This window comes from Arachis hypogaea, chromosome 6, assembly GCF_003086295.3.
Source record: "Arachis hypogaea cultivar Tifrunner chromosome 6, arahy.Tifrunner.gnm2.J5K5, whole genome shotgun sequence".
Taxonomy (NCBI): domain Eukaryota; kingdom Viridiplantae; phylum Streptophyta; class Magnoliopsida; order Fabales; family Fabaceae; genus Arachis; species Arachis hypogaea.
This window is the reverse complement of record NC_092041.1, coordinates 94,136,477-94,197,424: the sequence shown is the minus strand read 5'-3', so window position 1 is coordinate 94,197,424 and position 60,948 is coordinate 94,136,477. Positions and strand designations below refer to the sequence as shown.

The 60,948-nt window shown below is 31.8% G+C and overlaps 3 protein-coding genes and 2 long non-coding RNA genes across 9 annotated transcripts; 3 read left to right on the top strand and 2 right to left on the bottom strand.

Moving 5' to 3' along the window:
- Positions 1-500: 500 nt before the first annotated feature.
- On the bottom strand, positions 501-3,384 carry LOC140173487 (uncharacterized). Its single transcript, XR_011862505.1, has 4 exons — positions 2,644-3,384; positions 2,499-2,560; positions 2,243-2,364; positions 501-751 (listed from the first exon to the last, which is right to left on the bottom strand). It is a non-coding gene; the product is annotated as an uncharacterized lncRNA (long non-coding RNA).
- Positions 3,385-7,168: 3,784 nt separating this feature from the next.
- Positions 7,169-10,052, bottom strand: LOC140173486 (uncharacterized). The gene is made up of 4 exons (XR_011862504.1): positions 9,312-10,052; positions 9,167-9,228; positions 8,911-9,032; positions 7,169-7,419 (listed from the first exon to the last, which is right to left on the bottom strand). It is a non-coding gene; the product is annotated as an uncharacterized lncRNA (long non-coding RNA).
- A 3,471-nt stretch (positions 10,053-13,523) lies between these two features.
- On the top strand, positions 13,524-18,088 carry LOC112696994 (adenylyl-sulfate kinase 3). Of its 3 annotated transcripts, none has more exons than XM_072197325.1 (7): positions 13,524-13,741; positions 14,493-14,642; positions 15,394-15,543; positions 16,741-16,857; positions 16,933-17,016; positions 17,619-17,665; positions 17,775-18,088. In XM_072197325.1, exons 2-7 carry the CDS (start codon positions 14,519-14,521, stop codon positions 17,871-17,873), a joined length of 621 nt encoding a protein of 206 aa, XP_072053426.1. In that variant the 5' UTR covers positions 13,524-13,741; positions 14,493-14,518; the 3' UTR covers positions 17,874-18,088. The 3 variants fall into 3 exon arrangements, with proteins under 3 accessions (XP_072053426.1, XP_072053427.1, XP_072053425.1); XM_072197326.1 differs by having other exon boundaries at positions 13,530-13,741; positions 16,738-16,857; positions 17,779-18,088; XM_072197324.1 differs by having other exon boundaries at positions 13,535-13,741; positions 16,738-16,857.
- A 5,055-nt stretch (positions 18,089-23,143) lies between these two features.
- On the top strand, positions 23,144-26,278 carry LOC112805753 (uncharacterized). Its single transcript, XM_072198250.1, has 4 exons — positions 23,144-23,180; positions 23,269-23,295; positions 25,143-25,862; positions 25,941-26,278. Exons 1-4 carry the CDS (start codon positions 23,144-23,146, stop codon positions 26,276-26,278), a joined length of 1,122 nt encoding a protein of 373 aa, XP_072054351.1.
- A 7,052-nt stretch (positions 26,279-33,330) lies between these two features.
- LOC112696993 (glutamyl-tRNA reductase-binding protein, chloroplastic) lies at positions 33,331-39,247 on the top strand. Of its 3 annotated transcripts, XM_025749958.3 has the most exons (13): positions 33,331-33,671; positions 34,014-34,079; positions 34,232-34,318; positions 35,183-35,281; positions 35,566-35,661; positions 35,791-35,856; positions 35,951-36,041; positions 36,716-36,783; positions 36,867-36,932; positions 37,264-37,314; positions 37,526-37,590; positions 38,255-38,344; positions 38,913-39,247. In XM_025749958.3, the coding sequence occupies exons 1-12, from the start codon at positions 33,468-33,470 to the stop codon at positions 38,310-38,312; spliced, it is 1,017 nt and encodes a 338-aa protein (XP_025605743.1). In that variant the 5' UTR covers positions 33,331-33,467; the 3' UTR covers positions 38,313-38,344; positions 38,913-39,247. The 3 variants fall into 3 exon arrangements, 1 of the variants encoding a protein (XP_025605743.1); XR_011862502.1 differs by lacking the exon at positions 37,264-37,314 and having other exon boundaries at positions 33,368-33,671; positions 36,867-36,956; positions 37,500-37,590; XR_011862503.1 differs by lacking the exon at positions 37,264-37,314 and having other exon boundaries at positions 33,368-33,671; positions 36,867-36,963; positions 37,500-37,590.
- Positions 39,248-60,948: the final 21,701 nt, after the last annotated feature.

Here is a 60,948-nt window from a genome sequence, read left to right as displayed (position 1 = left end):
ATAATTTATATCAATCAAATAATTGTAATTTATTATATCAATTATTTTAATTCATTAATTTATAAGGTACATAATAACATAGATGATTTATTACTTATAATGATTAAATACAATAAATACATATTAATTTAGTTAAAAAAATCATTGTCTCCTATATTTTCCTATTTATTTTTTCTAATTCATTAAATCCAATCAATTATAATAAATTAATTATATCAACTAATTAATTCAATCAATTATTTTTTAATTTATTTTTTGAATTCAATAAATCAAATAAAATTAATTATACTAACTATTTGTATTGACTAATTAATTTGATTAATTCTTACAAATATTTTTGTTTAACTTATTTTATTTATTTAAATATAACTAATTTTGTAACACCCTCACTATCAGAAGTCACGCTTCCGGCTGCGCTACTCTGATAGCAAGGAGTATTACGACTACTTTACATACTAAATACTAAAATAGGAGCCTGTGACTCGACTCTGTATCGCTGATTTCCTTGAAAACGGGAAATAAACACTTTATCTTAATAAAAATACAAACAGGCATAGATTCATATACAAGACTCCTTACATAATAACTCATAATATAATATACATATAAAACATACAATTCCTATCCCTCTTACAAATTTGTAATAACAAAGACGAGGGAATAAAATAATCTAATTAATACAACAACATATCAACCAAACGCAGTATAACTCTTCTTAACGCTTCTTCATCCGGTTCCTGAAAAGGTAAAGCTGTAGGGGGATGAGAACCTAACCACACGGTCTCACCACGGAGTTTCAAAGTTGTCATAAGAGGATATTCAATCAGAAAACTGTTTTCAGATTCTGTGATTATCATTGTCTTATAAATACTTCTAAAATTCAATAGCTGTTTAAAACCTTTTCAAAGAGGCAGTGTTCAGCATTTTCAGAAATTCAAAGTCTTTCCTTTCTCATAAGCAAATCTCAATCAGAAACCAACCACACAATCAAACAACATAGTCATTAATTCAGCACCAAGGTTCATTCTCAAATGTAGCACACCAGGACAAACACAGGCAAGACAAACAAGGAAAGCACAAGTAGGTAGCAGTTACAGCAAATAGTTCAAGTAGCAGTTAAGAACAGTTTAGCAATTAGGCAAACCAAAACAAGTTCAAACCCAAGCAAAGCATACAAATGCATATGATGCATGCCTGTCCTATGGCTGATGAGGCTCATCTGTCGGTTATCCAGCCAACCCGACAAGTCTGAATTGTACTTAGACTGTCCCCCGACGTGCATCCCCAAGAGTCTATGCATAGCTTTTTCTCAAATAATCAATATTACTCAATGGGGGTAACATTCCCGGGAATTTATATAGTGCCCGGTCACACACTTACATCGTAGGGTCAACAGAGTATCGAGTTTTCAACCTGGTACACGTGGTGTCAAGCCACGGCACTTAATCCAGGGAACCTCGTATCTCAGATATTTCAAATTCATAAGCCATATAAATAATTCATTCATCATTCATCAATATCTAAACCATTCTCAATATCATCATCATTCGTCAATCCACACCCATTTCCAAATTCATTCAAAAATCATATTTCAAATCAATCCTCGTCATTCTTCTTTCTGTTTCGTTCATTAACAATTCTCAATCCAAAACATAACTTTTTCTTTGATAAATGAAGTATTCTTAAATCATATAATGCTTAAAACTAAACCTTTTAAAATAACTACTTCAAATGAAACTTCTAATTTTATAAAATTTCGGCAGCATCTCCTCTAAAACTCGGATTCTGCCACCCTTTTCGGGTCCCATCCAAACATTTCTCAAACCTTTTCAAAACCTCGATCATTTTCCCAGATTCGGCTAGTTCCAATATCAAATAATTTTCAAAGTGAATCAGTGCCCGTAATAAATCTCTTTTTAAAATCAAACCAGCTCAAATACTAAATCATTTATAAAGTCACTAACTCAAAATTAAACCATTTCCAAAGTCAATTCCTTTACATCATCAAAAATAACTTCAAAACCAAGAAAAGCCATTTCTCATAATAATCAACTAAATAACCTCTCAAACTAATTTCTTTTCAGCAATCACAAACTACTCAAGCAGTCAAGCAATCAGTCATTCAGTCCAGCAAACAACCACATTTAGAAGGCAATTTTAATCACAGGCATATGTTCTCTCACATTAATATCTATTTATCACAACTCTGTAATATAAATTAGATTTTAAGAAAAACCCCTACCTCAATGTCTCAATCACAGAATTTAACTCAATAACCCCTTTTATCCCCAGTTCATGGCAGTAGCAGCAATCTTAGCAGCTCCATTATCAATTATGACTTTGCAATAGATAAATCGACAGTGGCTAAAATGGAAACATATTTCTATAATTAGAGTAAGGGTGGCACAAGGAAACCAAATAGCAGTAGGATAAAGGCAGAAACATTATAAATTTCAGAATTAAAGGAGTTAAAATTAAAATGGGAAGAATAGTGCTACCGGAGACAACATTCTGTTGTTCCAAACAAGGGCGGCAGCACCGAGATATGACAATGGTGACTCTGGTAAATTAAACGGATCAGAACTAGCTGCGTAAATAAAATGGCACAAAGAATAACCAAAGCGATCTTACCCATGAACTTACCAAGATAAAAAGTAATGGCTACAACGTCTCTCACTACAATCAATCAGCAGCAAGGACACAGCTAGGTTCATCACCCAAAAATGGCAGTAACTACAAGCTCCAGAACACCGATAGTAACAACAGCAGCAGTGGAGGTATCCATCGCCACCTTCTTCCTTTTCTTGCTCGGACTCCTCCCAACAGATATTGGCTTGAAAGGCGATTTCTGACGCCAGCAGCAGCGACGAGGAGCTTCGGCAACGCAGCAGCCACGCGAGCAGAACAACGGCGAGCCCATCAACACGGCGGCGACGGTAGCTCTGCGACGGTTTCCTTCGCGCGCGTTCCCCTGTTCGCGACTCAAACGGCGGCGGATCTGAAGATAATAACACGCGGTGGTTGCAGTGGTGTTCAGGCTCCAGCGACGGCGTGGATGGACCCTCGACGGCGACGAGCACAAACGACGGCGTGGCGGTGGTGCAACGTCAACAACAGAACACAGCTCCTCTCCCTTCTCGCGTTCTGTTCGACGGCGCTCTCTCTCCCTCTTCCCTTCGGCGGCGACGATGAGAAGCACGGCAACTGGGCGAGGCAGCGGCGGCGCCAGTCACGGTCTCCCTCTCCCCTCAGATCTCTCTCTCTTCCCCGTTCCTCTTCCTCTGTGGATCTGTTTCCCTCTTCCCTTTCTTTTCTTTATTTCTTTCTTTGATTTTCCTGAAGCTGCTAAGTAGTGGGTTTTGGGGAAGGAAGGTTACTGGCGGCGGGTAGTATTAGGAAAGTTAGGGTTTTGTTTTTAATTTAATCAAATTAGGATATAGAATATTAATTTGAAATCTAATTTGATCTTTAAAATTATTCTAAAAATATTATTTGAAAATACTAATTGATTTTCAATAAATTACCCTAATTAAAAATTCATGGTAATATAATTAATTTTGTTCTTTATCTTTAACTTAAAGTATTACATGATGTAAATTAAATTATCTAAAATCAAATCATATAAAATTCTTATTATTTCATAACCACCAATTTTATAATTTAAATATAGAAAATAATTCATAATTATAAAATCAGACAAAAATTCTAATTTAAATTACCAAACCTCATTATTTTCGAATTTCCAGAACTTTAAATCATAAATAGGAAAATAATTCATAGATATAGAGTTTGGATAAAAACCTTAATTTATTTCAAATCCAATTAATTACCTTTAATTATTTTTAATAAAAATATTTTCCGAAATTAAAACCATAAATAAATATATAATTTGAGATCGACTCAAAATAAGCCTTTTCAAAAGTCTTGGGTCTTACATCCTACCACACTTATAAAAATTTTCGTCCTCGAAAATTAACTTAGTACACAAACTACTAAAATAGTTTTGAATATTTTACTTTTGTATACTTTAGAAAAGTAGAAGTCTTGCCACATATATAAATATAATTTTCCAAATATTGGATGACTCGTAAAACTTAGATGTAAAGGAAAAGCATGGTCTAAAGCAAAAGTCAAGAGATGGTCCAAAACAAAAATGTTAGGGGGTTATTATTTTACTAAAACTTGGAGCACAAGAAGGTGTAAGTGTTCAAGTTAGGTGTTTGAAAAAAACAAAGGGGGTAACTAGGTGGCAAAAGTTTGAAAACAGGTTGACGTGAACAAACCAGATAATGTCTGCACATAGATTTTGTATCAACTTCAAAATTTCAACTTCCCAATTCCGTCAGTCACTTCACAACCTCTTAACCACCACAGGCATAATCATCCGCAAACTTTTATGAGGAACAAAACTACCACACTCCTCATAACGTTGCATACTTACTGCTTTCCCTTTTCCCGTTTACGAACTGCATTCTAAAGAGACTAACGCTTTGCTTATTACGCCTAAAGGTCATACGTGACTCTAAAGTTATCCCTGAGTTTATTTGAAGGATATAACACGTTGGAAAAAAACAAGCGACAAGGACAAAATCTGCAAGAGCTTGAAAGAATTGTTGAGATCACAAATAAGCAGGTATGTACAAGGAATGAAGAGTGCCAGAAAGAAGATTAGTTCGGCAATCTCAAGAATGACTCTCGAATTAATGAAATGTGATACGAATAATAAAAAGAAAAGTAGTGCAGTAGTTTGAGATAAAATCAAGTCGAGTCACGGAATATGAGATTTACAGAAGAAAAGGAAAAAAAATGCCTAAAACCAAAGATAAAGCTCACAAGACTCAATAGTAGGATTAAAAATACTTTTTGAATACGTTGTTTATGAAGAATGAAGAACTTTTTATGTTGCATACAATAAAACTTGGAAGAGAATTAAGTTGCATTACTTCAAAACAATTTTCCAAGTTATAGATAGAATATGTGAAGTTCGAAAGTGAATTTCAATAAGGCTAAGGGCCAAAGGCAATTTTCTCAAAAATTTTAAAAATTATTTTGGTCCTCATTTAAGCCAAACGGGTATATAGGTTACAACGAAGATAGAAGAAAATTTAAACTCTATTTAGAAAAGAAAATTCGAGATAAAAATTTCTGTAAACACATTTCTGGTGAAAGCAAGGTTCCGCGTATGCACGATAAGGTTTTTAGACTTTTACGTAAAAAAGTGTACGCTAAGTCAAATCAACTTTATCAAGATTTAATAAATGGTTTTCAGTTACAATCAAGCAAGAAAAATTTAGTTTGAAACTTCTTCAAAAAGAATTCAAAACTTCTTCAAAATAGTTCAAAACAAGACTCCAAAAGTATACTTGAAATTACCATTTTCACAAGAATATCCAAGAGATTAAGGTGCACTTAAAAAAAAAATTTAGCCCATATGAGAAAGGATCTTTAAATCAAGGGAATTTAAACAAAATTCACTAGGCTTGGAATATCAAACAAGTTTTCAATTGATCCAAAGGAATACAAAACGTGCAAGGAAAGACGATTCAATCAATAGAAAATTTTCAAGAAAGAACTTTTGACTAAAGAAAGACAATTAAGAGGGTAAACGGTGCATTAGATAGAAACAAATTCAAGCTAACTCGGATGAATGTGAAATTCGTAAGAGAAGAAAAATTAAGACTAATGGTGACGTTCACAAAAGTAAGAGAGTAATTAAATACATAATCAAATATGACATCCATAAAAGTGAAAGGCTCAAAAAGGAATTGGTCCATTCTTGAAAGGGAAGATATGAACCCAACATTTTCAAAAGAGCAAAAAAATGCTTAATGAACGTGTTATGCTAAACCAAATTCAAATTAAAAATAGATCAGGTGAAGTTTATTAAACGAAAATCAACTAGAAAGAGACAAAAATCTTCCTTTGAAGAGTATCTAAATACATAATCAAGCAAAAATATTCATAAAAATTGTAATATATATGTTAGAAAATCAAGTTGCATACATATATTTTAAAATAAGTATATTTTCATAAACCAGTAAAAGAACTGGCGAGATATTAGGAGTAATTAGTTTTTAAACAATTTTCAAAATTTCATATAGAGAAAGTTATATTGAAACAAAAACGATTTGATAAGAGTTTCAAGAATAATGGTTGCAAATTTAGTCAAGTAAGAGAAAGATTAGCTTTTGAAATTTCTTTTAAAAGAATCCAAAACTTCTGTTCAAAAGGTTTAAATTAAAAATTCCGTATGTAATCTTAAAATTGTACCCTAATAAGGATATTCAAAATGCACTAGAAAGGAAGGTCCACTTGCTTGCAAGAAAGGAACTCAATTCAAAGAAAATCAAGCAGGATTCATAAAATTGGAAATAACGAACAAATTTTTAAGTGATTCAATGAATTATAGAATTTACAAAGAGGTACAACTCAATCGATAATGATTTTCTTAAAGATTTTCAAAGTGCTTTTTGATGTATCAAACAATTCAAAAATACATCAAGGAACACAAGAGTCAAGATAAAGGATTTTGAACAAATGAGGCAATTATTTCAAGGAATTTCAAACAGACATATACAGTTAAGATAAAAAAAAAGAATGTATACGAACAAGAGGACAATATTGGAAGGTAATCCGATTACTTTCCAAGAAAAGAATCGCAAACAAGAACCCCAAGGCATAACAAGAAGGAACAAGTCACATGACATCCACAGAGTTCGGCACCTAACCAAGTAACTTCGAGAAATAGTTTCTAACGTTTCCAAAAACCCGCGACTCGCGTTATCTATGACTCGCATATCGTCTATGATAACCCATTAGTGCTTTCATATACATAATTCTCTAGTGTTAAGCCGGCCAAACTTAATACCAGGAGTTCTGCAATGCAAGACTAATGACGTTAATCAATAGACCGTCATGTGCATAAAGTTCTAATTCTCGTTATCTGAACGAGACCTACTACATGACAGACTCTCAGAGTATGCAATTGAAGCATAATCAATTCATTCCCAAGGCTCTACAGGAAAGACAGCTCTGATACCATAATGTAACACCCTCACTATCAGAAGTCACGCTTCCGGCTGCGCTACTCTGATAGCAAGGAGTATTACGACTACTTTACATACTAAATACTAAAATAGGAGCCTGTGACTCGACTCTGTATCGCTGATTTCCTTGAAAACGGGAAATAAACACTTTATCTTAATAAAAATACAAACAGGCATAGATTCATATACAAGACTCCTTACATAATAACTCATAATATAATATACATATAAAACATACAATTCCTATCCCTCTTACAAATTTGTAATAACAAAGACGAGGGAATAAAATAATCTAATTAATACAACAACATATCAACCAAACGCAGTATAACTCTTCTTAACGCTTCTTCATCCGGTTCCTGAAAAGGTAAAGCTGTAGGGGGATGAGAACCTAACCACACGGTCTCACCACGGAGTTTCAAAGTTGTCATAAGAGGATATTCAATCAGAAAACTGTTTTCAGATTCTGTGATTATCATTGTCTTATAAATACTTCTAAAATTCAATAGCTGTTTAAAACCTTTTCAAAGAGGCAGTGTTCAGCATTTTCAGAAATTCAAAGTCTTTCCTTTCTCATAAGCAAATCTCAATCAGAAACCAACCACACAATCAAACAACATAGTCATTAATTCAGCACCAAGGTTCATTCTCAAATGTAGCACACCAGGACAAACACAGGCAAGACAAACAAGGAAAGCACAAGTAGGTAGCAGTTACAGCAAATAGTTCAAGTAGCAGTTAAGAACAGTTTAGCAATTAGGCAAACCAAAACAAGTTCAAACCCAAGCAAAGCATACAAATGCATATGATGCATGCCTGTCCTATGGCTGATGAGGCTCATCTGTCGGTTATCCAGCCAACCCGACAAGTCTGAATTGTACTTAGACTGTCCCCCGACGTGCATCCCCAAGAGTCTATGCATAGCTTTTTCTCAAATAATCAATATTACTCAATGGGGGTAACATTCCCGGGAATTTATATAGTGCCCGGTCACACACTTACATCGTAGGGTCAACAGAGTATCGAGTTTTCAACCTGGTACACGTGGTGTCAAGCCACGGCACTTAATCCAGGGAACCTCGTATCTCAGATATTTCAAATTCATAAGCCATATAAATAATTCATTCATCATTCATCAATATCTAAACCATTCTCAATATCATCATCATTCGTCAATCCACACCCATTTCCAAATTCATTCAAAAATCATATTTCAAATCAATCCTCGTCATTCTTCTTTCTGTTTCGTTCATTAACAATTCTCAATCCAAAACATAACTTTTTCTTTGATAAATGAAGTATTCTTAAATCATATAATGCTTAAAACTAAACCTTTTAAAATAACTACTTCAAATGAAACTTCTAATTTTATAAAATTTCGGCAGCATCTCCTCTAAAACTCGGATTCTGCCACCCTTTTCGGGTCCCATCCAAACATTTCTCAAACCTTTTCAAAACCTCGATCATTTTCCCAGATTCGGCTAGTTCCAATATCAAATAATTTTCAAAGTGAATCAGTGCCCGTAATAAATCTCTTTTTAAAATCAAACCAGCTCAAATACTAAATCATTTATAAAGTCACTAACTCAAAATTAAACCATTTCCAAAGTCAATTCCTTTACATCATCAAAAATAACTTCAAAACCAAGAAAAGCCATTTCTCATAATAATCAACTAAATAACCTCTCAAACTAATTTCTTTTCAGCAATCACAAACTACTCAAGCAGTCAAGCAATCAGTCATTCAGTCCAGCAAACAACCACATTTAGAAGGCAATTTTAATCACAGGCATATGTTCTCTCACATTAATATCTATTTATCACAACTCTGTAATATAAATTAGATTTCAAGAAAAACCCCTACCTCAATGTCTCAATCACAGAATTTAACTCAATAACCCCTTTTATCCCCAGTTCATGGCAGTAGCAGCAATCTTAGCAGCTCCATTATCAATTATGACTTTGCAATAGATAAATCGACAGTGGCTAAAATGGAAACATATTTCTATAATTAGAGTAAGGGTGGCACAAGGAAACCAAATAGCAGTAGGATAAAGGCAGAAACATTATAAATTTCAGAATTAAAGGAGTTAAAATTAAAATGGGAAGAATAGTGCTACCGGAGACAACATTCTGTTGTTCCAAACAAGGGCGGCAGCACCGAGATATGACAATGGTGACTCTGGTAAATTAAACGGATCAGAACTAGCTGCGTAAATAAAATGGCACAAAGAATAACCAAAGCGATCTTACCCATGAACTTACCAAGATAAAAAGTAATGGCTACAACGTCTCTCACTACAATCAATCAGCAGCAAGGACACAGCTAGGTTCATCACCCAAAAATGGCAGTAACTACAAGCTCCAGAACACCGATAGTAACAACAGCAGCAGTGGAGGTATCCATCGCCACCTTCTTCCTTTTCTTGCTCGGACTCCTCCCAACAGATATTGGCTTGAAAGGCGATTTCTGACGCCAGCAGCAGCGACGAGGAGCTTCGGCAACGCAGCAGCCACGCGAGCAGAACAACGGCGAGCCCATCAACACGGCGGCGACGGTAGCTCTGCGACGGTTTCCTTCGCGCGCGTTCCCCTGTTCGCGACTCAAACGGCGGCGGATCTGAAGATAATAACACGCGGTGGTTGCAGTGGTGTTCAGGCTCCAGCGACGGCGTGGATGGACCCTCGACGGCGACGAGCACAAACGACGGCGTGGCGGTGGTGCAACGTCAACAACAGAACACAGCTCCTCTCCCTTCTCGCGTTCTGTTCGACGGCGCTCTCTCTCCCTCTTCCCTTCGGCGGCGACGATGAGAAGCACGGCAACTGGGCGAGGCAGCGGCGGCGCCAGTCACGGTCTCCCTCTCCCCTCAGATCTCTCTCTCTTCCCCGTTCCTCTTCCTCTGTGGATCTGTTTCCCTCTTCCCTTTCTTTTCTTTATTTCTTTCTTTGATTTTCCTGAAGCTGCTAAGTAGTGGGTTTTGGGGAAGGAAGGTTACTGGCGGCGGGTAGTATTAGGAAAGTTAGGGTTTTGTTTTTAATTTAATCAAATTAGGATATAGAATATTAATTTGAAATCTAATTTGATCTTTAAAATTATTCTAAAAATATTATTTGAAAATACTAATTGATTTTCAATAAATTACCCTAATTAAAAATTCATGGTAATATAATTAATTTTGTTCTTTATCTTTAACTTAAAGTATTACATGATGTAAATTAAATTATCTAAAATCAAATCATATAAAATTCTTATTATTTCATAACCACCAATTTTATAATTTAAATATAGAAAATAATTCATAATTATAAAATCAGACAAAAATTCTAATTTAAATTACCAAACCTCATTATTTTCGAATTTCCAGAACTTTAAATCATAAATAGGAAAATAATTCATAGATATAGAGTTTGGATAAAAACCTTAATTTATTTCAAATCCAATTAATTACCTTTAATTATTTTTAATAAAAATATTTTCCGAAATTAAAACCATAAATAAATATATAATTTGAGATCGACTCAAAATAAGCCTTTTCAAAAGTCTTGGGTCTTACAAATTTGTTATTTAATTTTATTAGGATAAATATCAAATTCTATTTTTAATATAAAAATACAAAATTTCATTCATTTCATTTTTATTTTACCACTATAAAAAATCATATATGTTAGAAGAAAACATCATTCATTTACCAATTATTCTTTTATTGGGTAGCTTTTACAACAATTCTTTTTCTTCCTATGAGACGTCATCACAAGAAGGTAACTATCATGGATACAAATCAGCACACACTCTTCAACTCCCGTGCTCATCATTTAGAGCAATATATGATATGTTATCCATTAAGCATTTATAGACCATGGTGTTATCATGTTTGCATAAATAAATAAAAAATTCGTAATTAAGTTTAAGTCATTTACCTATTTGTGTGGTATATTGTAGTGTGAAATTACTTTTAATTTGTGTTGTACAATGATATTATGGTTTAATTTAAGTTTTTATTTTAGAATTGTGTTATGATTTTATCTCATCATTTTTCTTAGATATTAAGTTAATGTATTTTTATTTATTATTATTGAAGCAGATGTAATATAAAATTTGTAAAAAAAAAATTTCATTCAATTTATTTTATTATAGTCTTCTATTCTTCTATTTCTTTTTATTTTTTATTCATTTTATTTTCTTTTTAAATATCATATAATTTATACCAATTAATTAATTATAATTTATTATATCAGTTAGTTTAATTTATTAATTTATAATATTCATGATAAAATAGATCATTTGTTACTTATACGTTTGTTTTTTTAAACATAATCTAAATCTGAATAATTATATTTTAATTTTTTGTTATGAACAAAATATTATTAATAATGAATAATAATTAACCACTCATACTTTTCAAAGTGTTTGGATGATTTTTATATTTATTAATATTAATTATTGATTATTTTTTCATAAATAAATTATATTATAATTTGATGTTATTTCATAATTTATTAATGTTCATGAAACTATGTTACTCTAAATTTTATATTTTATAAATATTTTATTTAAATATAATTTTTTACCATAAAAATGTATTATTTTTAATAATATCATAATTTTATTTTTTTAATTATTCTAATTGAATATTTTATCAAATACTAATTAAAGTCATTCTTCCATTAATACTGAAATAAAGTTACAAAAGGGTCCATAGGGTAGAATAAGTAAAATAATGTGATACCCACATTGCAATATCCAAATGAAACAACTTAGGATTTAAAATTTTTATCTTTCTCTTTCTCGCCGATTATTATATTATCTATTCTATCTATTCTATTATATAAAAATCGAATTTTTACCTTTAATGATAGAATCAACGTAGCATGCTTCTGCTTTATTTTGTTTAACTCATTAAAGTCAATTCATTATGATGAATTAATTATATCAACTAATTGATTTGAATAAATATTTAAGTATCACACAATTTAAAATTATGTATTTTAATTATTTGATTTAATTTTTATTATATATAAATTTAAGGAATAAATTAAAATAAGATAATTTATTACTTATTTAAATTGAATACAACAAATAAAAATTAATTTAGTTAAAAATTTAATATTTTCTAATCTTCTATGCATAAAAATGACAAAACAAAATTATAAAAATAATCTTTTTATCACTTTTGCTATTTTAATTTTATTTTCTTTGCTTTTTTTATGTATAATTTTATTTTATATTAACTTTGTTTATTTAATAATAAAATATACTCATATTAATTCTATCATATAATAGAAGTTTAACCCAAGTTCAAAATACTAAAACAAAAAAAGAAAACAGTGGATATATGATTAGAGAAAAATGTATAATAATGACAAAATATACTAAAACTTGGATTTTTTCTCCAACTAATAAAAGTGAGGTGTTAATTCCTCATGAATTTATTTTTTCTCTAAAATAAAATCACTATTTTCTTTTCTAAATTTATTTTAGAAAAATATATTTATTATAATTATATTACAATTAACATTTAACGAATAATGCATGATTATACTAATTTAGAGAAATATTTTTATTATAATTATATAAAATCAATATTTGATACATTATCAACTAATAAAAGTAAAGTGTCAATTCCTCATGAATTTATTTTTCCTCCAAAATGAAAGTACTATTCTTTCTTCTAAATTTATTTTAGAAAAATATATTTATTATAATTATATTACAATATTACAATTAGCATTTAATGAATAATGCATAATTATAATAATTTAGAAAAGTAAAATAAAGTCCAGTAATTTATCTTTCGACTGCACACGTGTATAGAATAACTTTTAAGAATGAGTCATGTATAGTAAATACGGTCGATAATTGTAAAATTGTATACTAACATTGATATAATATTATTTCACGTATATGTTTTGCAGGCATCAAAGAAAAGTGTTGAGTTGTTTTTTAGTAGATTTAGATTATTTATTGTTTATTAGAGAATTTTATGCATTAGAATTCTCTAATAATTTCTTATTTATTTTGAAATAATTTTGATATGTTCTTACTTGACAGTAAAACAACATATAAAACTTTGTTGGTGGGTCTAAATATTATTAAGTTATTTATGGTCACATTGAATATATATGTTTGATTTATTGAAAAAAAGTAGATTACTAAAACTAATTAATAACTATTTTAAAATTAATATATCTAACTAACTTAAGAAAAAACAAATAATACATAACATGTTATATTTTTATTAATCAAATTATTATAATTTAAATTAATTTTAACAAAATAATTTAAAATTATAATTTCAATCTTATCACGTGCATGGCACGAGTGATTAAACTTGTTAATTATAAATTTGACAATCAAAATTTATAACATAATATTTTTTAATTATAATTATAATTAAATTAAAACACTAATTAATGATTAATTTCATGGGTACCAAGTACCAACAAACCGACACGCATAGAAACTTACACAGCACAAATCACAAAGTTCTAATAAAGGAAAGAATTGTATTAAGCAATAATCACCAACCACCATCATAATTCATAATCAATGGCCCTATGTCTTCGCCTTCACACACTCCCATACTTCTTTTCTTCCTCTCTCTCTCCCCCCTCACAAACTCATGAAGGATCCCTAATATATCATATGCAGAACACACAAAACACATAGCAGAACATCTCATTTTCTTTTACAGGTACTCAATCTTCCCTCATTCTCTTCCCTCCTCTTAAAGTTGCTCTCTCTGTGTTTTTTTCTTAATTTGCTCTGCGAATGACCTCATTTAAATGACATGCATCAACACGTCTTCAATAAATTGTAACTAATTGAATTGGGAATCTGTTAAAGGTTGGATTGAACTTAGTTGATGTGTAGCGTGCAAGTTTCTTCTAATAATGCAGTTCATGTGTTTGTGATAATGACAATAATGAATGATTGGCCATACACCCATACCTACAATACTTCTTTATAGAAAGTATAACCTACATGGGAATAATGGCTGTTGGGTGTTACACACAGATCATAACTCATTTCATCATTTTGTTAGTTGCTTGCTTGGGGAGGTGGCATGAATAAATATATAATTTTATTTTATTATATATGGTAAAGTAAAGGGCCTTTTGAGACTTGAGTGTGGATTTATTTTTTCCTTCTCTGTATTCCGAGTCCACTACGTGTTTTTTTTTCCAAGTACAATGTATGTAGACGTGTTTTTAGATCATAGTGCATATTTCTTTATTGACTCCCAACAAAGTGGGTGTGAATGTGATGAGATCATAAGTCCACATTCCAGAATTGGTGTACTTAGTCATATCTAAATACGAAAAATTTCCCACTACCTAAATGCTTGCCTTAATGATGCATTTTCTAAGACCCTTTCTTCTTCTTTTGTTGTGGTTCTGCAATGGTCCATGAAATGCAATTATTAACTTAAAGTTTATCCGTAGGTAAAGGCTAAGGGGAATTGTTTGCAATGTCAACTATTACCAATTCAACAAATATATTTTGGCAAGAATGTCAAATAGGCAAGCCTGACAGACAGAAGCTACTTAACCAAAAGGGATGTGTTGTGTGGATTACAGGACTCAGTGGATCAGGTTCTTTATTATTTGTCATCGCTTATGTCTTAATTTTTTGTAAAGCATCATGTTGTGGCTGCTTGTAATGCTTATGTACTTGTGATTGCTCCTTGAATTTAAGAATCCCCTTTAGATTGAATTGGTCAACAAGTAAAGTGCACTTAAACTATGTTCTTATTTTCTTTATTTGTTCCATTATAAACAGACTATACTAGTTTTCATATCTTTTTCTAAATAAAAATACTTTGCCACTTTTCGAAGCTTAAGCCACTTGTTTATTAAGCACTCGGGCTGGTTCAATGATCCGATCTTAGTATTTATGTCAGCAATGGACTATTAAAGGTATACACTCATGGGAGGAAGCCATTTATCCCTGTCATAAAGGGGATATTGAAGTTATACGTTATTTGACTATTTTCAACAGCACTAGGATATAGAGGTAAATTGGATTAACTAGGTTTTCAAATTTCAATGCGTGTGCTAGTGTTTTTCTAAAAATTTCTTGTAGGGATATTGGGAACTTACTCAAATGCAGGAATTCACAGAAAAACTAGAATATTTAAGGAAACTTACTCCATTAACATCACAGTTAAGGCATGCTATATTATGTGTGTTTCTTTTTGTGAGTTGTTGATGAACTATAAATTATAGGAACGCTAGATACCAGTATATGGTTGTAGTCTTTGAATAGATGAAAATGCTCTAGTATGTTTATATATGTAAAGTGCTTTTGGCAGGTTATATTGATTGTTTTCATGAAACCCTTCAGGAAAAAGCACATTGGCATGTTCACTAGGAAGAGAACTGCACACAAGGGGGAAGTTATCATATGTCCTTGATGGAGATAACCTTCGACATGGACTAAACAAGGACCTTGGTTTTAAACCTGAAGACCGCACTGAAAATATTCGCAGAACTGGTGAGCTTGTTAATAAAATTTTTTAAGAAACCTGATACTCTGTTTTATCATGTTGGTTATATCATATGCCACATATAAGAGTGAATTTAGTGATCAATTTAATTGCTATCCATGTATTTTCGATTAAAACTGTTAAGCTGAATAAGAGGTCTATCTTATTTTATTGTGGCCTTCTTGGTGCACTGTTTCTGAAGTTGAAATATAGCAAGATAATAGGATTTAAATTACTTTGATGGCTTTTTTTTTAAATCTAGAGGGTGGTTGCAAAAGAATGCAGAGATAATTGTTCTTATAAAACTAGGAGCATTTTATCAAGTTTACTAGTCCAAAACCGATATTTGTGTTAAAAGTATGATGCTTACCTGCAAACCTAACCTACATTACAATAATAATAACAACAAAGCCTTGTCCCACTAGGTGGGGGTCGGCTACGTGGATCAAACGATGTCATTGAGTTCTATTATGTCTACAAAGAGACCGTTTACATGTAGATCTCATTTGACCACTTCATGGATAGTCTTTCTAGGTTTTTCTCTGCCTTTCATCCCTTGTCCATCTTCTATCTCATCCACCCTCTTGACTGGGTGCTCTATCGGTCTTCTTCTCACATGTCCAAACCACCTGAGATGTGATTCTACTATCTTTTTCACAATATGTGCTACTCCAACTCTCTCTCTTATATCTTCGTTCCTTATTCTATCCAATCGCGTATAACCGCTTATCTATCTCAACATCTTCATCTCTGCTACACTTAACTTATGTTTGTACTCTCTTTTGGCCGCCCAACATTCTGTACCATAAAGCATAGCCAGTCTGATAGCAGTGCAATAGAATTTACCTCTAAGTTTTAAAGGCACTATTATGTCACATATAAAACCAGTCGCACTCCACCATTTTGACCAACCTCCTTGGATCCTATATTTACATCCTGTTCAATCTCTCCATCATCCTGTATGATGCACCTAAGATACTTAAAACTTTTAACTTTTCGTAGGATGTTTTCAACAATCTTCACCTCTCTTTTAGTGTTTTCCCTTTGGCGGCCGAAAAAGATATGTATTTGCTTGCCAGGTCAATAACACATTTTTTTCTCAATTCTCTCTTTTCCAGTTCTAGTTCTAAAAGTATTCAAATTCCAATGCATTATGTGTTTTTCCAGCATGGTTTCACTGACAGGAAAATCATTTAATCCAGGAGAAGTGGCAAAGCTCTTTGCTGATGCTGGTCTAATATGTGTTGCCAGTTTGATATCTCCTTATAGAAGAGACCGGGATGCTTGCCGTGCCATGTTGCCCGATGCCAACTTTATTGAGGAAAGGCTCCATTTGGCATTTTTTTAGTTAGTTAAGTTTCTCAGATGATGTTTGATAGTTGAATTATAATTACAGGTTTTCATGAACATGCCTTTACAGTTGTGTGAGGCACGAGACCCAAAAGGCCTCTATAAGCTTGCTCGTTCAGGAAAGATCAAAGGTGTGCTTTTATATTACTTGCAATTGCTAACTCCCACCTCTTTGTAACAGAGAAAGAAATTAAAGGAAACCCAAATATGTTCTGCATTCTCTAGAGCTGAAAACTTGAATTCAAATATGCAATATCCAATATAATGCATTTAAGCGTGTGATTGGTCTTGTACATGGCTAAACCCGGATGCCATTGATCATGACATAGAGTTTATCCCCTAGTTAGAGTGCTTTCATCTGAACATGGAAAATTTTCATATTATGATTTGCCCGTTTCCGGAATAGTGATAATATTAATGATATGGCCAAGAGCTGGCTTTCATAAACCATTCAATGGAACTTGGCTTCAGTTTAAATTGACCAACATCAGTCAGATGAGTTTTGCAATAATGCATAGTTATTTTACTTTGCTGATGTGATTAAAAATTTGAAGTCCTAGTCCTACTAAATATTTATTGTTCAATGTTCATAGTTCAGGAATTGCAATACACTATATAACTATTTTAAGTTAGTCTTAGCTTGAATAGCTTTGTTGCATTTTGCAAAAACATTGCGTAGAAGGACTTATTTAATTCTACCATGTAGCCTAGAATTAATTATGGAATTGTGCAGGTTTTACCGGCATCGATGATCCTTATGAACCGCCCCTAAATTGTGAGGTACTTGATCGTGAAGTTGCTAACATGTTTCTGTACATACCTTTTTCAGTGTCTAATGTGCTGCCTACATGTTATGTATTCATTATCATGATTTGTGGTTTTCATCCAGATAGAAATTAAGCAGGAAAATGGAGTTTGTCCAACGCCCACTGCAATGGCTGGACAAGTAGTTTCTTACTTGGAGAACAAAGGATTTCTAAGAAGTTAGGGATATAAGCAACACAGTTATGTCTATTTGTTGATCAAATCTGTAATATGAATTTTGCTTAATTAGATTGTATCTACTTTTAATTCTAACTTAAGTTAAAATACTAGAAGGTAGGGGTTGGGAATTGGGGACATTGACAAGAGGATCAGTGATGATGTAAATTTCATCAACTATATGTAATTTTTTTATTGGATAAAAGATAAATTTGTGATTCACGTAGGAATGATATGATTATATTTATCTCCCCAAGCATTCAGCATGTTGTCTAATCATCAGAATTTGATTATCAGTACAAAATAAATATACTTTACTTCAATGGAACTCTAAATAAGTAATACTTTCAAAACATTTATATGATTTTTGTACTTTTACCACGAAATGAAAAAAATACTTTTATAAAATTTTTCAGAGTTCTTAAGAAAAGCATCGGAAAACAAATATATTCCGTCTACGAAATATGGAAATAAAAGGGAATGTTAGTGTGGAGGGCCAGGCAACAAAGCAATAGTGATACAATTAATGTATTCCCTTTTATTAATTCAAACAATTAATTAAAAAAATTATTTTTAATAAAGTAATAAATAATTGAATATCCGAATAAAAAATTGTCCCAAATTAGTTCTTAATAATTTTTAAAAAGAATGTAATAAATCTTTAAGAATTACATTGTTTGAACATGTGAGAAATTCTTTAAGAATGTAATGACCTTTTAGATATATACTAAAATTATTAGCAAATGAGCTATAACTCAAATGACATAGTTTCTCCATACGTCGTGAATTTGAGTCTCTTTATCACCGGTAAAAAAGAAAAATACTAAAATTACTAATTAAGATAAAATACACATTAAAATACAAAATACATATTAAAAAGAGTTAAGCTGTACATATATTTTTATATAAATAGTATTTAAAAATTTTTTTATACAACTATAGAAAATATATACTAAAACAACTACTAATATAAAATACATATCAGAAATATAAAATACATAATAAAAATAAGTTAAATAATATATATATTTATACATAAATACATATAGTAGTTGATTTTTACGACTGATTTTAGTGTACAAATATTTTCTTTTTGGGAAAGTATAGGGAGCCAATGGTCTAAGTGTACAATGTGTACAATGGAGGTTTAATGGAGGTTTAGGAAGTATTAGAGATATGACAATTAGTGTTACATTGTCCTGTCAAGTTACACTTTTGGGATGAGTGGGTTCATGACATGGAATTAGAGTTCTAGATCCCTGGTATCCGGATAGATATTCTGAATAGTATGAGTGATGTTCATTTTATTCATGGACAAAAGATTTAACCCATTGTACACATTGTATGCTTAGACCATTAGCTCCTTAGCACTACCTTTTTTTTATATTTCCTTTCAGTCTCAAATAGAACAGAGATTAAGAAGTAAATGATTGCCTAATTAAAGAGAGTATAGGTAACTGGATGTGTTTGATATTGATCTGACGGCGTCCAATTCATAAAGCTGAGTCCAAGACCAAAACCAAAAGCAACCAAAATGTGGGCCGTTTTCCCACAAAGCCTCACCCAATGAATCCTCTGAAAATAGTGCGTGTGTTATTGACTTTTGTTAATGTTGGGTAGCTTCTTTCTCTAATTAGATTAGAAACACCGAATTTCGTTATTCTTTTTCACTATTGTGTGTTACGAAAGAACCAGAAGAAGTCAAGAAACACACATCATTGAGATTTAAGTACAAGGGGAAGCAGTAAAGGCGGAAAACGACGACGTATTTAAAGAAAGAAGATCAGATTGGAAGGGAAAGGAAAGGAAGGGAAGGATGGTGTTGAACAGCGGGGTGGTGATGAGCGTGGCACACGTGTCAGCGAATATTTGCCAGTACATAGCGTGCAACCCTGAGAGGCTCACAAGCGACGTCGTTTTGGACCTTCTCTTCTGCCTCCCTCTCCAACCCTTTCGCCGTTTGGCTCTTTCCCTCTCCACCTACCTTGGCTACCATACTCCGCACTCCGATTGATATACCCTACATCCGTACCGTATCTGTATCCGTATGTATCTATGTACTGTACGCTTGGATTTATGGAATAATTGAATTGAATGATGGTTCTTGTACATGATGTATATTATTATTATTGTTGCTGTTATTACTCAAAACTCATTACTGTTATTATGTTTTTCTGGGTTTCGTGTGCCTTTTCGTTTAACTACGCCCTTAATTTGATGGTATTTTTTATGGTGCTTAAATTTCAAAATTCAAAAGTAAAAATGTAGATTCTATCTTGTTTTTTTTTTAATCAAATTAGATACAGTTTTTATATATTCCAAAGAATTTTGCTAATTTGATAATGATGATGATGATGGGTTAGTTGGTAACAAATTTGGAACTGAAAAGTCTTTTTAAAATGGGTTAATTTGGTAAGAAAAAATATAGGATACTAATTTATTATTTGTTAATTTATTGTTAATAATAATTAATTATTATATTTTAAACACATATATAAAAAGATATATTTAAAAATATATTTATAAAAATATTTTTATTAAATATAATTATAAAAAAATATTTTTATTAGACACATTTATAATATAATCACAAAAATATTTTTATTAAACACATTTATAAATAAGAGTTAATAGATATTGGCAGAAATATTATTGATAAGATAGTAGAATTGATTTGGTAAATAGTTCACGGAAATTCATTTCCCCAGAATTCTCTTGAATCAATAAATCTCCACCTTTTCCGTGGCGGTCAACATGTTTTTATTATTATTTTATCATTTTACATATAATTTAATGGCCAAATTAAATTCAACAAAATATATTTTGAATTTGGATTGGATTATGCATATTTTAATTTAATATGTATTTTATATTAAAATATTATATATATATATTAAAATATTATATATATATTAAAAATTATTTATAGAATATAAATGTAAAAAAAATTATATTTTATTAAATAATTAAAAGAATTTATTTTTTTATATATTTATGTATAAATATATATAATATTTAATTTATTTTTAATATATATTTTATAATTAATTAATTTAATAATTAATTTTTTTATGTATAATTAGTATGATTGATTTTATATAAATGACTAGTTGGGCCGCGCATCTCCACCTAATCAGTGGAAGTCAAAATTCAAAAATCTTAATTAAGGGTTAATACTTAAATTAATATTTAAAAATATATTTTTAAATTTATTTTAAATTTTTTTTTAATCAAATCGATTTTTTAAAGATTATGAATTAATCATATTTGTTCTGGAGTCACTCTATTAATAATTTTTTTAAAGATTAATATTGTAAAATGTTAATTGATAACATATATAATACTGATATGTCTAATTGAATATTGATTAAATCTATTTATGAAAATTTATGAATTTAGTCATTTTTTCTAATTACAAAAATCATATTTTCAATATGACGTAGTAACTAAATCAATAGGTTTTCGTAAACATATTTAATTAACTTCCAATTAAATATGTTATATGTCGTGTATGTTATGAATTAATATTTCACATCATCAATCGTTGACGAAAATTGTAACTAGAGTAATTAAAGAACAAATATGGTTAATTCGTAATTCTTAAAAAAAAAAGTAATTTTGAAAAAATCTTTTAGAAACAAATTTAAAAAAATTTTATTTTTTAGAGACTAATTTGACTATTAATTATTTTGACTAAATAAGGAAGTCCTTACAACATGATACCAGGCACAATAATTTTGTTTAATATCACACATGAATTTTGTTTAGGTAGAAATTTTAGTGAAATTAATAGCTGAAAGTTTATTGTATATGAAATTTACAGCACACCCTTTACTTAACTTATTGCAACCATAATTGGCCTCTAACTAACGGATAGATTATAGGAATAATTGGTAGAAAAAAGCTTACTCGCAGGGATGATGAAGAGTTATTGAAATCTACAATTAGTGAAAGAGAAGATGAGCTAGTGAAAGTGATTATGAAAAAAGGATCTACTAAGATACAACCAAATTGATAAATAGAAAAGGTAGAACTTGTATAGATTATTCACATAATGATGAATTGTCAAGTACCTGAATTTATAAGATGGAAATTTGCGGTTGAATTTTTTTTTAAAATAGAAATGATGATGGTGTAATGCAATAAAATAGACCTATATCAAGTATTTGCACTACTATGGGTGTAAGCCAAAACATAGGCTACGTTTTATCTTTATCATATTTTTTTTGTGCAACCAAAATGCAGGCTACATTTATGAAGTTTCAGCTTTTTTAATTTTTTGTTTTTGTTTTTAACCCAAAACGCAGGTTGCGTTTGGAAATAATGATGTTTATATATATATATATATATATATATATATATATATATATATATATATATATATATATATATTTGGAAAACTAAAATGCAAGTTGCATTTAGAAATGGTCTTTTTTTTTTTGGAAACTCCAAAATACTGGTTGTGTTTTAAGTGGGTCAGAAAAGTTTTTCGGAAGCTGCAAAATATAGCCTGCATTTTGTATAAAAAATCATATTTTAATCGAGAACCTTGCCTATAAATACGAAACTCAATTCAACCCAAGTTGTACCTCACTTCCATTCTATTCCCATTTTTTTTTCTTTCATATATCTCATACTTGTGAGTTTTCTTTGGCAATTAGTAGTGTCAAAAAAGTCGGGTTAGGTGAGGTTGAGGTTATGGAAGGTGTTGCAAATATGCGAATGTATTATAACGGTGAGATTATACCAAACACACACGAAAGAGTGACTTTTGTTTGTGAATGTCCGTTTTCATTTGCTATTCTATATACCATGAGTTTTGTAGAGTTGCAAAATGGTCTTTGTGAGAACATACAAAGTCACATTTCAAAAAAGGTGAGCAACATTTTGTACAGAAATTATGTACAAGTATTTGGTGGGTTGATACAGTTTCAACTAATGTCCATCACTGACAACGCATGCATGCAGCGGAAGTTCTATATTTATCAACAAACCCGATTTCACGTGCCAATGATAGAGTTGTACGTTGAGTTTGAACAGCATACGAGGATGGATACGGTTGGCGACTATGTCAACGTTGATGAACTTGGGAATATAGATTGGGAAGAAGATAACAATGACAGTGAAGAGGAGTTTGAAGCCAACTATGAAGTCGATGACGAAAACGATGACGGGGACTTGGTAAGCAATCCGACGGTACAAAATGAGGCACATGCGTTTGTAAGTCAGCACCCATTTGGAGTTCTGTCTTTTATGCGGACTCTGGATCTCAAAGCCATGCATGCCTCGGAATTTCCTGAGTATGCGAATATCGGTATGTTATCTTATGGTTATTAATTAAAGTTACCACTACCATTAATTTTATTTGCCTTGTCCGACTGACGATGGTTCGCATGTCGTAGGTGAAGGCAACGTTGCGGTGGAAGATGGTGAGTTTAGTGTCAGAATAGAATTTAGTTCTAAAGAGTCGGTGATATTGATGAGCGGATAATTTATACGCTTTTTGGTATTATTTTTAGGTAGTTTTTAGTAGGATCTAGCTACTTTTTGGGATGTTTTTATTAGTTTTTATGCTAAATTCACATTTCTGGACTTTACTATGAGTTTGTGAATTTTTCTGTGATTTCAGGTATTTTCTAGCTGAAATTGAGGGACCTGAGCAAAAATCTGATTCAGGCTGACAAAGGACTGCTGATGCTGTTGGATTCTGACATCCCTGCACTCGAAATGGATTTTCTGGAGCTACAAAACTCCAAATGGTGCGCTCTCAATGGCGTTGGAAAGTAGACATCCAAGACTTTCCAGTAATATATAATAGTCCATACTTTATTCGAGTTTAGACAACGCAAACTAGCGTTCAACGCCAGTTCCATGCTGCATTCTGGAGTAAAACGCCAAAAACACGTCACAAACCAGAGTTAAACGCCAAACAGACGTTACAACTTGGCGTTTAACTCTAAGAGAAGCCTTTGCACGTGTAAAGCTCAAGCTCAACCCAAGCACACACCAAAGTGGGCCCCATAAGTGGATTTCTGCACTTAGACTTATTTCTGTAAACCCTAGTAGCTAGTTTAGTATAAATAGAACTTTTTACTATTGTACTATATGTCTTTTGACCACATATCTGGTCCTTTTGTGGAGGCTGGCCATTCGGCCATGCCTGGACCTTGATCACTTATGTATTTTCAACGGTGGAATTTCTACACACCATAGATTAAGGTGTGGAGCTCTGCTGTACCTCGAGAATTAATGCAACTACTATTATTCTTCTATTCAAGTTAAGCTTATTCTTGTTCTAAGATATTATTCGTACTTCAACCTTATGGATGTGATGATCTGTGACACTCATCATCATCTGTCCTTATGAACGTGTGTCTGACAACCACCTCCGTTCTACCTAAGATTGAATGAATATCTCTTGGATTCCTTAATTAGAATCTTCGTTGTATAAGCTAGAATTATTGGCGGCCATTCTTGAGAATCCAGAAAGTCTAAACCTTGTCTGTGGTATTCCGAGTAGGATTCAGGGATTGAATGACTGTGACGAGCTTCAAACTCGCGATTGTTGGGCGTGGTGACAGACGCAAAAGAATCAATGGATTCTATTCCGACATGATCGAGAACCGACATATGATTAGCCGTGCTGTGACAGAGCATTTGGACCATTTTCACTGAGAGGATAGGATGTAGCTATTGACAACGGTGATGCCCTACATACAGCTTGCCATGGAAAGGAGTATGAAGGATTGAAGGAAGGTAGTAGGAAAGCAGAGATTCAACAGGAATAAAGCATCTCCATACACTTATCTGAAATTCTCACCAATGATTTACATAAGTATCTCTATCTTTATTTTATGCTTTATTTATTATTATTTTCAAAAACCATTATAAACCATTTAAATCCGCCTAACTGAGATTTACAAGATGACCATAGCTTGCTTCATACCAACAATCTCCGTGGGATCGACCCTTACTCGCGTAAGGTTTATTACTTGGATGACCCAGTGTACTTGCTGGTTTGTTGTGCGAAATTGTGACAAAGTGTGATTCATGTTTGAGAGTGCACCAGATATCTGCAATCAAAAGCTACACTATCTCTAGAGGAGTTGATTACACTGTTTATGAGACTAAGCTGCAGACATTTTATGCAAAATGCAAGGTTATGGTGCAGGGTACGATTGGCTTATCTGAGCTAGTTTGATTCGAAAGAAGGGGTGTTGGGAGATCAGGAGATACAATGGCAAACACATGTATACCATGGGCACGATTTCATAAGATCATGCCAAGTTGGACTCAGACACAATTGCAGATGCCATTAGGCTGTTGGTTGAAGCAGACCCGTCGATAAAGGTGAAGTCTATTATTGCAGAAGTTCAGTCTAGGTTCAACTACACTGTAAGTTACCGCAAGGCTTGGTTGGCAAAGCAGAAATCTGTCGCAAAATTTTTCAGTGATTGGGAAGTTTCTTACCAGACTCTGCCAGTATGGTTGAAAGTAATGACTGCGAAGATGCCAAAGTCTCGTGTCCAAATAAAAATGCTCTCCGTTTACCGTGAGAGTGAGGAAGTTCAAGGTGTAAGAGTTCTCTACCGTGTTTTTTGGAACTCCTATCCGTGTACTGTAGCATTCAGGCATTGCAAGCCGCTGGAACAGGTTGATGGCATACACCTGTACGGAAAATATAAAGGTGCACTTCTGGTTACGGTTTCACAAGATGGGAACCAGAACATTGTGCCTATTGCATTTGCGATAGTCGAGGGTGAAACGACAGACGCGTGGGAGTTTTTCTTAACCAATTTGCAGAGATATGTTGTTACCACTGATGGTGTGGAAATTATTTCTGACCGCTATAACTCCATCAACGCAGCAATAGCTCGTAGTAATGGTGCATGGTCACCACTAAGAGCGTGGCACATGTTCTGCATCAGGCACATCGGGTCCAACTTCTTAAGGAGGTTCAAGGCTCCGTATTTGCATAAACTCATGATTAACACAGGTATTTGATTTCACTGTTATGGTCCTATATATAGTAATTTTGTGGCATCTACTTATGATTAAATGATTTGTTCAACAGGCTATTCTAAAATGGAACATGAGTACAACAAAAACTACCAAAGGTTTAAAGAGCGGGGTGAGCCATATACTCAATGGTGCAATGAGATCGGTGTTCAGAGATGGGTGTTTGCATTCGACAAGGATCATCGTTGGGGACATATGACAACAAACTTGATAGAGTGCATAAATTATGTCCTGAAGGGTGCACGCAACCTTCCTATGACTGTCATTATTAGGTCTACTTTCTATTGGCTAAACAAATTGTTTACTCGGAAGAGCACTGAGGCTCATGAGCGTGTCCGCAACGGATTCACGTATTCAGAATTTGCTACCAAAAGAGTTGAAGAAAACTTTTGATGTGCAGGAAACATTATCATCAATTTGTTCGACAAGCACAACGAGATGTTTGAGGTTCGTGAAATGTAAGATGGTTCTATTTACATTGTCAACCTTGTGCAACGATACTATGATTGTGGCCATTTTCAGGTCGAGCTGGTTCTTCCTGTTGTTCTTGTGGTTCATTCGCGCCAGCCTCTTCACCTGCAACTCTATCTGACAGTCGTAGGTGATGCCCGTACTGCTGTGTGTACCACTCATAGTATACCGGGAGATGATGAAAGTCGACAATCTCGTCCCCTAACTACAGTGTGTTATAGCGGCCAAATATCCACATGTTAACCCATTGACTGTTCCTCTCTCTCCAGTCATGGTTCTGTGGGCCTGTCAACCGCCTGCAATGATCATGACCAATCTCAAATGCCGGGTCTGGTGGAAGCTGTTGCAGCCCAAACTGTCATCTAACTCGGTCTGTTGGGTACCACTCTATACACTCAAATGACACTAATGGTTACTTTGTGGAGCACATAAACAAATTTACAGCGAAGTACTCTAAAACCCCCACTCCCATATATGGCCGCTATATAAATTGCACATTAGTAACCACGAGGCCGATTAGTAAAATTATTATTCTAAATAAGCAGCCTAACATAAATGGTTAAAACTTACATCGTCGAGTCCCATGTTATCGAGTCCTCGCCTAAAATGCGCAATAGACTTCCATGTATATCTTGTATGTCGGCGCCAATAACTCCACCTAAACAAAATTAGAATGATTGCAATCAGAACAACAACAACAACAACAACAACAACAACAACAACAACAACAATAACAATAACAATAACAATAACAATAACAATACCGTCGCGCAAGTGGAACACCAACATCGACGAGTTGATCGTGGGGAATAGGCGCCAGGAACGCCATACGCTCCCACGCCCAAACAAAAAGTGGTATGAGTGGCGCATCCATCTCTTTACAATTGTATTATGATGCACGACACAACGATTAGTGTAGATGTACCAGACTGGTTGCCTCCAACTATATAGTGAAATACGATGGAAATCTCGAAGTAGAGGCAGAAACTTCGAGTTCAATGAAGTGGTAGACTTATCCGTAAACACAATCGCTCCGTGCACGCAGAAAATGTGAGCTTAGACGTACCACTCAATAGACTCATGCGTGTCATACAGGTTGGCGTCTCTGCATCGCCAGACCCATCCAAGATTTACCTTACCCAAGACGTGATCGTGCGGACCGGGCTTCTGACCAAAACAAGCAATGCAGTTCTTCACCAAAAACTGGTAACCGCTGTCTACTCTACCTGTGACAGGCTCTCCATTAACCGGGAGGTAAAACGTGTGTGTTTATGGCCTCCATCGTTCCAGCAAGGCACTCAGAAGTGCAGAATGACCTCTCATTTTTCCTACTCGCGAAACATGTTAAAACCCAGTAAATGCTAGTGACATTGCAGCTATCTTGTTAAAGGTCTCTGGCAAATCTAATTTATTGGTCAACGAATTCCTGATAGTTTTCCCAAAAAAAATAATTATTAATATTACTTCATAATTATCATTAGTGTTAACAATAACATTAATAAAATTATTAATACTTTTCTTAATAAATAGCAACAACTATAACTATCACAATAATAATGATAATGATAAATTCTTAATAATAACAATATAATAATAATAATAACAATAATGTACTAACAGTGTTATAAAAAACTATTATTGTTATCATAGACATTATTATAAACATTTAATGATATACTAATCATAATGTTAACTATTCCGATAAACCAACAACAATAACAACAACAACAACAACAACAACAACAACAATAATAATAATAATAATAATAAGGTTACTAATAATAACAATAACAATAATAGTTATTATTAGATTAAAAGTTAACAATAAGAACACGAAGAATATCATAGTTGAGGGTGTCTTTTACGATGTGAAGTATGAAAGTCTAACTCTGCTTTGTAAATTTTGTACAAGATATGGCCATAATAAATCTCAATGCTTAAGTGAATTCTCAGAAAAAAGAAGAGGGTTGAATCTATTCAGAGGGAGGAGCAAGGCGGCAACAAGTCAGATCCAAAAATTCAAAATTTAGGTGAAACAGAAATTGTTGATCCGGCTAATAATTTAGGCAAGGATAATGACACTAATTTGCGTGCAAATTTTGGGGATGATTTTGTGCATGGGAACGGGGCCAATGGCAAGGAAGCATGTGGAGAGGGGGAAGTGGGCTGGCATAAGGTGATGAAGAAAGAAAAATTTAAACTAGGCCACAATTTAATAATGAAGGCCCAAGGTTTCAATCAAACCTGTTCTGGGCTGGGTGGCCACCAGAGGCCCAAACATCAACTTTCACAATGATCCATGGAGCAGGGAGTCTGGGTCGGACATGAGACAACCCAGCAGTGTGCGCTCTCTTCTACCCACACGCCAGCAACGAGAAGGCCTTCCATCAGGAAACGTCCGCGTCCAGCATACTTGCAGAACTCGCCGGTTGGAAGTGCCAAGGGGGATGCTCCGGTCCTTGAGAGTCTAGCCGTGATTCAGCCGGAGAAGGGAGTAGTGCCGCTGCTGGTTCCTGTGAGTGGGGCCTAGGAGTTTGGCATTGCATCAACGTCTAAAAATGAGGGGGTGCAAGGAGGTACAGAAAGCGATGCACCGCTGATCTCGTCGATATGACTCGGGATAAATGTGCATCATCAATGAAGCAAAAGGCAGTGGTGCATAAAGGCCAGAGTTGTTCCATTCCAGGGGACAAGTCTTCTACTAAGGTTGGTAGTGAAAGTTAATTTCACCTTTTTCTTGATATCTCTTATCAATTTTATTTAATGGATAGTTTAAATATCTTAGTTTGGAATATTAGGGGTGCTTCTAATAAGTTAACCCGGGTGAATTGTAAGGAGCTTAAAAAATTTAGACATGTTTTTTTTTTTAATTGTGGTTGAGACCCATTCTCCTTGTTAACATTTAAAACTGTTATGGGAAAGGCTCTGTTACTATCCTGTGGGTATAAAAGAGGCAGTTGAGCATAAGGGTGGTATCTAATTTCTTTCTTCGATGTAAGGTACTTGCTGCAAATTGGTTGATGCTTGCGATCAGTGTGTCAGAATCGAAGTTCAGCTTAAAAATATGGTTTAGAGGTGTAGTGATATCTATGGTAGTCCTTAGCATAATACTGGAGTTCTTCTTTGGGATTACCTATTTGCTTAGTCTTCGTCTTTTCGTGGGCTTTGGATTGTCTTCGGTGATTTTAATGAGGTTCTTTTCTCTCATGAAGTTAAGGGTTGTCATTTTCAAGTAGACATGCTGATCAATTTGTCAATTCTTTAGGGGATAGTTCTCTATTTGACTTGAAGACTATTGAGAGATGTTTTTCTTGGTACAGGAGGGTGAAAAATAATACTAAGGTTGCGAAAAGGCTTGACCGAGTTTGTATTAATAGTGGATGGTTATCTATTTTTCTTGAGGCCTATCCAAAAATACTGAATAGACTGTAGTTTGATCACTGTGCTATCTTAGTGCGCTGTAAAGGGTGCTTGCAGTCGAAAAAAAGAACAGACCCTTTCATTTTATGGAGGCTTGGACTACTCACCCTGGTTACAGAGATATTTTGAAACAATCTTGGTGGTCTGGCTTTAAAGGGGTGCAAGGCAAGCTTTCGGAGGTGTAGAAGAAGTCTTTTGAGTTTAATTCTACAGTGTTTGGTAACATCTTTGTTAGGAAATATGAATTGGAGCGTCAAATTAATTATCTTCAAAAGCGTTTAGAAGATAGGGAAGATTCTTTCATGCATAAAAAAGAACAACAGTTGATTGAGGATTATAATAATACTCTTGTGCAAGAGGAACTTCTTTGGTTTCAATAAATCCAAAGACCAGTGGGTGAAGTTTAGGGACAGAAACACCAGCTTCTTCTATGTTCAGACACTTGTGTGGCGGAAGATAAATAAGATTCATGATCTCTTTCTCATGGATAGTGTGTGGGAGACGGATCCAGAGGTGTAAGGCCAACATCGGTTGGGGAGGAGAATGAAGCATGTCTTATAAGGGTGTGGATACCTCTCCCTAGCATGACGCGTTTTGACGAGTGAGTGTGGGGGGCTTCGACTAGCATCCCTATCATCAAAGACAAAACCGTGAGGCCTTGTGTGTCAAAGCGGACAATATCGTGCTAGCGGGTAGTCTGAGCTGTTACAAGAGGCTCTTAGCCGGGAAGCTGAATCTTTTTTCAATAGCTTATTCTGTCAGCTAGAGGATGTTAATTTGGGGTGTCTGGATGAAGTCCCACTTCCTTCTCTAAATGAGGAAGATTGTTGTAATCTTACTGCGCCTGTTACTATGGAGGAAGTTAAGTCAGCTGTTTTTAGCATGAATTCCTTTAAAGCACCGGGTCCGGATAGTTTCCAAGCTTACTTCTTCAAGAAATACTGGAAGATTATTGGTTCGGATGTTTGGAATATGTTTAGGAAAGCTTTTTTCTGGGGGTACTATTGATTCAAGGATGATGGAGACTCTTCTGATTCTAATTCCTAAGGTGGATTCACTAGTATCAATGAAAGACTTTAGACCTATTAGTTTCTATAATGTGGTCTACATGGTCATAACTAAAGTTCTGATTAACAGACTCCACCCTCATCACACGGATATTGTTGGCCCTCTCCAAGGGAGGTTTATTCCTGGAAGGGGAGTACCAGACAACATTATTATAGCGTAAGAGATTTTTCATTTCATGAAAAGGATTAAATCGAAGAAAGGAACTCTAGCATTTAAGATTAATTTTTTCATTCAATTTTCCTATTCCTACAGTCAACCTGATTATGAGATATGTCACTTCATCCTTTTTGTCTATTCTCTGGAATGGCGATAGAGTCGACAGTTTTACTCCTAGACGGGGCCTTAGACAAGCAGATCTTATGTCACCATATCTTTTCGTGTTATGTATAGAGAGACTGTCTTGCTTGATCAACCATCAAGTTGTTATGGGGAGGTGGAAGCTGGTTGCTATTCTAGAGGGGCTCCGAGAATTTTTCATTTAATGTTCGCTGATAATTTGCTTCTCTTTTATAAAGCAAAAAAACAACAAGTTTAAAATATAATGGCAGCATTGGAGAGTTTCTGTAAAGCTTATGGGATAAAGATTAATGTGGAGAAGTCTAAAGTGATGTGTTCCCGTAATATTTCAGTGACTACAAAAGAAATCTTTACTGGGGGTGTCCTTCATTCGTTTCGTCCAAAATTTGGACAAATACCTCGAGATTACTCTTAGTCATTCTCGGGTGACCCAAACATCTTTTAATGAGGTTTTGGATAAGTTCCGACGGTTAGTCATCCGGAAAGGACATTTACTAAACAAGGCAGAAATGTTCTGTTTGATCAATTTGGTTGTGGCGACTGTAGCATCTATGATGAGAAATTTTCTCTAGAAAGGTCAAGCCAATAGTTGGAGGGTAAATTTTGTTAGCTGAAAGGAATTGGTCACTCCAAAGAAGTTTGGTGGTCTAGGAATACAGGATCTGCTTTGTGCTAATGTTGCTCTTCTTAGGAAGCTAGTTTGGAAACTCTTTCATCATCTTTGCAAGCTTTGGTTTCAACTGTTGGCAACTAAATACCGTTTTTCTCTGGGTGATGCTTTCAGACGTTCTACAGATAACATATCTTATATTTGGAGGAGTCCGTGTAAAATTTGGAATATTTTGAAGGATTAATTTGATTGGTGCATTGGGAATTTGGACCAGAATTTTTGGTTTTCTAAATGGAGGAAAGAGGGGTAGTTATGTAATGAGATATATTATGTTCACATTTTTTATTCGGATATCCAGATTTTAGATCTATGGTCGGTTGGGAATGGCACCTTGAGAAGGTCTATTCTCCTCTTCACTAGGTTTTGCATGAAAGTATTCTCTCCTACAACCCGGATATGCAAGCAGGTTTGGTGGTAGGTTGGACTTGGTCCAGTGGGGCTGCTAAGGTTTATAATGCCGGTAATGGGTACTTATAGCTCTGCAAGAAGATATTTGGATAGGAGAAGAGAGGGAATTGGCTTTGACTTTGGCGTCAGCTTGTTCCGAAAAAGATCAAATTCTTAGCTTGACTTTGTCTGCAAGAGGTACTCTTCACTGCTGGTTTTTCATCTTTGGAGAGGCCTTTCATCTACAGATAGTCACCCAGTTGCTTGACTTGCCAGAAAATAGTTTTCCACTGTATTCGGAATTGCTCGAAAGCTCAGTTTGTTTGACAGACTCTAGAGATTTTCAGTCATCATTCAGATTTGAAGAACTGGTTCTTGTCCCATAACAAATAACATCCTTTTTAGATTTTTTCTGATTTGTGGTGGATTTGGGGAGCTAAGAACAATGAAATTTTTAACCATCATGAGTCTTGGCCTCCTTTTAAAGTGGCTCGTATGGTTTTAGCCTTCGAGCAGGAGCTTCAGAATGTCTTTGAATTGCAACAAGTTTCTATTCCTTCTATTATTAGTTGTTCTTGGATTCCTCATTCGATGGATACTTTTAAGATCAATTGTGATGCTAGTTACTTTAGTTCTGGGGATCGAATTGGTTTTGCCTATATTAACAGAGACTGAAACGAAAATTGGCAACAAAGCTGTTTGGGAACAATAGAGAGCTGCAATATTCTTCAAGGAGAGATGTTTGTTATTTGAAGAGAATATTTTTTAGCCCGAAACTTGGGACAAAAAGATGTGATTTGTGAAACGAATTACCTGAAGGCTTTCATTCTTGTTAACAATTCTCATGATAATGCCGAGTGTGTATATCTTTTGGTGCTTAAAGTTAGAGATATCATGACTTAAAAGTGACATGTTGATTTTCGTTTGATCCTCTGAGATATAAACACAGTAGTAAACACAATGACAAAGACGACATTAAAATCATATTCGTAGCATATAGAACTTTCCATGTTTTAAAAAAAATTAAGATAAATATTTAAAAAAATCGCTGTATGGTTTCTTAATCTCTTAAGACTTTTTTTTTCTGCTTAATTATTTTAAATTTTCAATCACCAAAAAAAAAAAAATTAACGGGCACATCATAAATAAATCCTTCTCAAAATAAAAGCATCAGGAGAAGCAACTAAAAAACTAGAAAGAAGAAAGAAAGGAAAGTGAGGTTAGTGGTTGGTTGGTTGGTCGGTTGGGACAGCAAAACCAAAACAAAAGATGAAGACTATGGTGACGCCATTGATGAAAATTTCCCCATTTTCTCGGCCAAATGGCATTTATATTAATAAACCCTCTTCTCTCGTCCCTCTTTCCCCTCTCACACCCCAACGCAACTCTTCTTCACCAAACTCCCTCACCTTTCCCACTCTCACTCCTACTCTTTCTGTTTCCATGGCCGCTTCACCCCAATCCACCGCTCCGGTAATCCCACTCTCTTTTTCTCCCTTTCATGCATTTTCTTTGACCCAATTGCAAAATAATTAGCTTGCAAGCTTAAAAAGTCAAACTTTGCATAAGATTATTCCGAAGTTTAATTATTCTTGTTTTTTTTATTAATATAATTCTGGCAATCAACTGTTTTTTGGGTTGTATCTGATCACTACAATTATGAATTGATTGATGGCTGAAAGTTTTGTTGTTCTAATCAACCTAATGTTATTGTTATGAACTTACGATTATCTTAGCTCGACTCTGTGTATGTGTTTGTGATTTTTTTTTTTTATATTTTTTATTACTGCGGGCTAACGCTGATTTCTGAATCAGACTGCATCCCCTGGCGGTGTTAACATCAACAAAGATGATGTTTTTCAGTTAATTCAGGCGCATCAGGTATTATGTCAAATTAATTATATGTTAGTACTGAATGAATCTCAAAGTAGTTACAACATTGTTTGATCAATAATATGGTTTTGTAGATATCAGAACTCTGCAGGATTAGTTGAAAATCAAATGTATAATGATGATGTTGTTGCTGTTGGCAGGAAAAAGCTGCTAGGCTTCCACCGGTAGAAGAAATTCGAACTTTCCTTGATCGCAGCGTGCGCGGGATGCTATCTACCTACTCAAAGGTTTCTGTGCTTTCCTTTACCATGAACTTGGAGAATTGATTGTGCCTTTTTTATGTGCTACGAAGTTTGAATATAGTAGTTGATCTTAGATCATGAGAATCAACACATGAATCTGTCAGAGAGATTGAATAATAGTGTAAAACTCATAACGGTAATTGTGCTTTCCTTATTTCAAAGGTTTCACATATATTTCTAAGTGATTGAATAATAGTGTAAAACTCATAACCGTAATTGTGTCAAAATTAATCTCCTTTGTCAAATAGATATCTTTATCTAGATGAAATGCCAAAACAGCTTTACGGAAAATGAAATTGTGATTAAATAAGAGAGACATGGAGAGAGATTTTCCCTCTTTGGATGTTTAGTTTTCGTATTCTGTTCATGCCCACAACATATTCAGGTTCTTCTGATTCTGAAAACTAGGAAGGTACTGCAAACAGCTTGCCCCCCACCTGAATCACACTGATAAACTGATTGATAATGGAAAGTCCATGTTTGGCATAGCAGTGAAACTTAATTTGACTGACTTTTACATTCATATGCATGTTTAAGGGGAAGAAATTATAAAAGAGAAGAATTAATTAATTAGAGAGAAATTAGAGAAGAATCACTTAGGGTAGAGAGATACAGGGAGAGAATAATTCCATTGATGGAATTCCAAAGAAAGATACATTTCACTCAATACTTCCTTCCTTGATTCTATCACTACTACTCAATTTATAGTAAATTCTACTCCTAATGAGAAATTTCTAATTGCGCTATTGGGCCTCTTTTTACTCATTACAGTATGACATAGAATTTTGTTTTATCATTTGTTCGCTGACAACTCAAATATCCAGTACTTATCTAATCATTAACATGCAGAAGTTTGAGGGTTATCCATCTGGGTCGATGGTGGACTTTGCATGTGATGCAAATGGATATCCGATACTAGCAGTGAGCGACTTGGCAGTTCATACGAAGGTTCCTTTTCTTTTCATTTCCCCAAAAGTTTTCTGATGGATTACGAATCCATATGTAAGTTGAGGTTTTCAAAAATGACTTATCTATATAACCATCTAGCACATTGTTTCGAACTTGGCTTGTACAAGGCTATGAATTCAATTTCCAATCTTATTTAGCATGTCCGCAACAAGCACACGATCATATTGACAACTATAAATCAAAACAAACACCCCGACTCCAGCTCTTACCAAATCAAAGGCTTACTTCCATAGCTAAAGAGTCATGTTTTCTATATTTTACAGGACTTGGCTGCAAATCCTAAATGTTCACTGCTGGTGCCTAGAGATCCTGAAGATAGGACTGATCTAGTTGTCACTTTACACGGTGATGCTGTCTCTGTAAGTTAATATCTTCTGTTCATTTCTCAATATTTTCATTTGCTTTTACTATTGTGGTTTGGGCTACATAATCCTTACATAGTTATTGTGCTGCTGGGTTCTAAATATTTTCGTGAAAATGTTATTTAGGTACCTGAAAACGATAAAGAAGCCGTACGAGCTGCATATTTGGCAAGACATCCCAATGCATTTTGGGTAACTTTGTTCATCTTTCTTCTATTCTTGCATTTCTTTTCTCCTTTCTTCTTATCATTATATAATTAACCAGTATCAATTTCACTTTTTAAAGGTTGACTTTGGGGACTTCCATTTTCTGCGCATTGAACCGAAAGTTGTACGATATGTGTCAGGTGTTGCTACAGCTTTGTTAGGATCAGGAGGTTTGCTAACTATGCCCTTCTTGTTGGTTTATTTTCCCGTTAATGCTATTCTGAAACTCACAAGAGAGATAGATGGTGGTGGTGGTGGTTTGGGGAAAAAGAAAAGAGGGGGTATCCTTTAACATTATGATTGGAGTCTTGCATGCAATAGGGGGTTTTAGACTTAGTATTAATTATCAGGTTAGACTGCGTACATTACACTCTTTCGGTGTTGCCCTTCCACAGACCCTGCGTTATCGCAGGATGCTTATGGAGCAGGCTGCCCTTTTTTATTTTGGTTCTGTGAGGGATAGTTAGCTGCTGTTAGTGAACACAACATAATAATACAATCAACCTGCAAAAGAATAAACGAATAAAATAAAGCCAAATGCATATTCTGTATTATAGGGGATGATTGGAATTGCATGGCTTTTTTATCTGGTTTTAGGGTAAGCATGAGAAAAATATATGTATTGAGAATTCTTTCAGTTTGAGATGAAAATTTGATGTCTTTCTTCTCTTTGGTTAATGCCCTTCATAATGTTTCGCCATAATAATAGGAAGATGCAGGAATAAACAACCACCATTTCTGTATCACAAGTGAATTTCTTGTGTGTTAAATTATCTGTTAAGTAAATTTCTTGTGTTAAATTATCTGTTACACCATTTTATTTAACTTTTTGGCTTGACTTCAGAGTTCAGTCCAGATGAATATAAAGCTGCAAAAGTTGATCCCCTAGCTCAGTTTTCCAAGCCGGTGGCGGTATTGATCTTTAACTGGCCATCATATTTTTCATGTAAATAATCAGCCTTTAATTGTTCTATGATTAACCATGTTATTATCAGTCTCATATGAACAAAGATCATGCTGAGGATACAACAGTGATTGTGCAGCACTGGACCTCAGTTCCGGTATGTAATCTTGAACATTCTACAGTAAGCAGTATATGATATCGGCGAGAAATTACGCAGTTTAGTTCACCTGTTATCATCATTTAGAATTCCTATTTTAAGATATTGGTGTGAGACAATGATGTTAGGTAGGATGCAAATGAACATGCCTAAGAAAATGGACGAGGATAACAATGTATTACTTGGTGCTAAATTGCCGGGCCATTAGAGGGCTAAATAAAATTACATATTCCAAAAACAATATGCATTCCAAATTACTACATTTTCCCCTCTCATGGGGGAAACAGGTGATGATGTTTCAGCATTAATTTTCGGAGTTGACCATTTGCAGGTGGAATCTGCATACATGCTAGATGTTGATAGTGTTGGCTTCAATGTCAAGGTATTTTTAGTTTTAAATTTATCACTATTCCTTGGTTGCTACCTTTTTAGTTTAGGAGTTTTTAAAGTTCACCAAATTAAACGAATGAAATTCTTAATGATATATTTGGCCCTTCTAAAGTTCCAAGAGTTTTATCTCCTCTCTTGCAGTTACATCTCCTTTGAAGTTTCTTCCTTCTTCATTAGATGTCTTACGTTCTTTTATTTTATAGGCTGGTTATAAGGGTGATACTTTCAAGCTCAGAGTACCTTTTCCTCGACGTGCAGCAGACAGAAAGTACAGAATCATAGATGTTCATTAAGTTCTCTCTTCTAGTAACCAGTTTACTTATGCAAACCTATGCTTTGTTTCAACCTTTTTGATGGATAATTGGATATGGTAGTATTGCCTGTTTTGTCTAGGTTATTATTTCAGTTGATTGAATATAAGTGTTGTCTTATATCGGTAACAACCTTTTCATGTGTTATATATTTCCTCTCTTTTTTATACTTTTGGGATCGTATTCATGATTGTCTATACAATATATAATGGGAATTGGGATGTTTGGTGCATAAATTTTTTTTCCTTAAAATATCCTTCATGATATATAATTCATCAAAATGCTTTGTTATTTTTGAGACTTTAATCAAAAACTTCTTAGATAGAATGTAAAGAAATTTTCATGTTGACCAACATACTTGTCATTATTACATATATAGAAAAGTGGATTAATAGGCATGTTAGTACGTATTAATACACTAGTATATATAAAATCGTCTAAGGGAATGACTAAGTAGGGTGATCTTCCTCTTATTACTATGATACCATGGACTTATGGCTTTTCTTAAAGTATTAAAAGAAAAATCAATCATTATTAAACCAGGAGAATAAGATTTCTTTGCTGGTTGTAATTTATTATTCACTTGAAAGTCTTTCTTTTTTTTGTCTGTTTTTCTTTTAGGGATATTAAGACTCTAATTGTTGAGATGCTTCAAGCTGCTAGACCTCATGTTGATTGATTGCTCCACAGATAGACAGAAAAAATAAACAGGTATGTTACGAAAATTCATATTAGATTCTAAGATGTGCTTTGGTCTCAGATTTTTCCTTCTTGTTTATTAAGAGATTAGTTAGTTGACCAGGTTTTGCAATTAGATTAGAGAAATGTTTCTTAAACAATGGAAACTCACATGAGGTTAACTTCTTGTGAAGTTGATAGTCAAGAACTCTTATAGATGATTTGACAAGTTTGATTAAATTATCATGTAATGATTTTCAATTATCAACTTTATGTGAAACAACTGCACCTGAGTCTCCACCTTCTTAAACATACCCAAATTGCATCCATCATTGGAGGATGTGGATCGGCCACACTACATCGAATTATGGATGAGTAATATGTTGGCACAAAGTAATCGATATCGTGTTCAAAGAAATACTACTCAGTTAGATTTTTTATTATTTATTTGTCAACTACTTCCATAAATTTTCCAAACTGTCTGCTACTTCTAGATCAATTTTGCAACAAACCTGAATGAGTTGCATGGAAAATTTCAAAGCTCAAAAAGTAGAAAAATTCTTTCCTGTTTTCTCATCCCTTTCCGTTTGAAATGCTGCAGTACACTACACTATGCCTATCATCTTTGGGAGAAGAGAAAAACAAAATGTGTTCCTTCAAAACTTGGCCATGTGAGTCCCCCACACACAAGATGACAAAAACAAAATGGATGACCCTTTTTACCCTTTTTCACTCACTATTCAGTATTATTTTCTTGGGGTGGAAAAAAAAGAAAAGAAACCCTTGAAATTCCTTACATAGAAAAGTGGTGTGATTGTGAATGAAAGAAACTTTGTATATAATATGATCGTGAATGTGATCTTCCTCCAGGTGTACTCTTGTTGGAGAAATTATATGAATCCATAAATAAATAAACTCCATTAATTTTTAGGACAATGCCATGATGCAGCAATTAATTACCCAACTACTAAAATATACAACTACATAAAAGCTAAGCAGAGAAACCAAATACTTGTTCTATATATATATATGTGTGTATATTTAACTTATTTTTAATATATACTTTTATTTAATATGTAATTTATACGGTTAACTGATTTGATACTGATTTTTGGTGTATACTTATGAAATACGAACATTTTACTGAGTTGCTGTCTTTACGTGTCAGACATATTTTGAACACGATATTCATTGACATTCATCCGACACGAGTGTCTATTGTGTCCAACCGTGTCTTAATAAAAAATAAATTTTTTTTGAATATATTTTAATATATTTAAATATTATTACGTGTTAGTCTGCCTAGTTTTATTCTTAATATGTATTTTTGAAATAAATTTAGAAATAATATATATTATTATTTATTAAAATGAAAAATATTTTAAATATTTTATATAATTAAAATAAAATATTAAAAATAATTAAATAATTAATTTATATTTTAATATTAATAAAATATTAAAATATTATTGTAATTTATCTAAAAAATATATTTTATAAATATGGATCTTTCCGTGTCTGATAAAATTTTAAAATTTGTGTTGCTGTGTTTTATATTGTATGTGTCCCCTTTATCTGTGTATTATAGGTGTATACACATCTCTATTTTTGTTAGTTAATACTTGTAATTGTCCAACCCAATTATTGGGATAACATTATTGATTAAAGTAACTCAATGTTATAGATTTGAATTGTGATGGATGGGGCTATCTTACTGTTCAGATATACCGCTAGATTACCTTAGTATATGGTGCGCTAAGTTCAACTTATATAGTCTTAAGGCGTTTCTATTATATATACTGAGATAAGATCATGCATGCATCATCATATCCACTAAACAAAATACTTAAGCCATTATGAGATCTAGGGTGAGAGTGGGAGAGACTATTTTACGAGAGCTCGTGGTTTGACTTATTTTATTAAGGGTTAAATATGATTTTGATCCTTAAAATATAGGTTGATTTTTTTTTATTTTTAACTTTTTTTGCATATAAAATCGTCCTTAAAATTTAATTTAATTTTAAAACGTTTTTTGAATTAAAATACATTTCTTTTTTTTACTAAAATATTCCATTTCTATTCTTCTTTTTCTTTTCTTCTATTATAACAACATCTGTTTTTCTTTTTCATTTTCTTCAACTAAAATTTCAATATCATTTTAACTAAAATTTCAACAATAGAATTTTAATTAGCAAATATCATAAGCAGAAAAATGGAATTAGAATCAGAAGTAGAAGAAACAGAAGCAGAAAAACAATAAAATCAATCAAAATAGAATAAGAGTCAACAACAATGTGATTAACAAAATCAATAAATTTAACAATGTAATTAATTAAAAAAAACAGAAGTAGAATAATCAACACTGAAATTAACAAAATCAACAAATCAGAAATAGAATTGGAACCCTAGAGAGGAACAGCGATGACATACGAGGAACAACGGCGACATGCGAGGAGCAGCGATGAGCTAAGCGAGGACGCGAAATAGCGGCGACATGCGAACTAGCGAGGAGGATAAGCAAAACGGCGACGCGGTGGATGTCCTCCTCGCCGATCTGCTGGCGTTGACGTCCGTCTTCTCTTGTGGGCGTCATTTAGGGGTAGCAATATGTACTCTACCTGCGGGTACCCAACCCGACCCCACCCGGTCGGATAGGGTTGCCAACCCGATCCGCAGCGGGTAGGGTAGGGTGCAGGTAGGGTTTTCATGCGGGTCGGGTAGGGTGCGAGTTGAGCTCAACCCTACCCGACCAACTCGCACCCTATATATGTATATGTTATATACTTATATAAAAATATGTTTCAAGTGGATGTTGAATTAAAGATCTTTCACTAAATGAAAAAAATCCTTAGCCACTAAAAAAAGATTATTAATTGATTCCAAATCCTTATCTACCCTACCCATTGCCACCCCTAGCGTCATTGCCACCTTATCTTCCCCCTTCTTCTTCTTCTTCCCTCCCCCGCCACCATGATTCTCTTTCTCCTTCTCATCCGTTCTTTTCCTCTTCTTATTCTTCTTTTTTTTAATAATTTTTTTGTTACGAGTAATTTGACAATAAAATTTAAAATTTAAGTAAAAAATACGATTTTAAAACTAAGTTAAATCTTAGAGACGATTTTGTATTGAAAAAAAGATTGAGGACGAAAAAAAATTTTCAACCTATATTTTAGGGACCAAAATCGTATTTATCCATTTTATTAATCAGATTAGGTTTGAGCTTTTTTATAAAACTTATTAGTAAAAAAAGTTAAGGTATAAACTTTTAAAAAAGCTTATAAAATTCGTTGAGTCCACTCATCAAAATATTTTTTATAAAAATAAATTATTCTTAATTTAGATGTTTAATTATTCATTTATATTAAACACATAACAAAACTAAAAAGAATCATTCATCAAAATTAGTTAAGATTATAATTTTTTTGTTCAATAAAAAAATTTATGAATTAAAATTATGGTTATAATATGTGATTAATGATTGATATATAAATGCATTATATTTTATAAATTATGAATTATAAATTTTAAAATAAATTTAATGTCAATTGATATTTGTTAAATTTATTGTTTTAAGTTCTAATTCACATAATAAAATTTTTGAGTAAGTTCGTAAACTTGTCAGGATTTTAAACAGAATAAATTCAAGCTTATAAACAACTTATGAAAAATAAAAGGCTTAGATTTGACCTATTTATTTAGGACATGACTAATTTCATCAGAGTCAAAATTCGGGTCAACCCGGCCCATTTTTTTCCCTGACGAGATCACAAATTCAAGGAAAAAAGAACAGCAAGCAAGAAAGTACAGCAAGGTCACATCTCCTTTTTTTCATGTTTGATGATTAATATTCTTTTGGCATAGTAGTGTAGATTTTTTATTTTAATATAGAAGAGTAAAGAGAGTTTTACATTAATGTTACAAAAAATAAAATTTTATAATATTTTAAGAATGTTGTTTGTGCAAGCACAATACACAGAACATATATTGTATTTATAATACACAAACTGTGTATTTATAATACGTAAACTGTGTATTATAATTTAATATTAAAATAATATAATACGCAGTCTATGTATTATTTTTATAAATTAAAAAAAATTTGATATGACAATTTGCACTCTACAATTCTATAGTTTTCCAAATTTTTTAAAACACCATAATTTTTAATATTAAAAAATTACACCCATTTTTATTCAATATCCAAAAAAATTAACCTAGTAGTGTGACTGTACTGTTTAAGTGCTATGGCTCTTGAACTTGTGTTACTACTATACATGAATAGAAAAGCCTCCTTGTCTAACATTCTCCATATATATATATATATATAAAAGATCAAATCGTTTTTATTTATATGTTTTGTAATTATAAAAAAATATTTTTTTATTTATTTGGAATGATAATATATATCTAAAAATATGACTCTTATTTTTAATAGATTGATATAAAAAAGGATTATATTTATATTGTGTGTTTTTTTTAAAATATTAAATGTAGATATTTGTACTTTATCGAAGTAAAGAACTATGGTATATATATTTGAAATAGATTTTATTTAAAAAAAAGTTAAAAAAGTATTATCTCGTTGAAAGATTCTATACATTTGTCTTTTTTTAAGGCATTTTTTTAGATAAAAATTTTATTTTTTTCTTTTTTTAGATGGTAAATATTTTTTAGAACACGAAGTGTGAATCAAACCCATATTTAATAAAATTATGATTTTTTTGTATACTTAACCTAATAAATAAAATATAATTATATTTTTTGTATTTATCTATTTTATATTTTTTGAAACAAAAAATTTTTACCTTTATATAATAAAATATATGATAATCTTCTTAATATATATATATATATATATTAAATAATTATAATAATATAATAACATTAAAATCAGATAATATATTAAATTTGTTATATTAAAACTAAAATATTATATATTTTACTCTTGGATTTAACAAAATATATTTTTAATAAATTATATATAATGCAAAATATTTTGCAAAAGACATTTGTACACCAATTTCTCATATATATATATATATATATATATATATATATATAATCTCGAGTTAGAGAATAAAATATTTAATTAGAAAAATAAAATAATATTTGAAAATAATAAAAATAAAAAATAATCTTATTATAAATATATAATTATAAATATTATATATATGAAACTATAAATGTTAAATTTAAAAAATAATTTTAAATTATTATATATCTACTTAATATTATCACAAAATAAATATGAATAAAAAATTAAAGATTATAGAAGAGAGCCATGAGGTGGCATATATATTAGAGAGTCTAAAAAATAAAAGAATATATACCAATTTTATATGAGTCACTATTATATACACACATATAATACATATACGTAGTTGATATATATTATTTATCCAGTTTTTCTAAAAAAAATTAAAAAATAATATTTTCATGTATTATATATAATATTTTAAATAAACTATATTTTGACAAATATTTAATAAAATAAATTATATTATATAATAATATTTTTAACAAAAATAGTTAGTTAATAAGTATTGAATATAATAATCTAATTATTTATCAAGTAATATAAAATAAAATATAATTATTTCATATTTTTATGTTGCAGTTTAAAATATTATTTTAATATAATTTTTTAATATTATAGTAGAAAATTTTTTCGCATAATAATTAATTTTAATGAATAAAAATATTTATATTTTTGTATTTATATGTTTTATATTTTTAATTACGTAATTTTGATTAGTTTAGGTCTTACTAATATAAGTAAATATATAATGTGATAGGTATGTATTTAGAATTATATTATTTATTTTATTTTTCTAAAAAATTAAAAATAAAAAGATTAATATTTTCCTGTATTATATATAATATTTTAAATAAATTATATTTTTAAAAAATATTTTGATAAAAATTTGTATTATATAATAATATTTTTAACAAAATTAGTTAGTTAATAAATTTTGAATATAATAATTTAATTATTTATCAAGTAATATACAATAAAAATTTAATTATTTTATATTTTTATATTACAGTTTGAAATATTATTTTAATATTATAAAATTTTTTATATAATAATTAATCTTAAAGAATAAAAAATACTCATATATTTTGTATTTATATATTTTATATTGAATTATTTAAAAAAAAAAGATTCTGTTACCATTTAAAGTATTGTATATTAAAATATTATCATTTAAAATATTTATTTATGTATTAGGATATTCAGTATTTATTAGAATTCATCAATGTTCTTCTTTTATATTAACATTTGATTTTCATCTAATAAAATCTAATGGTCTATATAAATATGACACATCTAATAAGCACATAGTTATTGTACTCATTTTAGACATAATCTCAATATTTTGCTATAAAATAATTTTAAATCTTTTTAATTTATTTTTCTCACATCAATTAAGCAATCATACAATAATAAAATTTCACTTTATTTTATTAAATATTCTTTTTCTCTCTTTTGATTATTTGTCTTTGAACAAATCATAAACATGTGATATTAAAAACTAAAATTTATTAGATATAACTAGATATCATATTTTTTATTTTAAAATTTTAATTTGAAGGTATTTTTTTTATGACATTACATGATTTAATAGTTAAGAGGCCAAAATAGGTTTAAAACAGTATATTGGAGGCTGTAGGGTTGTCGAAATTATACATATTTATGTAAAGTTATGAAATTCACTCAAATTTATCCAGCTTATTCAAATCTAAATTATTAATTATTAAATTATTTATTTTATTAATCTAAATTTATAAACTTGTAAAAATTTAACAACTTTATTTTTTTACAAAATAAAATTCATAAAAGCAAATTATGAATATATCAAATCAAAATTTACAAAAAAAATTACAAATTTAGTCTCAAAAGATAAAATATTAACAAAATTATATATGGAAAGAATATTATTTAATTGTTAATATTAAATACACACTTTAATTAAGATAGACTTTTTATTTATAGTGAACAAATTTATATACTAAAAACAAAAATAAAAAAAACATATATTAAATAAACTATATATATTGAAAATAGTTTTAAATTTGTGAAAAAGTCTTAATAATTAATTGTAAGAAAGGGTTGAGATTTACGAGGTAAAAAGAATAACTCAATTAATTCAATATTAAAGTGCAAAGGACAAAAATTTAAACTATTGGCCTATTGATGTAATGCTTGAGAAATGGCTCAAATGGAAATAAAAAATAAAAGATACATTTAATGTAAAAGTACAATTTTTTTAAGTAGAATTCAAAATTATTTTTTATTTTTTATTTTTTTTTTCTGTTTGGTTCAGTTCGTGTATAGTTCACTTATATAGAAGTAAAATCTTTAAAAAAAATATTTACATATTTTTTATATATAAAATTACACAATATGACTAATGTTTTTAATATATGTTTTATTATTTTGTTAGAGAAATATGAAAATGATATATAAAATAATAAATTTTAAAATTTTACACAAATTAAAAAATTTTAGAGTAATGAAAAAAATGAGTAAAAATTAAATATTCTAACATTATTTTTTATCGATTTTTTAATAAACTTTTAATTTTATAAAATTTATGATAACATATGTATTTAAGAGTTAATTTAAAAAATAAAAAATAAAAAATAAAACTTTACTATAAAAAATGACTTGGAAAAAAAATAGTTTGACATAATTCACGTAAGTTATTGACAGATTGACTCATTGTATATTATGTTAAGTTTTAAAGTGGTTCTTGAAGTTGAACTCAATTCTTAAAGTAGTCATTAAAGTTAATAATTTCTCAATTTCATCTTCGAATTTGCACTCCGAGACTCATACTAATCCCTACGACGTTTTCCATTTATCGAAACCTTAAAACGACGTCGTTTTTTTTTAAAAAAACAAAGAAAACCCGTCCCCTTTCCCATCCCCATCCCGAACCTGTCCCCTTCCCCTTTCTTAATATATCCCATTCCTTTTCTACTTTCCTAACCTGACATCCTTTCTTTTCTTCTTCCCTTTTTGCTTTTTCAACGTGAGGTCCTTCCTCTTCCCCTTGTCCTTCTCCAACCTGACGTCCTCCCCCTCCCCAACTATACTCTCACACTCACAACGCCAAATACACGGAGCTCTCCTCAACCCTCGTTGTCGCCCCTCTCGCCGGCCTCCGTTTCAGTGCGACGTCGTTCACCCTCCTCTCCAACCTAGTCTCTCACAATCAAACATAGTAGAGGCAGAAGCAGAGACAAAGCCTCAACCTTTTCTATCATCGCCGCATTACTCGCCAGCCTCCATCTCGTTGCTGCGCTGCGCGTCAACCCCTTTGCGTCAACACATCATCTCGTTTTTCGCTGTTACTACTAGCTTCTGCCTCCGTCTCTAGTCGTTGCTGTCACTGCTCGCGCATTAGTGATCTTCTCTTGTCTCCTCTCTGCCTCCTTCTCTCCTCTGACTCGATTCTCTCTCTCAGCCATGGTGAGGTTTTTTTCTTAATTTTTTTAATTATTCAGTCATTGTTCTTTAATGTTTTGGGTGATTGTTGTTGCTGATCCTGTTTTAATATAATAACAATGGTTGATTTTAGTTGTTTTCTATTTTGTAATTATTGATGATTTTTTTTATTGTTGCTATCTTTTGTGCTTGTTGCTATTTAGGTTAATTGATGTTTGCTATTTAGATTGATTGATCTTTTCTGATTGATGCTGTTTTATTTTGTGATATTTTGTCTTTTCAGATATGTATAATATTTTTATTCACCAAATTGTCAATAAATTTTTTGTCTTGTAACTCTGCATAAAATAACCAATACAACCCTCTAGTAAAAAAAAAAAAAAATAATTGGCTAACGCACTTAAAAATGACTTTGCTAGTAAGTATTGACATGAAAGGAAATTCTAAATAAGTGAGTTTAATATATATATATATATATTATATATATATATATTGGGTAATTAAAAAAAATACTGTATAAAAAATAATAGTAGTCGACATTATTTTTGTCTTATTTTTAAATTAATTTTAGCTAATTCTTTTTATAATAAAGATGTTAGTAATTATTATGCTTCATAAGATGTTATTGGGTCAATTTTTTTTAGCGAATGGATTAGGTATTTAGGTGTAAAAATATTTTTTTAGGATTAAAACCTTTTAAAGTAAAAAAGTTGATAAAGTAACGAAGTAAAGAGTTAATCACTCTTAAATTAAGATATTGAGATATATATTTTATGAAAATTACAAATTTAATAGTAATTAACTCTTCACTTTATCAATTTTATCACTTTAGAAAAGATAAATTTTTTTTATTATATATCATGTGTTTAAAAAATCTCACAAAAAAAATATCTACTCTTATTCGTTGGAATACTTTTATTTGTTGATACATGCTAACAAGATATAAAAAGTGAAAATATATACGGTAATTTGAATATTAATTTTTAATGTTTTAAGTCAACTATTAATTTATAATTTGATAAATATATTAATTAATTTATTTTAAAAGATGAACAAATTAAGATGATCCGTAAAAAAAAAGAACATTTACAATAATACCATAGTAATATTTGCAAAAAAATTCCTAAACTTTTTTATGTATTTCTCTTAAGGTAGATAATATATTTACTAATTTATAATTATTAATATTACTAATAATACTTAATATAAGTACAGAACACATTAATATATATTACAAAAATGCTACTGTATATAAGAAATTAATCATTATGTATTTATGTATTTTTAATATATATTTTGTATAAAACTAATTTAGTAATTAATTTTTAATATATATATAGTTAATTGTATATTCATGATTATTAATTTAGGTTTAAAAATTATTTAGAAACAATAATTCATAAGGAGGTATATATTGTTGCGGGCAATTTATATATATAAAATAATTTTATCTTAAAATTATCTAATTATAACTTTTTAAAAATGGCTACATTTCGATTTTAAACTAATTTTATATAAATTATGGGAGACTCCAACAATTTTTAAAAATACACATAAAATACAAGAGATTAGCATAATTTACTAACAAAGATATTTTAACATAGAAAAAGTTGCAAAATTTACATACAATATATAGAAACAACACATAAATCTTAAGGCGTAATGGTAAATATAAAAAGGTAAATTCTATATAACATAAATTTTATTAGAAGGACATAGTAGTTTACATATAATTCGTATCTTCTAAAACACATAAATTTTGTGGGGGTATAACAGTTTGCATGTAATTTAATAATGTAAAAAATTCAATAACTATAATTCATTTTACTACTTTTTTTAATTAACATGAAATTGCTAATAAGCAAGTAAGCACTAACTCAACACAAATAATTAATTAAAAAAAATTACTAAAAAATTAAATTATTAAAAATATTAATAAAGATTACTTTATTAAAATTAATTATTAATTTAATTATTCTAATAAAATGTTAATAATTCTAGCGACTTTTATTTTGTTAAAAGAAAAATAAGTGAGATTCTAATTCATCTTTTTAATTATCTTCTTAACTTCTAAATAAAGAAAGTTTTGAATTGTTTATCTTTTGAATTCTTTAAAAAAACATATATTTGAATTTATTATTCTTTTTAAGTATTAAAAAGAATAATTAGGACTTTATCATTTATACTTGTTAAAATATATAAAATATATAATAACTAATTTTTTTTAGTAACTATATAATAACTAATTTAATAATTATTTTTTGATATTTATAGAATAATTTTTTAAATATATTAACCATAATTTTTATCTAGTGTTTACTTTTATTTTTCAGAGGGAACGGTGATAAATAACATATGTTAAAAACTACTAATACATTATTTAATATTGTTTTAATCTAATATAAAATGATAGATACATTGTTCATTGCTAGAGCAAATTAGTTTATATACGTTACGGTATATTAATGGTACAGAAATTTCCCTCTTCTCAATGATATTGTTGTTCATGAACAAGAATAGATCCTCTCAATTATTTAAAAAATTGAAAGAATAAAGTATAATATTTAATTTTTTATTATTATTTTTTATATTTTTTTTATCTTATTTATAAAATTAATGATAAAGAATCACATTTTACTCTCTTAATTATTAAAAAAAATTAAAAAAATCCATTTCCGTTTATAAATCTTTGTACCAATTCATGGTTAGGAATTACTTTTTTCTACATGTAAACCACTATACCTTTTCAAGATTTATGTGTTGTTTCATATTACATATAAATTTTACTATTCTCTTGCTATTTAGGTTAAAATCTCTTTGTTAGTAAATCGTGATAATCTCTAATTATTTACGTGTATTTTTGAAAATTGCTAGAATTTCAAACGATTTATATAGAATTAATTTAAAATTAAAATATAACAATTTTCAAAAAAATATAATTGATGAATAATGTTGGAATAAAATTATTTATATATGTAAATTACACCACTTTTGTATATATGTATAAAAAAACATTTTTTTGTAATATAATGTGTTTGTGTTATAAAAGAAACTCTACAATATTTTAATATTATCAGAAAATTTATAATTTTATGTCTACATCAGGAACAGGTTATTTAATATAATTTTTTTTTAAAAATATGATATGTGGATAAAAAATCAACTATAATATAAATATATATATTGTTGTATATATTTTTAATATGTATTTTATATATTATAGTAATTAATTAGTGATTGAATTTTTGTGTATAAGTAATAGCTGTTTTGTTTATCTTATTAAAATTATATAAATTTAACTCTTTTGTTTTAAAAATATATTTTAATAGCATAATAATAAAAGATTTAATTTTTTAGTATATTCAATAAATTAAAAATATAAAAAGTTATTCTTTTTAATAATTTTTAATTAGTAAAATATTTTCTATTGTGATATTGTTAAAACATGTTCTTAGAATATATGTTAATAACACTGAAATTATATTAGCTTTTCGAGAAAAAAATATTTAGAATATTCTAAAATATAATATTAGCTAATTTGATAAAAAAAATATCTGTAATAATGTATTTTGCATTAATATATACTTACTAATACGTATGAATTTGAGAGGAACATTATTTTTTTTTTCTTTTTTTTTTGTGTGAGATAGGGATATTATCAACTTAAAAGTGTTAAAATTAACTCGTTATTTACTAATGTACTATTGGCATAAAAATAAAATATTATAATATAGTAACTAAAATCTAATGATCATCATATATAAATTTTTGAATTGCAGGTAAAACTATTTTTATAAATTTAAAATTACGAGAACATATAAAATAATAGAAGTACTTTGTTTGAGTTTTTTCTAAAATCATATTAAAAATTAATAGTGTATTTTTTTATCTTAATTAGACTATTGTCCATAGAATTTAACAAATAATTATATAATACAAATTTATAAAATTTAACATATTGTGTAACACCTTACCACACAAAATTTTTGTTTAAGTCGTAAAATAGAAGTGGTGTGATATTATGACTTCTAAAATTATATATATATATATATATATATATATATATATATATATATATATATATAATAACTGAAAGAATATAATATACGAGAAGCCTTTTAAGAATAGATAAAATAAAATCATAAAAAGTAAAAGTGCAACGGTCAGAAATAAGGATATACTTGCGTACGAAGAAAGCTAGAGTTCAGACGCACGCGCGCGCGCGCGCACGCACGTACGCATATAAGAGCAGAGGGTCAAGAATACAAAATAACAAGCTCTTAACTCAGCCTGCGAAACTAAGGCTGGCCGGAGAATATTTACATACATATATACTTAACCCAAAACCCAAAATACATATATAATAAATCCTGGTTCTCTATAAACTTCTAAGAGGTGCAAAATAAAACAAGTTATGAGGAGAGTTCTAATTATATACATATGATCATATATATAAACTATACATTAAAATAAATCCCTAAAAATCCATTTCGCTGTAGAACTCTAGACGCCTAGCAAGGTGCATCTCGACCTGCATCTAAAAAATAACAATATCGTATGGGATGAGAACCAAGAGTTCTCAGCATGGTAAAGGTGCCACGTACATAAGATATAAGGTTATGAGAATGCCAAAGACAATCCTAGAACACCGACACTCAGATTATAAAACTTTAAGAGCTAAAACAAAAACCATAAACGGGTGGTCCTCTAAGATTCTAACTTAACCAAATCCGAACTAAAACCCTCAATCTCTCCGCCTTTCCTCCGTTCCTCCAACTTCGATGAAATTGCACAAACAAGCCAGCAGACAAAGAAAACACAGGTAGTTTACAAATATAGCAAACAAAACACATAGTAGTTAAACATGAATTAGGCAAACCCAAGAATGCAAACCAAAGCAAACAAACAAATGCACATGATGTATGCCTGTCCTATGGCTGTTTATATCAACTGCCGATTACTTAGCCAGCCCGACATGTCCTGGTAGCTAACCACGGACAGAACTCCAAACACGGAGCAAGTGAGACAATGCCTCAACCCTTGCATCTTACCCGTATACCCGGAGCAGGGGACAACTTCACCACTGCCTCTTACCCAGGCGGTGTTATAGTTCTCAACCCGAAGCAAGCGACGACAGAATTCCACCCTTGCATCTTACCCGGAGCTTCGAACTCTTAATCAGAGCAAGTGGATACACCACTGCATCTTACCCGACAATCTCGCCTTTTACTCGGAGCAAGTGGATAACACCACTGCGTCTTACCCAGAGGCATATTGCAATCACATTCAATCTCATCATCATTATAATTCATTTAAATTCAACCACCATCACACCTTAAGGTCATTATCATTATCAACCCATCCTTCACTTAATTGAAATTCATATTATCATCTTCATAATTATATTAGTTCAGTTAACACTTCTCAAGCTCATTCACCACTTTACACTCACAGCTCATTACGCCACAACTTGCTTCACTCCCAAGTTACTATCTCTTCCTAATTACATCTCGTCACTAAGTGTCCAACTAAGGTTTAGGGGTTAAAAGTAAAAATAAAGGTTTAGAGGTTCGAAATTAAGCTTTAAAATACAAAAATTCATGTTTCCTGAAACAGGGGTCACGCGTACGCGAGATGCCCAACTCTTAGAGGTTGGTCGCATCGCGTCCAATGGTCGCATACGCAAGACTTGCGGAGTAGCAAAAATGTTGAATGCTGCAGAATTTCAGCCTTGCCCTCCGAACTTCCGACGCGTATACCTTTTTTGTTTTAAAACATTTTTCATCCGTTCTTCAAACGACGTAAATTTCACGGGTCCAATTTTCATATGAACTAAGCTTGAAATAATTTTGGGGTAGAAAGTCAAGTTATGGCTCACCAAAGTTTGGCAAAAAATAAGATATTCACAAAATCTTCCAAACCTCTATTTTCACAAAACAGAAGTCATTAATCATATTTACACAGCCATATCCTGCACTAACGTATACTATATCACAACCACATAGCCCCACACTCTTCCACATCCAATAACATTTCATTTTGAATAGGTTCATACGCAACATTTTGAATTTATACTTGTTACAATCATCAACACTCAATGTTAGGGTTAAGTACTTTTTTCGTCCCTAAGGTCTTGGGCTAAAATCAAAATCGTCTCCAACTTTTTTTTTTCTTATTAAAACCATTATCAACGTTACAAAACGTTAAAAAATCATTCTTTTGTCCAGAAATAATATTTTTAGACGATTTTACCCTTACATAAAAATTAAAAAAAATCTTCAAAAGAAGGGTTCCACCAGTCACCAGATCCGTCCCCCTTTCCACGCCATACCCCCTCACTTCCTTCAGAAACCGCAAGCCCTTCCCTTAGCTACGGAACCTCACGCTGCAGTTACCTTCCACGCCACGACGAGACGTAGGTTCCAGCTCCGCCGCAACTTTGACAGGGAGAACTGGCCAGAGCAAAAAACAGAGAAGCTCGCGGATCTATAGAATGAGGCAGAGGTGAAGAAGAAAGAGGCACTGGTGGAGCTGAAGCGAGTGGTGAAGGACCTGCAGCAAGGAGAGGACTTGGCGATTTATAATTTTCTGGGTGTTTTCGTACTCTCATAATGGTGGAAAACGGCATCACAACCCCTCTACTCCCTCTATCCTCCTCTTATAACCACATAATCCTCAATCTTTCCAAATCCCAATTTCTCCCAACCCATTTTAGTTCAATCGTTTCATCTTCGTTCCTCCTTTTTTCATTCTTCCTTTTTTTAAAGAACATAAATATCATTTTTTAAAATTCTTTTTAATTTCTGTGGTTGCTGATTTTGGATTTGAAATTGCCATTGATGATTGTTGAATTATTGTTAAATCTGAAATTTCTAGTGATTTATTTTGTGGATGTTGCTGTTGATTTATTTTATGATTGTTGTTGCCGCTGAATTTGCTATTGTTGAATTTGTTGAATTTGGTTGTTGCTGTTGCTGAAGGAGAGAAAAAAATTTGGGTTTTTTGTTTAGGATAAGGAGTTTTGAGAATCGGTATACCAATGCGCTTGTTATGAAGAGTTTGTGCAAGCAGGGCAGGTTGGATGAAGCTGAAGGGTTCTTATTTGGTGTGGTGGATGGTGGCAAAGAGCTTCATGCTGTTAGGTTGGTTAGGGTATTTCGAAATTTAGGCTGCTAGGTTGGGATTATGCTTATGGGGTTTGGATAAGGGGCCTTGTGCAGGGTGGCAGGTTGGATGAGGCCTTGGAGTTTTTAAGACAGGAGAATGAAGATGAAGGGTACAGTCCTAATTTGGTGTTTTATATTAAAGGGAGGTTTTTTTAAATTTTTGTTTAAGAGTAAAATTTTTCACAAAATATTGTTCATGAACAAAAGGATGATTTTTTAATGTTTTGTATCGTTGAGGATGATTTTAATAAGAAAAAAAGGTTCGAGACGATTTTGATTTTGGCCTAAAACCTTAGGGACGAAAAAAGTACTTAACCCCTCAATGTTATTACATATCACCATCAATACATAAACTTTCTCAACCCACCACAAATATTCATACCTCAATATTATATAATTTCACACCTAAATTCTTCAATTAACCGACAACATCATCGATAATCCATCATCATTCAATCATCAATTAGCATTCTAGTTCCATCATAAATAATAATCACTAACAAATACTCAATCCATATCCATAATTATCATAAAAAATACTAAGCATTTGCATACTATATCATTTCAACTTATCCTATGGTTATCTAGCCTAAGTTTTCACAAGACATTATATATTAAATACGAGAAACTAAAATCATACATTGGCCGATTTCCTCGTATAACCCAAAGGCAACCCACTTAGGAAAGAAGCAAGCCCTCGACACCAAATTTCAGCAACCATCCCAATTCCAAGCTTCCAATTAAGCTTCCAACATACCCAATTGCTTCATATCACATATATACATGCACCTAATACACATTTTTACATATGTATATCCAAAACACAAAATTAATTAGTTAACTAGGGTTCTAAGATTCTCACCTTACTCAAGTACCAATAAAGCAAGATTAAGCATTTTCCTCAAGATAATTTGAACCTAAACACCGAAATTTAACAATTTTAACATAATTGCTCATAATTTTTGAAATTGCGAAGGAAAAAATTAGAACACAGAAGTGGTTTCCTTACCTAATTATTGACTGAATTTTGTAGAGTTCGATGCTACGACCGCATGGCCGCAAACGGTGCGACGATCGAAACTCGGAGCGAAAAGTTGTGTGGAATCAAAGATTGAGTAATGGTTTGGCTATGGATGAGTGTTCTTCCCCCTCCTTGGCTGAGTTCTGCATTTTTCATGAAAATGGGGAAGACAAATGAGCTGAGCTCATTTGATTAAGTGAGTGGGTTGGGCCCACGGGTCTGGTTAGGACCTGGTTCGATCGATTCGGTCTGTTTGGCTCAATTTTGGGCCAAATTCTTTAAAATTAGTGTCAAAATTCTTGTTTTAATTAGCTCTATCTTATTTTACTATAAACTATACATTTCTAATTTCTTTTATTAAAAAATTAATTAATTTATTAATTATTCACTAATTTTGCAGGGTTTATGTAAGGTCTCACATCGGTTGGGGAGGTAAACGAAGCGTGCCTTATAAGGGTGTGGATACCTCTCCCTAGCATGATGCGTTTTAACGAGTGAGTGTAGGGGGATTCGGCTATCATCCCTATCGTCAAAGGCAAAACTGTGAGACCTTGTGTGCCAAAGCGGACAATATCGTGTTAGCGGGTGGTTTGAGCTGTTACAGATGGTATCAGAGGCGGAGCCCGACTCGATGTGCCAGCGAGGGCGCTGGGCTCCCTTAGGGGGGGTGGATTGTAAGGTCCCACATTGGTTGGGGAGGAAAATAAAGCATGCCTTATAAGGGTGTGAATACCTCTTCCTAGCTTGACGCATTTTGACGAGTGAGTGTGGGGGGCTTCGGCTATCATTCCTATCGTCAAAGGCAAAATCGTGAAGCCTTATGTGCCAAAACGGACAATATCGTACTAGCGGGTGGTTTGGACTGTTATAGTTTACATATTGCATATAAAAATATAATATATAAATGTAGTAAATATGCCGTGTTACAATTTTAAAACAACAATATTTGAATAATATTTATTTATCATCGTATGAATTATTATTTGTAAGTAATATTTTCATCTATAAAAATAGTATGAAGATTATTTGTGTGAAAATATTACATTATATAGTTTATATACACCATCATTTTCAATCACAACAAAAATATATATTTTTATGATTGTATCTAAAATGTTTTAGTAAAAAAATTAAATATTAATATTTTTGTGGATATAATCCAGTGAGATTATTAGATGATAAACTTACATGTTCATATTAAAATGAATATTATAAAATAAATTTATAAAAAAATACTTTAAAATAAAAAGATATAACAAATTATTAAATTATTAGTTATGTATATATTGTGAATAGATTATATAATAATTAAGTAATATATAATAATAAGTTGAATAAATATTAATAAAGTTTAAATATTAAGGCATATATATATATATATAACATTTTTTTAAATAAATATTTTTATTAAATAATATTACTAGAATAATAATTATTTTATAATAAAATTAATGCTCATTGAAAAGGGTTCATTTATGTTATGCTAGTCCATCACAACCTTTAGCTTTTTCTAATATAAGCTAGTTGAAATTTTATATTATAGGACTAGACTATAATTTTATTTCTCATTTTATGGGTGAAAAAAAGAACAAGTTATAACTTTACTACTATGCTCTCCGTACAAAATATTTCACATACAAAATTTTCACTCTCATCTTATTCTTCTATATATTTTAAGAAAATTTTCACATGTTTCATTCTACTTTATTGGAAATAAGCTATACCAGATTTAATTTTCGTCTATTTTATTAATAAAATAAAAAAAAATCAGATTTGGTGAGTATGAATCTCCGTGGAAATAACACGATATGGATTAGGATGGAACCAGACTGATTAATCCATTTACCCACTAATAGACCATGACAAGGTCTAACTTGTCCTAATGAGTTGTTGAGCTAGCCGTGGCACTAATGTGAGCCGATCACTATATTATTCATTCAGGCTAATGGAGTTGGATGGGCCACATTCTGGGCCATTTAGAACAACAAAGGTAGAAAATAGAATTTTTTTTGAAAAGATAGAAACAAATTAAGCCCAGTTACACGTGTTGAAAGTCAATGATGTTAAATATTAGGAAATTATGTTGTAATTACATTTTAATGTATTTCGAATTAGTAGGAAAGTCTATTGTTAGTTCCTTTGAAGGTTCTAGAAAACTTAGAGAAGAGGGGTTGAATCTATGTTTTTCTTTAACTTTGAATAATTAAGCCTTAAAACCAGAAATTATAACTTGGCTTCTGTTTAGTCTGCGCAGTAGATTATGCAGGAGACAATCTTATTTTGTCTCATAAAACTAGAAAAACAGAATCAGAGCAGAAGAGAAGAAGGTGATACAACCATATATCATAGTTTAGTTGCCTAGTGCAATGCAACTTACATCCAATCTCCACTACAACGTTGATGGAATTTTCATTATCTTTTCAAGTATGACGTACACCAATTCTCAAGGACTCAATCTAATCCTATCAGAGACACATCAAGCTTCAACATAAACTTGACTTGGTTATGTAACTACCTAGACTAGACACACTAAATACTTACCCAACTTAGCATAGGATACCTCTTAGGTACTTTATACAAAATAGAAATACAACTAAAAAAATTAAAATCACTCTTGACTTTTCTCTCAAGTGTATCTCTCAGCCTTTTCTCTCAATGGCTCTTATCAATGCCTCTCTCTTTTGTCTTATATCTCATAATGAATACAAAGGAAGATATGACAATGAAACAGAAATATAAACAGTAAACCATGAAGGAAATGATGAATGGCAGTCTTGATTCTATATGCAGAACCCAACATCTGAACTCAAAACATTGTTCTTTATCTTGATGGAGTGCTCCCTTTAGTGTAGGTGCAATACTTCTTGTAACAGCCCAGACCACCCGCTAGCACGATATTGTCCGCTTTGGCACATAAGACCTCACGGTTTTACCTTTGACGATAGGGATGATAGCCGAAGCCCCCCCACACTCACTCGTCAAAATGCGTCATGCTAGGAAGAGGTATCCACACCCTTATAAGGCATGTTTCGTTCATCTTTCCAATTGATGTGGGACCTTACACTTCCAAGACTTCAAACTCAGTTTGTGAGGTTACACACACACTCTCTCTCTCTCTCTCTCTCTCTCTCTCTCTCTCTCTCTCTCTCTCTCTCTCTCTCTCTCTCTAATGAGAATCATTTTTCTTTTTGTACCTTGTTCTGAGTCACGATTAGGGTCCTTCAAAGTCAACTTCTTGGTTCTTGAACCACATGTCATCCTTCCTTCTTTTTCTTCAATCAGCCCAAAAATTAGGGATATAAAATTTGATTTGGGCTTAACCGATGAGATGGTGTAAAAAACTAGCGGCTTGCTCAGTAAGGTTCCCAAATTCACACCTTTGAAAATGTGCTTTGGATCCAAGAAACGATGTAAGCCATTGATTCACAGCAAAGAAAATTCAACCATCACTTTCTTCAACTTACCCGAAATGGTAGTGCAGAGGGAAGGAGAAAAAGTGAAGCAATTAACTTGCATGTTAAAGAAAACAAATTATCTTTAACCTCTAAACTTGCTTAGCATGCTTTTGATTATTTTGATTTGACATTAGCTTCATAGATTAGCTTTTCTTTTCTTCCTCTTTGGTGTTTGAGCACAAACTGAAGCTCACTCTCTTCTTCTGACCAACACCGGAAGTGAACTAGACAAATATTTAGGGTTGCTTCACTATTTCTTGATTGACATTGAGCTTGGTTTGTTTTCATCTCCATTCAGCTGCTTCAGTTTATTAGGTTTCTAAGGTTTGGGCTGCAACAAAAGAAAATTGGGCATGTACACTTGAATCATATCATCAAAACTCCCTTGGGATATTAACCTAAATCAACTTGTTTGTCATCATCAATGTTTATTTATTTTCTTAACTCAACACCCTTTAATGTATTTGTTGAAGTAGACTTTGAAAACCCACATTTCATGAAAAGTGAACATTGAATAATTTATTATGTTTTATTATGGATAATTAAAGTTTGATTTGAAATTAGTTGTTATATTTTGTGTTTTTAAATTTGTCCTTGTTAATGTGTTACCTCTTTTAATTTGTTTTTAAAGGCAGACACGATATTATGTGGTGAAAACCACAAGCAGGGAATGCATGTAATTGAGTCTCATTTTTTCTTATAAGATAAATAACATTAATAAACTAAATAAATTTGAATATTACATGAAAGTCCCAAATATAAAAATGTTATGTGCATATCCCATGCATATTTCTATATAAATCGAATTCACCAAACTCGAATTAACTTTTCTGGTATTAAATCGAATCAGTGTGATTCGAATTAGTAGGATAAATGGTAAATCGAAATTGGTAGCTTCGATTTATGAAGGAATGAAATTCGATACATGTAAATTGACACGTGTAGATTCGATTTAGCACATGCTTTTGTACTCCTAGTAAATTGAATGGAGTGAATTCGAATAACATACCCTAGTAAATCGAATTGGTTAAATTCAATTTATAAGCAACGGCTAAAGGACATAAATCAAATCCACTAGGTTCGATTTATCATGTATTTATCAAAGCTACTAGGATATTACAAATTTTTATATTACTCATAACATCTTCTAAGCCATGACGAATGCCCATCACAAGCACAACTAACCGATCCAAAGCTGCACTCTAAGACTGACGAATGCCGCGCCGGTGAAGTCCCTATGCTAGTGGAAAAAAAAAATAACAGACACATCTGCACTCAACTCGCATGACAAGGGAAAAGGCGTTGCAGGAGAATGTCGAGGAAGGATGTTTGACATTATAGTCCCCAATTCTCCGGGCTATAAAGACGATGTTATCATCGATGAGCAACGTTCTACACCGAGGCCTAAGTCTCATCTAGCAAATTCGAAGCCCCACTAGCTCGCAAAATGCATTGGTCGACTGGAGTCCCGAAAGTCGGAATCTCCGGAACTGTTGCTAGGAGTTCACCTGTCATAAGATCCACAGAGATGGTACAGGTTATGTTAAAAAGTTGTTGTGTCTCTCTTTATTTTTCAGATACTCCACAATCGATATTTTTCACACTCTATTCAGTTTGCTGTAAATGATGTAAGGTTTTGATGAACTAGATAATGCAGTTTGTCATGCAACTTCCAAGCCTAACCCACATGGACTGCAACACCCAGGTTTGTGAGTTGTTTTCAGCCTCACCTTGTAGGTCTAGACCAATGAAGCTTCCCAAGATGGAGCTTGCAGACAATGATAGTGTTCCATATATAGCTAAAATTCTAACCCATAGACCAGTCCTTTCGATGGGAGGCTGTGTGAACAATCAAGGCCCTCTCATAACCCAAGTCAGTCCACCCACAGGTGTCTCGCGACATCCACTCGTAAACAGCTATGATTCTCCTGTTTTTCTAATTCAATAGGCAAGCACATGAGAGTATTTGATGGTAACAAGTAACCCAACTCAAGGAACAAAGAGTTCATGTGATTTTTTGGTTGCTATTATGTGCAGGCCTTCGACATGGAGTTCAGGCCGACCCCGGAGATGGACCTTATGTATGATGAAGTCCGATTTGCTGCTTATATATTTCAGAAGACTAATGAGACTGATGATTATGGGTACTTTCTTTTGAAGCAATTTGCCATTATGGTTTTATTTTGTTTTATACTTTTTTGTATGCAATTACTTAACAAATATATTCACTGGACCCATTCATACACAGGGAGATCTTGTTCAAATTCATTCAACTTGAGGTTTCTAGATGGCAATTATTTTCTCTATGTCCATGTTATGTGTCTATTTTGATGTGAGTTAATTCCTTTTGGCAACAGATATAAGATTGAGACGTTTGGAACGAAGAATACATTCACATATGATTTCTTTTTAAAAAATTTATAGATTGTAAATATTATTGTAATGATGGCTTCCATGAGAGCCTCAAGAGTATTACCACCTCGTAATTGGTTTGTTCCTTCCATAATAGCAAATGATATTCTTCTCCTAAAACCCTTAAT

Excerpts from the sequence above, each read along its gene's own strand:
- LOC112696993 (XM_025749958.3), top strand. The coding sequence starts at position 33,468 with ATGAAGACTATGGTGACGCCATTGATGAAAATTTCCCCATTTTCTCGG. Across the intron at positions 34,319-35,182 it reads TGCTATCTACCTACTCAAAG|AAGTTTGAGGGTTATCCATC; the intron begins GTTTCTGTGCTT and ends ATTAACATGCAG. Across the intron at positions 37,315-37,525 it reads GTGTTGGCTTCAATGTCAAG|GCTGGTTATAAGGGTGATAC; the intron begins GTATTTTTAGTT and ends TTTATTTTATAG.
- LOC112696994 (XM_072197324.1), top strand. The coding sequence starts at position 14,519 with ATGTCAACTATTACCAATTCAACAAATATATTTTGGCAAGAATGTCAA. Across the intron at positions 14,643-15,393 it reads TACAGGACTCAGTGGATCAG|GAAAAAGCACATTGGCATGT; the intron begins GTTCTTTATTAT and ends GAAACCCTTCAG. Across the intron at positions 17,666-17,774 it reads AACCGCCCCTAAATTGTGAG|ATAGAAATTAAGCAGGAAAA; the intron begins GTACTTGATCGT and ends GTTTTCATCCAG.
- LOC112805753 (XM_072198250.1), top strand. The coding sequence starts at position 23,144 with ATGCATGCCTCGGAATTTCCTGAGTATGCGAATATCG. Across the intron at positions 23,296-25,142 it reads CAACGTTGCGGTGGAAGATG|ATCATGCCAAGTTGGACTCA; the intron begins GTGAGTTTAGTG and ends CGATTTCATAAG. Across the intron at positions 25,863-25,940 it reads TAAACTCATGATTAACACAG|GCTATTCTAAAATGGAACAT; the intron begins GTATTTGATTTC and ends TTTGTTCAACAG.